Below are 72,089 nucleotides of genomic sequence, written 5' to 3'. Positions count from 1 at the left end.
ATTCAACCCCCAACATTGACAGAGCAGAAAGAACATGTGACCAGTTCTATTCACCATGCTGCCAAGTGACCATGGGTGAAACCCCTGGAATCCTGGATACTCAAAAGGTGTTCTTCAGACCAGCAGTATCAAACATTACCTGAGCCTTAATTCAATATACAGAATTTCAAGCCCCATTCCAGATGTACTGAATCAGAACCTGTACGTTAACAAGATCCCCAGGTGATTTGTATCCACATCAAATTGGGCTGGGCACTGCCTAAGAACAGTGGTTCTCAAAGTGTGGGTTTCACCTGTGATAAAAGAAAAACTTCAGCTGAATTAAATTTAAAGGAGTTTAATTGAGCAATGAACTATTCGTGAATCGGGCAGCCCCCAGAATCACAGCAGATTCACAGAGACTCCAGTGCAGCCATGTGGTGGAAGAAGACTTACAGACAAAAAAAAAAAAGGAATTGACATACAGAAATTGGCAGTGAGGTACAGAAACAGCTGGATTGGTTACAGGGTGGTGTTTGCCTTATTTGAACACAGTTTGAACACTCAGCAGTCTATGAGTGGTTGAAGTATGGCCACTGGGATTGGCCAGGACTCAGTTATTGTTATAGGCGCATTGAAAAAGTTTTTCATTTAGGGCAGGGGTTTTCATTTCTGGCTTCACAGAACTCTGCATGACTAGGCCTCACCCCTGGAAATTCTGCAGATCTAGATCTTTTGGAAGCTCTACAGTGGGTTCTAATGCATAGCCATAGTGGGACCCCTTTGCCTTAGGGAGAAATAATTGATGGTTAAGTTAACTTACTCCTAAGTTAGGTTTTCAATTTTGTCTATTAAGCTAGGTTATAGTTATCCATAAGAAGCCAAATATACAAGTCCTTCTCAGGCCATATTTGGTTTCCTTTAACACCTGTGAGCTTGTTTGAAATGCAAAGTCAGGGCTGGGCACTGTGACTTATACCTATAATCTCAGCACTTTGGGGGTCCAAGGTGGGCAGATCACCTGAGGTCAGGAGTTCAAGACCAGCCTGGCCAAGATGGCAAAACCCTTCTCTACTAAAAATACAAAAATAGCCAGGCATGGTAGCATGCGCCTGTAATCCCAGCTACTCGGGAGGCTGCGGCAGGAGAATCACTTGAACCCAGCAGGCAGAGGTTGCAGTGAGCCGAGATCATGCCACTGCACTCTAGCCCTGATGACAGAGTGAGACTCTCTCAAAAAAAAAAGGCAAAGTCATGTGTTCTATCCCATTCTGGTAACCCAGAATCTCTGGGCTTAGGCTCCAGGAAACTGGCACAACAAACTCCCCAGGTAGTTCTTACACACTTATATTTTTGAACCGCTGATACAGTTTGAATTTGTGTCCCTGCCCAAATCTCATGTGGAATTGGAGAAGGGGCCTGGTAGTCGGTGATTGGATCATGGGGGCTGATCTCCCCCTTGCTCTTATCATAGTGAGTGAGCTCTCGTGAGATCTGATATTTTACAAGTGTGTAACTTCTCCTTTCTCTCTCTTTCTCTCCTGCCACCATGTGAAGAAGGTCCTTGCTTCTGCTTCACCTTATGCCATGATTCCAAGTTTCCTGAGGCCTCCCAGTCATGCTTCCTGTTAAGCCTGTGGAACTGTGAGTCAATTAAACTTCTTTTCTTCATAAATTGCCCAGCCTCAGGTAGCTATTTATAGCAATATGAAAATGGACTAATGCAACCACTGATGTGAAGAAAAAACTCCAGAACTATCACAGAAAGGCAGGTGGCAAAGAGAAACACTTGCCCGAGCATAGGTGTGGAAGGCATCACACATAAGGAAATATGAGGAAAAGCCAATCTGGCACAGGGTAAGTGGGATGCCATTGCTCAAATCCAGAAAATTCATGTCATGGTATTTGGGCACAGAGGCAATGGGGGTCAGAGAATACCTCAGATGATGGGAAATAGTTCGTGATTGTAAAAAAAGGACACCAAGTACGGGACCCACATTTGCCATTTGAGAAAAATGTTTTTCATTTAGGGAAGGGGTTTTCATTCTGGCTTCACAGAGCTCTGCATGTCTGGGCCTCACCTCTGGAAATTCTGGAGATCTAGAAATGTTGGAAACTCCACAGTGGGTTCTAATGCATAGCCCTCTTGGGACCCCTTTACCTCAGGGAGAAAGAATTGATGATTAAATTAAGCCATAAATGTTTGATGCAGAATATAAATTGCTCTATAGTAGACTGTACGTGTCCATGTAATGTGTCTATAGTAGCTGTTTAGTAAGCCTCAGAGAGCAACTGTAGTGGGGTTTTTTTGGTTCTATTAATTCTTTATTTCCCAAAGTCCAAATTAAAGAATCCTTTCCTGAGGCCTAGAGGCCCTAAAAACATGATAGATCCACTCAATCATCCTGTCGTAATTTGCTGATGGTATAGACTATCCTTTACTGAGGCAGCCGGATCAATAGTCATACAACAGGGATGTAGGCTCGCTGGGCATGGCCATCCATTTGTTATGTGTATGCTGTATGGTAGATGCACCTGATAGTGATAACTTAAACACACCCTGAGAATGCCCTGTATGGCAGATGCACCTGAATATGTGTTTGGAGTTCTGAGCTAAGGAATCCAGGAATGGCCAATTTGAAAATTCATTCCTTGTCTATGAGGAGCATCTAAATCCCTGGCCTGTCCTGTGGAACATGGGCAATACAGGGCAACGAGGCCATTTGTTTTGGGTTAAATGAAGATTGCCAGGTAGAGGCTGTTATGAGGAGAGTGCTAAGTGAAAATGCTATATAAACTGCATGTTTTTCTCTGGCCAGCCTGCCACTACTGGGTCATCCCAGTATGTACGTTTCCCGCTAATAAAACCCTATGTCTCTGGGAACAGAAAAACAGACAGACAAACAAACACACAAAAACCAACCTCCAAACCCCTATGTCTTGTTTTCTGGCTCTGAGTTTCTTCTTTGGCATCATAAACCTACTCCCATCCCTACTGATGTTAATAGAGGTCTGGCATGACATATGTATGTGTGTGTGTACATATGCATAACTGAACAAAGTAGACAAAAATGCCTGTCTTCATGGAGCTTATGTTCAATTGGGAGAAGATAGGCAGTAAACAAATAATTAGAACTTTTTTTTATCAGATGGATATAAAGCAGGTACACAGGATGAACAGTGATGGGGTGTAGAGGGTTACAGTTATATAAAGTAATCAGGGATTGCTTGATTGCCATTCTAGACTAAGTAATTTGAGACATGCTATATTATGGACATTGTGTTTTACATCAAGAAGGAACCAAGACAGATTCAAGAAGTTGCCTTCTCCTATGTCCTCCTTTTCAACCAAGAATACTTGGGAATCCAGAACTGGGCTGTCCAGTGTGATAGCCACCAGTCCATGTGCTACTTAAATTTAAATTAATAAAATTAAATAAAACTTCAAAATCAATTTCTCAGTCACACTAGCTACACTTCTAGTGCTTAAAAGCCACAGGCCTAATGTCTACTATATTGGACAGCAATTATTGCTATTCCATTATTGCAGAAAGTCCTGTTGGTTAGAGCTGCTCTTGAATGAAGTGGAATAGTATCTTAGACAAGGAAAATGGCTTAACAATGGGCACAATGACCTCGTTTCAACTGCTGATTATAGGAGTTCCCTTCTTTAAGGAAATACATGTGACTAAGATTTAATGAAACATAACATAGAAAATAAGTAGCAACATTTTAGAAATATTTCTTTTTCTAAAAGGAGTTATTGTAGAGTTTAAAAAATAATGATATTAATTAGTACATTTAAATTCAACCTCACCCAGAGAAATGTACATGCCCAGTTGTAAATTGTAAATAATTAGTTTACAATTTGCCAATTGTTATTTATGAACTATTTGTAAATAATTGGTTTCTTGTGCAAAGGAAGGTATCTTGTTAGCTAAGCAATCATTTTGTTCCTCATTCAGTCACTCACCAGCGAAGAGAATCTTTTCAATTTTTAAAACTGAAGTTAGTTGTCAATGCCACCTAGAAATATGAAAATAAAAACAAAAACACAGAATAAATTGATACTGAGAATGTAGTCCCAAGCTTCACAGAGACTTGAAGACAATACTAAGTAAACCATGTTGATAATTTATGATTGTTAGTGGACTTAGGTGGGGGATTGAAGCGGGGAGGAGATAACAGGAAGTCTAAGAACAGGGAGTGGCCTCTTCTAGGGTGTGTCTACTTAGTGTGAGAGAGAAGGCTAGTAGGAGTGCATCTTGATAATTTCTGCCTCATCTTTCTCCCTGCTGGGGTGTGAATGTTTGTGTCCTCCCAAAATTCGTATCTTAAAATCTTAACCCCCAAAGTGATAGTATTAGTGTTAGATGTCGAAGTGCTAGCAGCCCTCACTCTCAGCGTCTCCTCGGCCTCAGCATCCACTCTGGCGGCACTTGAGGGGCCCTTCAGCCTGCCGCGGCACCGTGGGAGCCCCTCTCTGGGCTGGCTGAGGCCGGAGGCCCCTCCCTCTGCATGCCGAGAGGTGTGGAGGGAGAGGCGGGACGGGAACCAGGGCTGCGCTCCCGGGCCAGCGTGAGTTCCGGCGGGCGCGGGCGTGGGCTCGGCGGGCCCCACACACGGAGCGGCCGGCTGGCACCGCCGGCCCAGGGCAGTGAGGGGCTTAGCACCCTGGCCAGCAGCTGCACCAGGTCCCCCAGCAGTGCCGGCCTGCCGGCGCTGCACGCAAATTCCCGCTGGGCTTGGCTGCCTCCCAGTGGGGCAGGGTCGGGACCTGCAGCCCGCCATATCTGAGCTGCTCCCCCTGCGGTGGGCTCCCGCGCTGCCTTGAGCCTCCCCGACAGGTGCCGCCCACTGCTCCGTGGGGCCCTGGTCGCATGGACAGCCCAAGGGCTGAAGAGTGCAGGCGCAGCTCAGGACTGGCGGGCAGCTCCGCCTGCAGCCCTGGTGCAGGATCCACTGGGTGAGGCCAGCTGGGCTCCTCAACTGGATGGGAACTTGGAGAACTTTTATATCTAGCTGCAGGATTGTAAATATACCAGTCAGCACTCTGTGTCTAGCTCAGGGTTTGTGAATACACCAATCGGTACTCTGTATCTAGCTAACCTAGTGGAGACTTGGAGGACTAGCACTCTGTGACTGCGTGTCTAGCTCAAGGATTGTAAATGCACGAATCAGCACTTTGTGTCTAGCTCCGGGTTTGTAAATACACCAATCAGCACTCTGTGTCTAGCTCAGGGTTGTGAATACACCAATCAGTACTCTGTATGTAGCTAACCTAGTGGAGACTTGGAGGACTAGCACTCTGTGACTCTATGTCTAGCTCAAGGATTGTAAACGTACCAATGAGCACTCTCAAATTGGACCAGTCAGCTCTCTGTAAAATGAACCAATCAGCAGGATGTGGGTGGAGCCAGATAAGGGAATAAAAGCAGGCTGCCTGAGCCAGCAGTGGCAATCCGGTCAGGTCACTCTCCACAGTGTGGAGGCTTGGTTCTTTCGCTCTTTGCAATGAATCTTGCTGCTGCTCACTCTTTGGGTCCACGCTGCCTTTATGAGCTGTAACAGTCATGGTGAAGGTCTGCAGCTTCACTCCTGAAGACAGTGAGACCACGAACCCACCAGGAAGAATGAACAGCTCCAGACGTGCTGCCTTTAAGAGCTATAACACTCACCACAAAGGTCTGCAGCTTCGCTCCTGACAGCAAGACCACGAACCCACCAGAAGGAATAAGCTCCAGACACATCTGAACGTCTGAAGGAACAAACTCCGGACACCCAATCTTTAAGAACTGTAACACTCACCACGAGGGTCCGCAGCTTCATTCTTGAAGTCAGTGAGACCAAGAACCCACCAATTCCAGACACATTGGGAGGTGGGGCCTCTTGGGAGGTGTTTAAGTCATGAGGGTGGAGCCTTCATGAGTGGGATTAGTGCCCTTATGAAAAAGACCAAAGGGAATTTGTTTGCTCTTTTCACCACATGAGGAGGTAGTGAAAAGACAACTGTCTATGAGTCAGAAAGTCAGCCTTCACCAGACGTGGAATCTGCTCGCACCTTGCTCTTGGACTTTCCAGCCCTTCAGAACTGTGAGAAATTTCTGTTGTTTATAAGCTACCCCATTTGTGATAATTTGTTATAGCAGTCCGAACTAAGACACTCCTTTTCCTTCTGTTTTCCATATCTGCCATCACCTTTATCCCATGCCTTTCTTTGTTCTCATTCTTCTAGGAAACCACATAAAACATCCAGAATTTCAAATGGGCATGCTGAGGATTGGGATGGTTCCAGGTGGAAGACTTGTTCCTGCTTCCCTAGGATTTATTGAGAACAGAAACTGCCAAGTTTTTAATCGTAGTCACAATCTTCTTTATTAGGCTGATAGTCCTATTATCTGTCTGCATTTAAAAGATAGCCTTTCCAAGCAGGGCACAGTGGCTCATGCCTGTAATCCCAGCATTTTGGGAGGCTGAGGTGGGCAGATTACCTGAGGTCAGGAGTTTGAGACCAGCCTGGCTAACATGGTGAAACCCCATTTCTACTAAAAATACACAAAAATTAGCTGGGCATGGTGGCACGTGCCTGTAATCCCAGCTACTTGGGAGGCTGAGGCAGGAGAATCGCTTGAACCTGGGAGGCGGAGGTTGCAGTGAGCCGAGATCATGCCATTGCACTCTAGCTGGGGAACAAGAGTGAAACTCTGTCTCATAAAAAAAAAAAAAAAAAAAAAAAAAAAAAGCCTTTTCCTCTGGGTAGTGATAATCCTAAAAATAGTTTAACATTTTCTCTATCAAATGAAGCAGTCTGAAAATTATTCTTTGAGCAAAGTTATAACAATACTGAGAAAAGATATTGATTATACAGTCTATTTAAAGATACATGCATACATATGTTCATTGCAGCACTATTCACAATAGCAAAGACATGGAATCAACCTAAATGCCCATCAGTGATCGACTGGATAAAGAAAATGTGGTACATATACACCATGGAATACTATGCAGTCATAAAAAGGAATGAGATCATGTCCTCTGCAGGGACATGGATGGAGCTGGAGGCCATTATCCTTAGCAAACTAACATAGGAACAGAAAACCAAATACCGCATGTTTTCACTTATAAGTGGGAGCTGAATGATGAGAACTCATGGACACACGGGGGAGAACAACACACACTGGGGCCTGTTGGAGGGTAGGGAGAAGGAGGGAGAGCACCAGGAAGAATAGCCAGTGGATGCTGGGCTTAATACCCAGGTGATAGAGTGATCTGTGCAGCAAACCACCATGGTGCATGTTTACCTGTGTAACAAACATGCACATCCTGTACATGTACCCATGAAATTAAAACACTTTTAAGTTCATATGGAACCAAAAAAGAGCCCGCATCTCCAAGACAATCCTAAGTCAAAAGAACAAAGCTGGAGGCATCATGCTACCTGACTTCAAACTATACTACAAGGCTACCATAGCCAAAACAGCATGGTACTGGTACCAAAACAGAGATATAGACCAATGGAACAGAACAGAGTCCTCAGAAATAATACCACACATCTACAGCCATCTGATCTTTGACAAACCTGAGAAAAACAAGAAATGGGGAAAGGATTCCCTATTTAATAAATGGTGCTGGGAAAATTGGCTAGCCATAAGTAGAAAGCTGAAACTGGATCCTTTCCTTACTCCTTATATGAAAATTAATTCAAGATGGATTAGAGACTTAAATGTTAGACCTAATACCATAAGAACCCTAGAAGAAAACCTAGGTAATACCATTCAGGACATAGGCATGGGCAAGGACTTCATGTCTAAAACACCAAAAGCAATGGCAACAAAAGCCAAAATTGACAAATGGGATCTAATTAAGCTAAAGAGCTTCTGCTCAGCAAAAGAAATTACTATCAGAGTGAACAGGCAACCTACAGAATGGGAGAACATTTTTGCAATCTACTCATCTGACAAAGGGCTAATATCCAGAACCTACAAAGAACTCAAACAAATTTACAAGAAAAAAACAACCCCATCAAAAAGTGGGCAAAGGATATGAACAGACATTTCTCAAAAGAAGACATGCATACAGCCAACAGACACATGAAAAAACACTCGTCATCACTGGCCATCAGAGAAATGCAAATCAAAACCACAATGAGATACCATCTCACACCAGTTAGAATGGCAATCATTAAAAAGTCAGGAAACAACAGGTGCTGGAGAGGATGTGGAGAAATAGGAACACTTCTACACTGTTGGTGGGACTGTTAACTAGTTCAACCATTATGGAAAACAGTATGGTGATTCCTCAAGGATCTAGAACTAGAAGTACCATATGACCCAGCCATCCCATTACTGGGTATATACCCAAAGGATTATAAATCATGCTGCTATAAAGACACATGCACACGTATGTTTGTTGCGGCACTATTCACAATAGCAAAGACTTGGAATCAACCCAAATGTCCATCAGTGACAGACTGGATTAAGAAAATGTGGCACATATACACCATGGAACTCTATGCAGCCATAAAAAAGGATGAGTTTGTAGGGACATGGATGCAGCTAGAAACCATCATTCTCAGCAAACTATCGCAAGAACAGAAAACCAAACACCGCATGTTCTCACTCATAGGTGGGAACTGAACAATGAGATCACTTGGACTCGGGAAGGGGAACATTACACACTGGGGCCTATTATGGGGAGGGGGTCGGGGGGAGGGATTGCATTGGGAGTTATACCTGATGTAAATGATGAGTTGATGGGTGCTGACGAGTTGATGGGTGCAGCACACCAATATCGCACAAGTATACATATGTAACCAACCTGCACGTTATGCACATGTACCCTAGAACTTAAAGTATAATAATAAAAAAAGTAAATAAAGTTGATTATAAAACCAAATAAAAAATATATTTAATTTTAAAAATATTTTATATATAAATATAAAATCCTCTAATATAATATTAATGTTTTAATACTATTTAATATGATAAATCTTTTGATAAATTAGTATTTGTGATTCAAATAATTTTATTAATCCAGAAAATGGAAAATATTAAGTCACAGAAACCGAATTAAAAGTTGCTTAAAAATATCAGATTTCCAGAGACATCTTAAAGTGATACTAGTAACCAACTCCAAATTAGTTATTTATGTAAATAACCTGTTTCTTGGTACTGGAGCCTTCTTGTGAGCTGTTCAATAAAGAGAAGACACCTTTGGATTTCAACATGGATGACCTCCCACGCACAGTTGCTATAATTTTGGTGTTATAAGTAGTCATGAATCCCTTGGAAATAATTTTTTAGTCTAAGTATGATATTCCCCCTTTGCAAGAATGAATGGCCCTCCTTCCTGGTTTCCTGCTCCAAACACACCTCTGTCTTCTCTATTTGCTGATAAAATCTGCTTAGGAGTCTCTCCAAGCTGCTTTCATTCCAAAAAGATAGGGAGACATTCAGGCTGAAAGTGTTGGCTATCTGCTGTAACATTTCTTATTTGGCAATGAGGGCACTTCCCTTTGAAAACAGGTTACTTTTAGAAACCTGGTAGAATTTGAAGGTGCTCCTTTCCTTTAGACGTTGCAGAGGAAATTTTTCTCCTAGGTTTTTTAAATGTTGTAAAATCTCCCAGTTGCCCTTGCACCTTTGAAAGTGACAGTCCAGAGAGAATGCAGTAGTGGTGAGAAGTAGTACCAAAGCCCAATCCAGCAAGCATTGACTAGTCATATTGAGCTCCTTCACACTGCTGCTCCTTCCTGTAAGAGAGCTCGGGTATAGATCAGCTCTGACTGCAGGCTCCATATCTCCAAATTTATATATCTGAGGGAGCTTTGTTCTTGCATGGTATTTCAGGATACCTCTACTTGTACTTTCATGTGGTCTTTGCCACTTTTCATTTACTATTTTCCAATCATAAACAAAAACTTTGTAGCATCACTAGACAGCAATACACACATTTGCTTTTATAATTGTGATGGATATAAACTATCTTCTATGAAAGATCAACCATCAGTTACATAAAAACAAAGCAGTGGATATCATTGCCTTAATTTGCATTTTTATGCATAGACTGTACTGGCTTGCCTTCATCTACTTATGCTTGTCCTTGTTCCAATCAAGGATGACTCTGGGTGAAATGCTTGTTTAGATATTTGGCATGGTTTTCAAGGCTTTGTTTTTGCTAATTGTATTTTATCATAAACTTGTATTTCAAAGCCCTTCAAACATGGCACATTGTTTAACCTCTTTGCCAACTTCCTGATGTCTAAGGTGAAGAAAATATTATCACAGATGGTTGTTAGCAAGTTTGGTGACTGATGATTGACACGGAGGAAGTGCTCAATCAATGCTTATTACCATAATGACCACAATCACCATCATCCTCTTAGGGAGAAGAAGGCCTAGCTGCCCCTGCCACTGACACACTTCTCTCTGGGGTTTTTGCTCTGTAAGGGCAAGAATGTTGCAGAGACTTGTGGATGAATGAGTACTGAAGCCAGTCAAGTTGCTGTTTTAAAATCCTTTGAGATTTTATGCTTTGTAATGTATTTAACTAGGGTAGATTGTAGTGTTGAATGCACTGTGAACACCAACAGTTGATCAATGAGTAATATTACCAAGAGTAAGGAATGAGGTGAGGGGGTGACATTTATTGAGAATAAATTATGTGTGGGCACTGTGCTAGATGATGCGCTACTGTATACAAGGCAGGCCAGAATTGTCTGAAGGGAAAAGCTAGTCATCATGAGAATAACTAAAATGAGTGAAATAAAAAACCATCATATGATATTAAAGACAATAACGATCATCCTATATGCTGAAGAGTATTTTTATATAAATTCTCATTATGGACTAAATGTATAGCAATTTTACAATCCTCATTTTACGAGAGAGGAACCTGAATCTCAGAAACCCAATCTTACCTGCTAAGATTGGGTAAAGATTAGAGGGACTGTGCTCAAAATTGGAGATGACAAAGAGGTTTAATCCCAAATCAATTGGTCCTAGTGTTAGGGAGTGAGAGGGATTCAGAGGGCTTCATTTGGGCTAGGTGAAAAGAGTGCTGTAACCCACTAGCACTGTTTGCTGTGGGGTGAGGCAGCTCCCCTTCAAGCTGCCATCCCCATGTAAATGTTAAGCTATCTTATATATGTGTCTTGTTTGCTTGAGCATGAATGAAACAGGATGTAAGTTTGGAGTGAATAAGGGGAAATTAAACAGGCAAGATAGAAAAGGTGACCAGACCACAAACTATGAAGGAAACTAGAAAAATGGTAGTGATTTCTATAGGCTAATCCTATTTTTACAATCTGATATTAGAAAACAAAAAACACCACTTTTTTCTTTTCTTTCTTTTTCTTTTTTTGGTCATGGACAGACAATTTCTTTGTATTTATTTATTTATTTATTTAAATTTTTTATTATTATACTTTAAGTTCTAGGGTACATGTGCATAATGTGCAGGTTTGTTACATATGTATACTTGTGCCATGTTGGTGTGCCAGAAAATTCAGGGATAGTGATTTACAATTGAACTTCTAACTCATGGTGCTCATGGGGAAGTCCCATAGCCTACCAACGTTCATCTTTATGGAAGAGGAGCCTGAGCATGCAAGATGGTCACATCTCTCAGAGTGCTTGTGGGAGGTCATGAGTGGAAATTAAAAGCTATTATCTCAAATATGAAATGGCATCAAAATCCTAAACTATGCAGTCCTAACTGCAGGGCCAGTCAGCACCTGCTTCACCATAAAAGAAAAAGGCGAACCACCATCTCTTTGTATTTTTACTGCCTGCCCTCCACGTTAATGTGCTACGTGTGCTTGCCTTTGCTTAGCTAGCGGTGGAAAACCACTTCCCCTCTCTGTGGCCCTGAAAATGACAACCACATGTTGTTCCAGTCTTTTCTCTCAGTTTTATTTTCCAGGTCTTAACTCATGATTGCCCTCTGGGTTTCTGTAATGGTAAGGGAATGTTTTCAATTGAAACAAGAGTTCCTGCCAAAATGAAAGAACATGAAAACATGATTCTGCATCACATATTTGTTAATCCTCTACTCTCCATTTGAAATTCAGAATTCAGGGGTTAAATTACAAGAGCGCTTTCAAATACAGCTTTAAAAAACTGTGTTTATCTGAAATCACAGGCAATCTTTATAGGAGCCTAGATATTAAAACTGTTTAAATGCAATTTTTTGAGGACGACTTTTGAATGGAAATGGAGAGTCTATTGAAATAAAAACTTTAATTAAATCATCATTTAGCTATTATGAAATAAAGACCTGATTTCATTAGTGCTTTCTAAGTTGTAGTTGCTGTTAAACATTTTAAAACACATTGTTTTACTAATTATAATAAAAAATGACTCTCGAGTTCTTGTGTATTAACTCCTTTAGTGGTACCCAGGAAATTCTGGGTGTAGAATTTTCTCTTCTTTTTTCCATCAATTTAATAAATTCCTGCTTATCATCAACATGAAAGTCTGTTTGTATTTAACAAAATTTCGGTTTTCCTTTTCTAAATCCTATATATTATCTTATTAATCTTTGAGTAGAGGTGAGTAACCTGCATAGCCAATAATAACAACTAACATTTGTTAAGCACCCCTTATCTTATGTATCTGAAACTGTGCCAAAGGATTTAGATGTAATATCTCGTTCCTTAAATGTTAAGATGAGGATCATTAATTTGCCAGTTTTTAAGGTAATGAAGCTGGACTTCAGAGAGATTAAGAAATGTGTCCAAGTCACACAATTTATAAATGTTGGAGCGAAAATTCAAACATAAATGTTTTTTTAATCCAGGCCTTCTGTTTTAGATCTATAAAACCCAGCAGGAAAAGTCCTTTACCTTCACTTATAATCTTAAAGAGAGACAGCAACCAGATAAAACATTAAAACTTTGAGTCATAGAAGTAAAAATCACATAGGCTCAAGCCTCTGAAATCCCCAATGGATCCCTCAGAAGTCCTGTAGAGCGATTTGCCCAAATGAGCCAGCGGCAAAGAAGGGAAAGGTGCTGAAGCCTCCTAAATCCCAATCTGGTGCATTTTCTACTAACGATATAGGCTTATGAGTGAGTAATTATATTTTAAAATTACACCAAGGTATAAAGTAGTATCATTATGTGATTTTTAAAAATTAAGTTTGGGCTTATAACTATATCAAATAGAACTTATGCTCGTGTTCTCAGTTATCTTATTGTCAGGGACATTGTGTAGTAAATGGAATGTCAGGATACAACTAGAGTAAATGACTCATTAGGATTGTGATAGGATTGGAGACAATATATTTCAGTCCTCAAAACTGAGATAGCTTTATTATTACTACATGATTATAAAAATCATCACCTGCTACTGAATGTGTTAAATATTCAGAAAAAATACAAAGAAGAAAATTCGTTCACAAATTTATCAGAGATTTTTACCTTACTATTTTTACATGTTAAATTCTAGGTTCTTTTCTATTCATATATGTATGGATTTTCCCACAAAATGGGGTTATAATATGCATATTGTTTAGAATGTACCTCTGCCACTTAACAACATGTTGGCTATGGAATACTTTCTGAGTCAACACACAGAAATCTAGCATAATTGTTCTTAATTAGCATAATTTTTATTAGCATAATTTTTAATTTTCGATAGTTAGAAATTTATGTTTTTCTCCCAAATTTGGAATATTTACAAAGTCTGAGGCAATAAACACCCTTGTATAACACCTTTTGAAAATTTGTCTAATTATTTCCTTAGGACAAAATTATAGAAAATGACTTGCTGAATCAAAGGGAATATAGTTTTAAGGCTTTTGGCAGCCTTATTTTCTGCTGCCCTCCACTATCATACCAATTGCTAAATATTTGAATATCTAAAATAATATAATCTGAAAATTATATTATTTTGTATTCAGTGGATACTTTTTATACTAATGTTGGGTACTTGTTATTTCTAAAGCATGGAGTCAATGACTATTGGTTGCTTTTCAAGTCTAATTGATGTTTGACACAGATTCCTACACTTTCCTAAAAAGCAATCTCTCTAAAATAACTTTATAAGGGATATTCTTATTCTCATTTACAGATGGGAAAACTGAGAAGAAAGGACATTAAAGGAACTGACTTTATTGACTCAGGAGAAATTATTTTTTTCTTTCCAACCTAGACCAGGCACTGATCAAAAGCACTGACTGGCTCTCATCAAGTGGAAGAGTGCCAGATATTCTAACACTGGTCACTTTTTGTGATTATTCTTCTCTTTTTTTGAGGGGAGGAAGTTTGCAGATATTTAGTTTTACTTTTATTAAAAATAGTTTTATAAATAAATATTTTATTCACAAATACTATGTGTTCAATACTGATGTTAGGTACACTTACAACAATTCTATCCTGTTTCACCTGCTTAAAGTACAAAAACAAGCTCACATTTTTCTCTCTAGAGTTATTACTGCATCACATGCACACAGTGTAAAAAAGATTTATACAATGCAATTAAATGAAAAAACATTCTTTCTTACTTTTCCATCCCTGCTTCCAATCTACAGAAGCAACTTGTTTTTTATTTTGTTTCTTTTCTTTTGCCATTTATTATATACCATGTAAATCTATATAATGTACCAAAATCTTTATCGATTTACCAATTTAGACTATAACTTTTGACTTCATGTTCTAACTATAGTTTATTTATATCAATGTCCACCTCTCCTCTTTTCTCTCAGATTTTGTTGGATATTGCTGCAATTATTTTTATAACTATTACCCATTCTCTATTTCTTTGTTTTCCTTATTAACAGAGGCAATGTGTCCAGCTATAAACACTCACATTCCAAGGCTCCATTTGAAAGATCAGGAACTCTGAGAGATTGTCCACTTCCTAATTCAGATAACACCCCTCTTACTTCTTGATGAAATGTGGAGGCAATGCTTGCAGGCACAACCGTCATGTTATAGCCATGAATTGACAAATGTAACAGTGACATGGTACAAATAATGGAGCAGAAACAGAGTGCCCCATTCCCAGGCACAGTGTTAGAAAGCTGGCCTGCTCTAACTGCCTCCATCTAGATCTTTTGTAGGTGGAGAAGATAAACCCCTTTAGTTTAACTACTGCCAATAAGGCTACTTGTTAGTTGTAGCTGGATGCATTCCTAACAGAAATAGTTATATTGTTTTCATTCTTCATTGATTCTTCATTGGTAACTTTATAAGTATAATAAAATAATATAGTGTGGGAATACATATAAGTATAATGATACACTTAAATCTCTCATTTCTTGTTTTATCCTCATTAGACAACATCTTATGACTGATTCCACTCTTTAATCATGTGTTTACTGTTATATTCAAAGACATGCTGGAATGAGGAAGAGGTTAAAGAGAGATTATTTGCCATCTTGAAGTAAGAATATCCATCTCTTTTGTATACTTAATTGGCTCAAGCTTCACATGACCTAGAATATTTTCCCCTTTCCTCTGGGGTAATTTCATTCTGTCATATAGCTCAGATGCTCCAAAAAGCCAGTGTTTCTGCCAAAGCATGGATAGCAGGATGCCCCACACTACAATGATCTTTGTTAGCTATTATGGCCCTGTGCTACTACAGACCTGGACTTGCATTGCTGAAGTTTTCAAATGTATGTTCACATTTATCCATTATTTTCAAAGCACATTCAAAAAATGACTGGATCAACAGAGATGTGTTGTCAGTCACATGAAGTGCCTGGAAGATGGTTTTGCTCTTCTTGCATGGTACTCAGCCGCCAGTCCAGACTCTTCCATCTTTCATGGTGCATTTCCTCTTGAGGAGCCCTTGATGATTCCTGGGAGCAGAAAGTCTCTACGCATCAAAACCAGAACAATTAGAGGCTTCAGAATTTTTATTTTTATTTTTGGCTGGAGCTGTCTTTGTTCTAGGATTGTGTATAGTAAAATGAAAGTATTGGCAGCCAGTAGGTTAGATGAAGATAAAGATTGCCTCTGGTGGAACCAAGGTGGATTTGGAAAGGGTTTACCTTTCATGCAGATCTATGAGTTATGTATTCAAGTATTCATTCATTCAACAAATGTTGATAGGCGGGCGGTGTGGTGCAATTAGTTAGTTGTGGAATCAGAAAGACCAACCTGTCCTTGAATACTTCCCCTGCTCTTCACCAACCCCGGAACTTGAAGCAAATTCCTTAATTCTTTACTACTTGCTTTCCTCCTTTCAAACGCAATGAAAGTGCTATCTTATAGCAACTCAAGGGTTAGCAATAATATATATAAAATTCTCTCTCTCTCTCTCCTCTAATCATGGAGCAATAAAGGTGTGATTCCTGAGTGGCCCAGTCACCCTGCCTCATTCAGGGAGAAGTATAAAGAAAGGAGGGGAGAAAAGATTTCTGATAGAGGAAAATCTCTAGTTCCTGTTCCTGAGACCCCTGAGCTGCCCTTCCTGCAACAATTGCTTTGATGCTATGAGCAATTCTATTCTTGCAACAGATCCCATTTTTACTTACTATGGTTGGAGTTGAGTTTCCATCACTTTCAGCCGAAAGGGTCCTGAGGGTGGCAGCTGAAATCCTCCTCTTTTCTTTGAGGGCATGTGGATTGTTGAGTGAGAATAATGAAGGTGGAGGGAGAGAAGGCAGGCTCATCACTATGGTTAAAGTAGACTGGTATTTGTGACTGAGTGTCTGCTTTGCCAGCTAGGGAACCCAGTAGTGGGTGTCAAGAAAGACCTATCTTCATTCTCTGCTTCAATAGCTCTCTAAAACCTCTGTGAACACATTTATCTTGCCTTGTAACTGCTCATCTTCTGCAGTAGGACTGAACTCCCTGAGGGCAGGCCTTGTGGCTCTAATGCCTTGAATGTTATAAGCTGTCCAACTCACGTGTGTAGAATGAATAGTGTGTAAATAAATATACAGAAAATTAAGAATTCCTCAATTGTCACTCATGTGAATGTGTCCTAAATACAGTCTTTCCACTTAATAAAAGAGTTACTAAATAGTACCATTGGCCTGAACCACTTAAAGTTTTGCATATCTTAGAACCTTGCCTCTGCTATTTACTCACCAGTGAAAGTAAATTATTTATCAGTCCTCAGATCTCTAATCTGCACTTTGACAAGTGTATTTTTTTTTTGAAATTCAAATGCTGTATTGAGAAAGATATAATCCATGAAGAGGGTATTATGACTAGTGTGCTTCTGGGTTAACTGTTTGGCCAGGATGGAAATAATATTGCAACTAGTTGAAGATCATTGTTGTGGAGTACCTCCAGACCTTATTACTGTATGGTCAGACCTGGGGGAAAGAATGAAAATTTATTTCCTTCTACTTTGGTTTAGTCAATAGGCTATTCTCTACTGGAGACAAACTATGTTTCACACTCAACTAGGTAGGTGACCACTTCATATCACAGCAAGGTGCAATCAGGCAGTGGGTTCCACAAGGTCAGTCTTCTCCCAGTTGATCGATGGCAGCAGTTCATTAAGGTCAAAATGTCAGAAATGTAAATAGTTCTTTCACTGCTTCCCTCCACCACTGTTTTCCCTTTGGCTTATTATCATTTATCACCTCTGGCAAATCAAAAAGAGAGAGAGAGAAGGAAAAATCAGGAGAGTTTTTAGACCGTTGGTGAAAATGCTGCTGCTGAATACGATGATGTCTCCTTGGAAGTTATCACAGCTTTATAGCCACAATCCCTTCTCAGAACCTTTAGAAGGTTTTTTGGCCCTGTCTGAGTGTCTCCACGTTATTCCGCTGGTGGGTTGCCTGTGTTTTTCCATTCTCAAGTAATGATTGGATAAGGAAGTAAGAACAGAATAGGGAACAGAGGCTCATTAGGGACGAGTAACAGCTCCCTGTGACAAGACATCTAACAGATGAAACATTGTTCCTGTCATCCTTTTCATTTTTGCATTTATGTGTCTGGGTTACCAGGAGATAAGAGAGAGAGATCAGTCTAGAAGTCCAGTGTGGGGCACCAAAGCTAATGAGATTTCAAGTGGGAGGCTGAGTTCCGGCAATAATATCTGTGAAACTGAGCAATGAAAGACAGAAAGCTTATTGGACATGCAATCAGAAAATAAGAGCCTAGGCCATTTTCTAATTATATGAATATATTTGAGATGCCCATGCATTTTGTGTTAGGCTCTATCTTATTGACCAGACAATTACATGATCCTAGTGTCATGGTGTTGTTTTTAATTACAGAGATAATTGTCTGAACTATCTGGGAATTTCTACAGATTTTGTGAAATTTTATTTTGGATAGGGATGGGATGCTTTAAAATAGAGGCTCCTATATTTCAGCAAGAGAATAATATATAACAATTGCCTGCAAAGAGGGAAAAAGCTACCATTTATTGATAACTATATGCCAGGAGTTTTTCTGGACAAATCCTACACAGGTGGTAGGTGCATAGAGGGCTTCCTTCTTCATACGTACCTCCCAAGCCAATGGGAACCTGGGATGAAGTCAAGGGTTTTGAATGAAACAATTTGAAAGTGAACCCTTCTTTGTCAACTATTACAGAAAGTCTTATAATATAACCCAGGGAAGTTGAGCACTCGTGACTTAATAAACACAAGTAAACCATAAGAAATAAGAACAAATTTAGATAAATGGAAAGAAAATGAATTTTTCATGCATATCACATTTATTATTTCAGGGGTGTGGCTTATAGTGGGAAAATAATCCGTGGAACTCAAAGGTATGTTGGAGTTTAGCAGAGATCCCGTTGCAGCCTGGAGGGGAGGAAGCTGTATTGAATGTTGCTTTTCTCCCTTGTGTGGCCTACTCTTCCCTAATAGATGCTAAGGTGCCACATATGCCTGACAGACCCCAATTGGTCTAAACCCAGTTCGCCAAATATAAAATATATCATACTTTAAACTATTTATAAGGCTTATAACAAATATAATGGAAGAAGTTATTTTAATAGCCCTTGAAGATTTCTGTGGCATTTTATTATTTTAATTTTTTAATTGACAGATAAAAATGGCATTTATTTATTGCATACAACATGGGGTTTTGAACTATATATACATTGTGAAATGGTTAAATCTATCTAACAAGTGCATTATCTCACATAGTTATTTTTTTTGTGGTGAAAAACATTTAACACCCATTCTCTTAGCATTTTTCAAGAATATAATGAATTATCATTAACTATAGTCACCATGCTTGTACAATAGATCCTTTGAACTTATTCCTCCTATATAACTGTAATTTTGTATTTTTTGACCAGCATCTCCCCAACCCTCTCCTACCCATCCCAACTATCCCCGCTCTGGCAACCACCATTCCATGCTCTGTTTCCATGGGATTAACTTTTTTATATTTTACATGTAAGTGAGATCCTGTGGTATTTACAAGGCCCTGTGTTGGACGAAGTCATACATCCCATTTTTGCATTTATTTCTCATAGAAATCTTGAAGAGTTTGGGGTATGATTGTTTCTAATTTATGTAACTTGCCCAAGACCATACAGGTACAAAGTGGCAGAACCCACAGTAGCTCTCAAGTTTGTATTACTTCATGCCCTGTGTTTTTTCCATCAGAGTATAGGAAACTTCAAAAATACAAAACAAACAAACAAAAAATTTGTACTTTCAATGCACAGATTTTCAATTTATGCATTTCTAGATTAGTAAATCATTTTCTGCTTTCAAAGTTATTTGTTTTACCTCTGGACTTTCATAAAAAGAAAATGAGCCAAGAAATTAAAAAGTGAAAGGAAAGAGAAATTTTCTGTGTATTTCCATTAAATAATGTATGCCATTTTAGTTTTTAAACATCCCTATGAGATAACAAAAGCAGCTTGTGTCAGACTTGAAAGGGAAACTGCGCACAGGGCTGTCTTGCTAGTACATGGATAAAAATGTAGTGGTCAAGAGAAGGAAATGCAGCCTTGCCAAGGGAAAAATGATGACTCATGATTCAGACAGTTGCTTACGAAAACCTTTAGAGAAAATATTCTCCGTAGAGTCTGGCAAAGGAGCAGATGGGAATTTCCTGCTATACTCTTTAGAGAAAGGAAGAGAGATTGAGAGTTCCCTTCTGAATGGGGATGGAAGGAGACCAACTGCTTGACTGAGGACAGCAGCCCTTTCTGCAAAAGATCCCCACAGGCCACTGGACATTAGTGCACCTACTTGGAACAAAGCCAGGAGCTGTTGTGCTGCTGCATTAGCCGCCGGGCAGTATAGCTTCTTGTTCCTTCTCTAAATTGCAATATTTGTGCTATGTAGTGGAGTAAAAATAGCATTTTGGTGGTAGTAGATGATTACAAGTAGTTAGGAGTATGATCCCTGGTTCCAAATATGTCTCTGTTCTTTACCTACTGTGGATTTGGTCAATTACTTAACCTTTCTGAGCCTCAGTTTTCTTAAGTATAAAAAGGAGAGAACAATACTTTCCTCATAGGGGTTCTCTGGATGATTGAATAACATGGTCTATCTATCATCTATCTATCTACCTATCTATCTATCTATCTATCTATCTATCTATCTATCTATCCATCCATCCATCCATCCATCCATCTCTCTGTTATCTATTGAGCTAGCTAGCTAGATAGCTAGTTCATCCTCAGCACATCCCTTGCAGAAAGTGAGTCCTTAAGAAATGTAGCTGTTATTGTTGTGTTTGCATTGTACTATCATTGCAAATATTTCCATTATGAAGACACAAGTTAAAAATAGATGCCTTGATGATTTCTCATGAAATTAAATATGGAATTACTGCATGATTCAGCAATTTTATATTTGGGTACACAGCCCAAGAAGTGAAAGCTGGGACGTGAATAGATATTTGTATACCCATATTCATAGCAACATTATTCACAATAGCCAAAAAAAGGAAGCACACTAAGTATCCATCAATGGACAGATGAATAAACTAAATGTGGTACACACACAAACACACACAGCCTTAAAACAAAGAAATTCTGAAACATGCAACAACAGAGATGAAACTTGAAGACATTATATTGTACTAAGTAGAATATGTCAGTCACAAAAGGACACAGATTATATTATTAGTCATATGAGGTACCTAGAGTAGTCAAATTCATAGAGACAAAAAGTAGAATGGTGGTTACCAGCGGCTTGGAGAAGGACAAATGAAGAGTTGGTGTTTAATGGGTTCAGAGTTGCAACTGAAAAAGATGAAAAAGTTCTGGAGATGAAGAGTGGTGATGGTTGCACAACAATATGAATGTACTTAATGTTACAGAACTTAAAATGTAACTTAAAAAGGGTTTAAATGCTACATTTTAAGTATATTTTGCCATAATATAAAAATGGGAAAAATCATTTCCTTAAGCACTGGCCTTTGTAATATGTAACTTGTATTGCACTTGGTGCAGATATGCAACGTGTGAAATGCTCTTGACTTTTTTCCCCATAGTTTTAGCATGCGGGGATCGTGATCCACTTCTTGGACTATCATTTAAAATATGATGGAGTATTGCAAATGTGCCATAAGTAAAAACCTTTAACAATCTAACCTCTAGCTGACAATGAACTTAGACTGTAACATAACTTTTTATTTCTAAGAGCCTGTTGATTTAATCTCATCTTGGAGTCTCATAAAAGAGATCTTAAGACATCAAATGATGTATGTTGAGTTTAACAACGGAACACAACAAGATGCTTTGGCTCCATTTTATTTATTTTTCAGTAAATATGTACTTTTTTATTTTGTGAGAGGTTTCAATGAAGTACAATGACATGTAATAAACCGTACATATTTAAAGTGGACACTGTGATAAGTTTTAACATGTATATACACCCCGGAAACCATCAACACAATCAAGATAGTGAAAATGTCCTTGTCCCCTCAAAGGTTTCTTTGTGTTGCTTTGTAAACTCTCCCTCCATCTCATTCCTCAATACAACTGCCCCCACCCCCAGGTAACCACTAATCTGCTTTCTGTCATTATAGATTAATTTTCCTTTCTAGAGTTTTATAGAAATAGGCCAATAGAAAATTTATTCCCCTTCCCTTCCCTTCCCTTCGTTCCCTTCCCTTCCCTTCCCTTTCCTTGTTTTTTGAGACAGAGTCTCCCTTGTCACCCAGACTGGAGTGCAGTGGTGCAATCTCCACTCACTACAACCTCCACCTCCCGGGTTCAAGTGATTCTCCTGCCTCGGCCTCCTGAATAGCTCGGATTACAGGCAATTGCTATCATGCCTGGCTAATATTTGTATTTTTGTAGAGATGGGGTTTCACCATGTTGTCCAGGCTGGTCTTGAACTCCTGACCTCAGGTGATCTGCCTGCCTCGGCCTTCTAAAGTGCTGGGATTACAGGCATGAGCCACTGTGCCTGGTCCTATTTTCTTATATTCAGCATACTTTTTTCTGGAGATTCATCCATGTTATTGTGTGTATCAATGATTCATTCCTTTTTATTGTTGAATAATATTCCATTGTATGGATATACTACAATTTCTTTAATCATTCATTTGTGATGGACAAATAAAGTGCCCACAAACATTCATATACAAGTCTGTGTATAGAGACATCCTTTCTTTCTCTTGGATAAGTACTGGGGAGTTGACTGGTTGGATCATGCGATAGGTATATGATTATCTTTTTTATAAACTGCAAAAATGGTTTTCCAAAGTCATTGAACCATTTTTTGAAAGTTATAGTTGCTCCACATCTTTGCCAATCCTTGATATGGTGAGTCCTTTTAACTTCAGCTGTTCTAATAAGTATGTAGCAGTGTCTTATTGTTGTTTAATTTGCATTGTTAAAGGTTAAGATATTTGTCTTTTTCTGTCTTGCTTGCCATCTCTGTACCTTCTTTCCTAAAATATGTGTTGAAATCTTTTGTCTGTCTTTTATTGGGTTATTTGTTTTCTTATCATTGAATCTTGAGAATTCTTTATGTATCAATACAACTTCTTTATCAGAGAGGTGACTTGCAAATATATTCTCTCAGTCTGTGACATGTCTTTTAATCCTCTTAAGAGAGTCTTTTGAAGTGGACTCCATTTTTTAAAAATTCATAGGCTAATTGTTGGGGGATATAATTTGAATAATGCATTATAGGTTTCTAGGAACACCCTCCATGTGAATGTCAAAACAGAATAACAATTGAAACATAATTGTGTGATTTGGTGATAAGTATGATGTGAACATGTTTTTGGAGTACTCTCCATCAGGTCAATTAACGAGTTAAGTTGTTAACTTGATTCTAAATTAGGAGAGTATAATTTTGTGCTGGTACTTCTAGTCCAATTTTTGAGTTTGTCTTAAACTATCCTAGTAAATTTTAGGCAATTAAACTAATGTTTAAAAAGCAACAATTAATGTTGAGAACAAAGGGATTCATAAAACAGTTCACTTTTTAGACTCAACAAGCACCAGGGCAATGTGTTTAGAGAAAATGTTTGCAATCAACAAGGTATGGTACTGGGTGACATTCATCTTCTGACTCTGTTACCAACTGCTGGCTCTCTCTGTGTGTCCCACAGCCAAACCAGCCAAGAAGAAATCCATGTTGATTAGGGCCCCCACAGTCTCTGCTTGGCAGACCGCTCATGCATCAGAAATAGAGCTTGTCCAAGAGGGCTGGTTAACTTTGCTCAGAAAGGACAGAAGCTATGGCAGGTCCTCATGGTGGAAAGGGCTCCCCTGGAGTCAAATCATTTCACATTCGCTATCTGACCTACGCCAACAACAATCCTTGAGAAAGCTTTTACCATATTAACATACTAATTTGCTATTTGCATGTCTTTGATGAAACATCTGTTCCAATATATTATCCATTTTTATTATTTTATTTATTATTTATTTTATTATTTTATTAGTGTTTTTTTATTGAGTTTTCAGAGATTTTAAAAAATACATTCTGGAGACAAGTCTTCTATCAGATATACGATTTGCAAATACCTTCTCCCAGTTTGTGGCATGTTCTTTTCATTTTCTTAAGAGTATTTTATGAATAAATTCCTGATCAGATGTTATCTGAATACTTGAACGTGTTTAATGCCACCTAAAATGCCTAAATAACAACTTTGTTGACGGCAAAAAAGATAATACAAATGTGTGCTGATACTACCCTGCATCTGTATGGCAATTTTAAGCAAAATTCAAATATTTATATGGAACCCAGATGTTCACCAGCGCCTTCTTACTGCTCAAGAGCTAATAAGACAGCTCCTTCTCCTAATCCAGCTCTGTGGATTCCTAAGGTGTGACTTGGGAAGGGGTAAGGTGGCTCTGTTGTCATTGTTTTGCCTTCTGTTTCTTCTAATTTGGTTTATCTATGAAGGTCTGGCCACCCCATGTTTTTTACCCCATACTATTTCAAACATGAGCCCGGGCACTTTCTGTGATTTGTACACAGAAGTTCTATGCACATAAAGACTTTTCGTGGTAGCCATTTTTATTGAAGTTTTGGAGATGATGGCGGACAGATTTTCAACACATCAGCACACACAATTTCACACCGCACATGAGCTACCCTGTTCGGAAAAGTTCTTTTTTCATCCCCACCAGCAGAGGTTTTCACTGTCTGCCTTGTTCCAAGTAGTGTCACAGTTCCAGAGCTTTGGGGGATTTCTGTCTGTCTCCTTTCTCCTTAAAAGCAAGCTGACACACAAAATGTGCTATTAGTATTTTACTGTCTTTTCTGCTGCCACACCCATAACCTCAAGATCTCACTAGATATTGAGTGAAGCCTCATTAGATATTTTTCTACAGACTCATTAGATATTTTTCTAAACAAAGAGTGTTTTTCTTACGAGGTATTCTGGTGCCAGCCAAAATAATATTATTATTTTACTTTGTTCCTCATGCCTAGTCATCGGTTCAGCACATGCAAATGTACACCTTTGGGCTAGTCGCCTTCATTTTTATTGGAATTAATTTTAATTGTTATTTATCTTCTACTGGTTATGGACATATTTTTGGCATTCTGGATGGGCTGACATGCTAAGCTGTGATACAGTATTTCTAATTCTGCAGAATTGGCCTCTCTCCTGTCATTCTTGTCCCCTCATGGAGGTACAGCAGGTCTTTTCAAGAACTTGCCAGTTTCTGGGCCAGTTTAGCAGTTTAGCCCAGAGAAAGCAGCAGACAATAGGGGCCCCTTGCTGAGAGAGATTTCTTTAGCTTCCTCTTCGCTTCTCTAGACACTGCCTGGACTCTGCATTGCTACTTGCTCATCTTGTCCTTGACTCCTAGAAAAAGGGGAGTTCGGCTACAGAAGGGCTTTTGGCAGAGCCGGTGTGGACAGCTGGGGGAAGAGTGAAGCTTGAGGGGGGCTTGACTGGTTTGAGTCAATGGCAGCAGGCCCCGCAGGATGACATTTCTTATTTGCATAGCCCGTGTGCTACCCGCTTTGAACCGGAAGGGGGAGACTTGAGTTCATTGTCTATACAATAGTAGCTTGTCTGGAACTCTTAATGAACAGATTACTTCTCCTGAAAGCTGCTTCTTTTAAAAGGAACTCAGATTTCTATACTGCTCTAGGAAAAAATGCCCAGATACAAATAAAGGCTTTTATGATTCTTCCCTTTGAACTTCTTTTTTAAATCTCCACTCACTAGAGAGTGAATGAAATCACTATGTGGCCATAGGCAGTTACTAAATTTCTTTGAGATTTAGTTTCCTCTCCTGTGAAATGGCAATAACGTACTTGTGCCTACCTGAGGGGTGCTTGTGGAGAAGATTAAGTCCACTTACCTACATAGGAGCTCAGCACAGTGCCTATTTCATTAGAATCTCTCAGTAAACAGCAACTGTTAATGGCAGTAATAGCCATTATGACCCAAGTTCCTGAGTTTCGGTACAAAGACAAAAACCTAACCAGTCGGCCCATGCTGACCAGGTGCCCAAAGAGCTCCTAGAAAACCTTGATGTTTTCCCGTTGTAAGCCCTGGGAAAAATTAATGCCCTCTCTATCCCACCTAAACTTCCCTTTCTCCTATGTTCCCTGGCTTTTTGCTTGGTTTGAAGCCAGACTTAAACTGCTGCACCTTTCATTTGGCTTTAGGGACTATGTGGCATCCGCAATGCAGAGTGACAGAAAACTGGACAGGACATACCTGGAATTCTGTATGAACAAGGCAGTGGGGACCAGAAGCAGACTTACTTTTTTGAAAAAATGGGGAGAAAACTAATCACATGGCTAGGGTATAAAAAGGGTTCTTCTTCCTCTGATGCCTGTGCCATGCCAGCAGACAGAGACCCACGCTCCCCTAAGATACCCACACATCTTGGCTGTCCCATGAAGAGCAGAATAAAGAGATTGCTGCTTAATAGTGTCATGGAAGTAAGTGGGACTTCTCACACTTAAGCTTGCAGGGATGGTGGGGAGCATATAATTATTTTAAAATCTTTCCAGGAGCAAAGTATCCCCCAGATAACATGGGGAGGTTAGGGAGAACACAAAAGCTGACATATTCCTCTGGCTATTCCTGATGGCCAGCTCAATTCTAACTTTATGAGCAGAGAATCTGGAGCACACAGTAGGAGCAATGGGAAACCCAGGTTTAGTTCCAGACCCTCCTGCTTGCCTCTTCTCTCTTAGTCCCATAGCAGTTCATACATATTTATTCCCCCATAAGGATCAGGTCCCCTTATTGTCTCTTACCTTATATATTCCACATGGCTTTCTTGAATTTTACATTCCTTAAAGGCAGGGGCCAGAAACTATACTACTTTGCAGGTATATTTTAAAAAGAACAACTAATAGGTACTCAGCAATTTTATAATATGGATGGTTATATAAATCAAAATGAAATTAAAACTGCCATGTTGAATTATGCATCAAAAATAATTTATTTTCCAAAATAAAGTTTAAATAAAAAATAAAAATAACTCATAATTTAATAAAAATTTTAAAGTCTTCTAGTGTTCTTTCATATGCAGTACATTAGCCATCAGTCACTTAAACAGCCTCTGCCGGTTGAAGAATGCTTGAAGTAATTGTCCAGTCCCAGAGGCACAGGCTAGGAGATCTTCAGTTTCGGAGGTAACCTGTAAGTTTGTTAATGAAGACAAAGTTCCTGAGGATTTCCACTCTGACTATGGTCCAGGCACAGTGACTGTACTCCTTGGCCTTCAGGTAATGCAGAATCCTTCCATAGTATCTTTTCAGGTGCAGACTGCTCATGAATTTTCCCCTGGTGAAATCTTCTTTCTCCAGTTTTTCTTCTAGGATTGTCTTCAGATGGTCTATCTGATGATAGACATTAGCAAGGAGGTTCTCCACAATAGTCTCATTCCAGCCAGTGCTAGATAAATCTTGTCTGAAAATAGCGAAGATGTTCTGGAGCATCTCATAGATGGTCAATGCAGCGTCCTCCTTCTGGAACTGCTGCGGCTGCTTAATTTCCTCAGGGATGTCAAAGTTCATCCTGTCCTTGAGGCAATATTCAAGCCTTCCATTCAATTGCCACAGGAGCTTCTGACACTGAAAACTGCTGCTTCTTTGTAGGAATCCAAGCAAGTTGTAGCTCATGGAAAGAGCCGTAGTGGAGAAGCACAACAGGAGAGCAATTTGGAGGAGACACTTGTTGGTCATGATGAGAACAGGAACAGTGTCGCCTACTACCTGTTGTGCCAGAGCGAAGGCTTCGAAAGTTTGCAGTTAGAATGTCCTTTCTCCATGGGTATGGCCTATTTATATGACCTGGTCCTCTCTCTATTCAGAGGAATTTCCCACTTTCAGTTCTCCCTTTCAGTTTTCCTATGTCATTTGCATATGTAGTAGTTTCTAAAACTCTTTATTTAAACTCCTATCTTATGTTATATATATTAGAAAAAAAGATATACAAACTGTAAGATTTTCTAATGTTTTTTAAAGTTTCAGTGAATGACTAAAGCAAATTGTGAAAAAAGACTTGGGAGAAAGCAAAGGAAAGCAAATGGCCTGAGAATTCAAGAACCTCAAAACAGCCAAAAGATAAAGTTGGTCCTCCCTATCCATGTGTTCTGTACCCGTGGATTCTACCAACTGTAGATGGAAAATATTTTTTTAAAATACAATAAAAATAATAATACAACAACAAAAATAATGTAAATTTTAAAGATACAGTATTACAGCTATTTATATAGCATTTATATTGTATCAGGTATTATAAGTAATCTAGGGATGATTTAAAATATACAGAAATACGTGTGCCGATTATATGCAAATACCACATCATTTTATAAGGAAATTGAGCATCCTCTGATTCTGCTGAGGCAGCAGGATGGTGATCCTAGAACCAATCTTCTTTGGATACTGAGAGACTGAGAGATACCTAGATTTACTGAAAAGCCAATCAGGGAATAGTAGCTGAAACTAGAAGGAGTTTTGCCGAATATGATAATAGGTTACTGTGAGAGGGCCTTGGAAACTTCTGAAAGGCACTGGAATAGTCTAGGGTGTAAGAAATTTTCAAATCAACCAGTCACAGCCCTTTTTGGATAGGATCCTACACGGAGGAGAAACTGCCACAAGTGGAATCACACTTCAGCAGGATGTAAACAACAGAGACAAGGATAGAGAAGCCCCAACCAGGGTGGGATGGAGAACTCAGAAGGCAGGCTACTATGTTTTTGACCATTTCACAGAAGCTGACAGAAGAGGGAGCTCTGTGAAGTTAGAAAAACCACCCTGAACCACTTCCTGGTTCAGGAAAAATAAGCTCTTACAAGACCAAACAACAGAAAAGTACTGAGATGGAATCTCATATAAATTTATTACTAGAAAAAAGAGAAGGCTTTGGGAAGATGGCTGATTAGAAGCATTTGTGGTCTGTGACACTCTGCTCTTGAAGCCTTTGGCCAGGATGGTCTGACTGCCCTGAGCCTGTCATGCTGTGAGAAAGCCCAAACTAGCTGACAAGGAGAGACCATGAAAATTGGCAGTGTATTTCAGAATTTAAAATTTCAAGCAATGAAATTGTTCCTTTAACTTGCAATACCATTACTAGTTATTTACCTATGGCTATCCCTGCAGAAGTATGCATGTGTATGTGCGTGTGTATTATAGATACATACAAAACATATATAAATGTTTATTATATTACTATCATAGTAAAGAAGACAAATGTCCATCAGTAGGGAGCTTGTCAAGCAATACTATCATGTGGACAAGATGGAATATTATTCAGCCATCAAAAAGGATAATCAGCTGATACAGACCCATATCATAGATACATTTAGTGAAAAGAGCAATACATATAAGAAAGGATATGATATTTTCATTTGTTTTGTAAGTTACTAGAAAGGTATACATACGATGCTGTTATATGCATATGTTTTTTTCCTTTGGGTAGAATTACTATCTATTAATAGTAGTTACCCTGGAGAATAATGCTGATAGGGTGAGGAAGCAGCAAGGAAGGAAAATCTTCACCTTTTCACTTCATGCCTTTAGAACTATCTGTATGTGAGTTTTTTCCTTGTAATAAGAAGAGGTCTGGGAAACAGGGTTATTAGGCTACTAGGGAATTAGGTTGTTACATTTGTAATTTAGTGCACTTTGAGAAAATTTAATAAATGTTACTAAATGTTAACCTTTATTTTGTTTTATTTGCATTTAAAATGTTCTATTATGAGCATATATTATTTTTGTCCTTAGGAAATTTGAAAGATACCAGTTAATATTGAAAAATAGAATATAAAATTGTACATACAATATGACTATACAAAAATATGTACAGAAAATTAATAAAAGGAAGTAAACCACCATTTTAATAGTAGCTTGATTTGGCTTGTGAAACTAAAGAGTGATTTTTTTCCTCCTTATATTCTTTGTATTTTCCAATTTTCTACCAGTAAACAAGTATTGTTTCATAACAGACTAATTTACATTATAAAATAAACGAGTCCCAACCTTTCTGGTTATTCTGCCTCTCTATGGGTTTCATTCTCTCTGGCCTTCTGGCCTTTGCAGGCCAGCTCTTAGCAAGACCTTGGCCATCTCATGCATTTTAATAACAATGAGTTTTCGAATATCAAAAAAAATCTCGGCTCTTCAACTCAAAAATGTCTGTTATGTCAGTGATTGAGTAATTCCTTGGGGTTTTGAAAAGCATTCTCAGATTAGTCTGGAATCATCCATAGCTCATAGCACAAAAGCCAATGCAAGGAGCTTCAGAGGTTAGTCAACCTAGAAATGGCCATCCCTCCAGGAAAGAGGAGACAGTCCAAAGAGTCGGGTCACTGGGGCCTGCTCCTACAGAGTGACTTGCAGGCTTGTATAGAGTTGACCTTTCTAGGTGCAACCGAAGGCCTCATCACTGCCCACATCAAAAGGCCTCTGATCCTCCATCCTGAAATGGTCCTTAGAGAGTTCATAATCTAATACAATAAAAACAGCAGTAGTGGCAGTAGTACTAGTTATCATTTATTGAGCACTTACTATTTGCCATTCTTTCAATAATCCTCATAGTAAACATTTGAGATAGGTTATTATCATCCCCATCTTACACAAGAGGGAAATGAGGCTTAGAGAGGCTGCGTAATGTGCCCAAGATACACACTGCTAATAACATGGGTAGATTGCATTTAAAGCTGTGGTCTTTCCTGTAGAATATCAAGCAGACTATGGCTGACATCTTCAGATAGGTTCATGGTGTCAACCATGGTGGTGATGATGGCTCTCAAAGAAAAAAGAAACTACATCTAGTGGAGAAGATGAGGAGGTATTCATTGCCCTAAATGCAGGCAGTGTGCCTAAAGAATTGGTGTGATCACTACAGGTAGAGATGGCTGTGGTGAGGTGACGTGGTTGAGGGCATTCAATTGGTACTGTCCAATAAAGTCACATATGCAATTTACAAAGCTCTAGTAGACATATTGAAAGAGTAAAAGAAACAAGTGAAGTTAATTTTAATAATGCGTTTTATTTAGCACAATATATCCAAAATATTATAATTTCAACATGTAGCCAATATAAAATTATTCTTGAGATAATTAAATTTTGTGTACATTCTTCAAAACATGATGCATATTTTTACACTCACGGTGGAGTTCAATTTGGACTAGTGCCATATAAAATGCTCACCAGACACATGTGGTTAATGGCTACCATGATAGACAATAGATACCATGATATCCACAGCTCTAGATAGACAGAGACCGGCACAAGCACAGCCAAGAGAATTAACAAGTTTGCAGGAGCAAAGACAAGGAGCTTCAATTGTGGACAGGCTTCATTTTAGGAATCAAGGAGACTAAGGGTGGAAAAATGAGGTTGAGCTGTACTATACAGTCTTGAATGCCAGAGTGTAGCATTTGGACTTCATTCAAGAGGTCTTTGTCAAAGAAGAGACTGGAGTTTTTTCCCTGGGCAGAACAATAGGCAGAAATGTTAGACGTGATTGGAACCAGGAGATGTGAGGAGAGGTCCTGCCCAGAGGCTCTCATGGCTGTGGAGCGTGAAACAAAGGCCATAGCTGTGGAAATGCAGCAAAAGGAATGGAAACAGAAAAATAAAAAGGGAATTTTTTTTCTGGTTTCTTCTCTTTGTTCTCTAGCTACTTCCTGCTATTGTGTTCATGAGGCGCTTCCTAATATTCCACTTCCAGTTGCCTTTGTGGAGTTTCTCCTCTACCCCTTCTCCTGAGGATTAGTAATAATCTTGGCAGAAGCTCACCTACGAATGGGTTAAAGTTTCTTCCTTTTAAAGACATCATTTTAAGTTTTAGCTTCATTTCTCTTCTTTTATTGGAGTTGTATCAGAATAACCAGGAAAATTTATTTAACTTTCTGTCTACCAGGGAAACCTATTTCTTAGACCAGCCCAGGGTGTATCTGCATTGTAAGGGTTAATGCCTCAACCCTTTCCTGGCCTTTTCCCCCCCACCCCCGCTTTTTTTTTTTTTTTTTTTTTGAGACGGAGTCTCGCTCTGTCTCCCAGACTGGAGTGCAGTGGTGCGATCTCGGCTCCCTGCAAGCTCAGCCTCCTGGGTTCACGCCATTCTCCTGCCTCAGCCTCCCGAGTAGTTGGGACTACAGGCGCCTGCCACCATGCCTGGCTAACTTTTTTGTATTTTTAGTAGAGACAGAGTTTCACCATGTTAGCCAGGATGGTCTCGATCTCCTGACCTCGTGATCCGCCCGCCTTGGCCTCCCAAAGTGCTGGGATGATAGCCGTAAACCACCGCGCCTGGCCGTCTTTCCCTTTGTTATTTGTCCCTTCTGTGGACATTATTTTTGTACATATCCTCTCCTCCCCTGGTTAACTTTCCATTGTATGAAAAAACTACTTCCAGTCCCTGTACCAGTTCCTTGTGGTTAATGAGGTTTGGAGAGACAGAGTGACATTTAGAAACTAAAACTTGAATGATATTTCTAGTCATTTGAAATCATTTTAATTTGGAAATGCTTTTCTATAAATTTCAGAGATAGGAACCAATTTGTCCTTCTCTTTTGAATATAATTATCTATACGGGACTATTATGTATCTAGAAATGAACATTTTAGTTGTCTTCTCTTCCTTCTCATATCTTCAGTTATTTCTCAAGGAAGAGGGTCCCTATCAAAGAATGATAAATTATACAAGAGGAAGAGTTACTGAGAAGTACATAAACAGTGGCAGAACAGAAATGAACCCAAAAATAATCTTTCAGAAATATCTTGGGAGGCCAATAAATTCTTTCATAAGAGATTAATACATAAACAGGAGAATTCCCACTTCCTCTTTTAAGAAAAAGCTTATAAAACAGTAATATACATAGAAAATTATGGATAAATCTTAAGTATATAGCTCAATGAATTATTATAAAATAAAAACGTCTGCACTCTTTTGTAACCACAAACTAAACATTATCAACACAACAGAAATCTCCCTCTTATTCCCTCGTCTTAGTCTCTTTGGGTTGCTCTAACAAAACACCATAGACTGAATGTCTTATAAACAACAAGCATTTATTTTTACAGTTCTAGAGACTGGAAAAGCCAAGATTAAGGCCCTAGCAGATTCAGTGTCTGATGAGGGCTTGCTCTTTGCTTTGTATACAGCACCTTCTCATTGCATTCTCATATGGTAGAAGGGGAAAACAAGGTCCCTCAGGCTCAGGCTTCTTTTATAAGGCACCAATCCCGTTTGTTAGGGCTCTTCTCCCATTACCTAATTACCTACTAAAGGACCCACTTCTTAAAATGATTGCATTGGGGATTAGGTTTTAACATGTGAAATTTGGGGGACACAAACCTTCAGACTCTAGCACCTCGCAATCATTATTCTCTCTCCTCTCGCTTGTCACTACTTTCTTCTCCCGATGTCGCTACCATGCAGTCCTTTAACATTCTATATTCTGCCTGTTTCTGAGCTTTGTATAAATGGTTTCTTACCCTCAATAGAATATCTGTGAAATTCATCTATCTTGTGTTTATAGTTTATTAATTTACATTAATGTGTCTTACTCTAATTAGAAGTATACCACAATGTTTTATCCCTTCTACTACTAATAATTTTAAAAAAATATTTGCCATGATGATTAATGCTGCTATGAAATTCCTTGTCTGTATTTTTTACTGCACATTAGTACATACTTCTCTTGGGTATATGCCTAGAATGAAGTAACTGGATCATAGAATATGTATATGTTCAGATTTAGCAGATAATATTGTAATGACTTCCCAAATGTTTGTACCAATTTACATTCTTACTATCAGTGTTTGAGAAGTTTCAGTTGTATCAGACTCTTGCCAACTTTGATATTATCAGTCTTTTTAATTTCAGCCATTCTATTGTTGTACAATAATACTTCATTATAGTTTAATTTGCATCTCTCTGATTATTAATAAGTTTCAACATCCTTTCATATGTTTATTGACCATTTGGATATTTTCTTTGTGAAGAGCTTGTTTCAATCTCTTGTTGACTTGTCAGATTTTAAAAATTATATGCAGATGATATAATTGTTTACATACAAAATACAAAAGAATTTATAGATAAACGATTCAAATTCAGCAAGGTCGCCAAGCACAAGATCAATATTAACAATCAATCATCTCTCTTTAGCAACAAAAAAGTGAAAAATTACATTTTAAAAATGACACCATAGACAATGTATAAAAATAATCTACTTGGAAATAAATCTAGGCAAAGAAGTGCAAGACTGTTACTCAGAAAACTTACAAATTGTAAATGAGAGGTTAGTGAAGATCTAAATGAATGAAGATCTAAATAAACTTACCAATTGTGAGAGAAATTAATGAATATCTAAGTTAATGCAGAAACAGAGAGACATACCATATTCATGAACTAAAAGACCTAATATTGTGAAGGTATACTTTCTTTGCACATAAATTTATAGTCAATATGTTCACCCCCCAAAAAAGCTGTTTGTTAACTTGCCAACCTCATTCTAAAATTTATATAGAAGTCCAAAAGACAATAACAAAAATATTCTTGTAGAACAAAATGGGAAAGAATGTTCCACTAAATATCAAGATTTAGAACAAAGCATGAGATGTGTGGGGATAGACAGTGAGACTGATAAAATAGAGTAGAGCTCAGAAAAAGACCCATTGATATATGTAAATGATTTAGGAAAAAATATGGCATTTTACAGTGGGAAAATGATGATCTTTTTCTTTTTTAGAAAAACAGGGAAATAACTGTATATTTATATGTAAAAAATAAAAGTGAACCCATATGTCATACCATATGCACACACACAAAAAATCCAGTGAATTATAAGTCTAAATGGAGAAGGCAAAACTTTAAACCTTTTAGAAAATAATATAGAAGCATGCCATCATGACTTCAGTGTAGAGAAAAATGTCTTATGACTTGAAGTCCTAACCACAAAGAAAAGATTGTTAATTAGATGGCATGAATATTAAGACTTATTTTTAAAATTAAAAAAACATTAAGAAAATTCAGGCCATAGAATGACAGAAAATATTTGTAGCACTCCAGAAAAGAGAATTATAATATGCAGATTATAAAAAGAAGTCTTACAAATCAGTAGAAAATAAAACTAGACAAAAATTTGAACAGACAAAAGAGAAACTCTAAATAATCATTACACATAAGAAACTCAATCTCAGAAATCAGAGAACTATCATTGTATATACACTAAATTAGAAAAATATTAGAAGGCTGAGTAGCATCAATGGCAATATTGATAGTATATAACCTTGATATGATGTGATAAGAACAGTACTTTACCCCATGGACTTCCTCCCCAAACCCTTACCCCTGTTTAAGTCATGACAAATACACTTTAAAAACCATTACCCTATATCTAACCAGTACTCCTCAAAACTATCAAGGTCATCAAAAATAAGAAAAGTCTGAGGAACTGTCAAAACTAAGAGGAACCCAAGGAGACATGAGAATTAAATGTAATGTGGCATTCTGAATGAGATCCCAGAATAGAAAAAGAACAGTATCTAAAAAACTAATGAAATGTAAATGAAGTTTGAACTTTAGTTTTTTTTAAAGAAAAGAGTAGCATTAACATGGCAAAGCCATTTTCATATTTTTCTTGACCATTAAGTACAAGTCTATAATTAAAAATTTTTTAAATGTAGTCTGGAATATTGCCAGAAACAAAAGTACAGCAGATACCTGTGCTGTTGCCTAGCTATCCATGGCTGATTGGTCTAAAATGAGATACATTAACTCTCCTCCATGTTTTTTGTTTTCTTTTTAAATGAAAGACTTTACTTTTTAAGAGCAGTTTCAGGTTCATAGCAAAATTGAGAAGAAGATACAGTCAAGTTGAGGAAGTTTTCCTCTATTCCTAGTTTACTGAGAGATTGCATCATGAATGGGTATTAAATTTTTGTCAAATGCTTTTTCTGTATCTATCAATATGACCATGTGATTTTCTTCTTTAACCTGTTGATGGGACAAATTACGTTAATTGATTTTCAAATGTTGAACCACCCTTGCATATCTGGAATAAATTCTACTTGGTTGTGGTGTATTTTTTTTTATGCATTCTTGGATTCTTTTTGTTAATATTTTGTTGAAAATGTTTGTCTCTTTGTTCATGAAAGATATTGGTCTGTTGTTTTCTTTTCTTGTAATGTCATTTTCTAGTTCTGGTGTTAAGGTAATGCTGGCCTAGTTGAATGATTTAGGAAGTATTCCCTCTGCTTCTGTCTTCTGAAGGAGATTGTAGAAAGCTGGTATAATTTTTTTTTTTAAATATTTGATAGAATTCACTAGTGAACCCATCTGGGCATTGTGTTTCCTGTTTTGGGAGGTTATTAATTATTGATTCAATTTATTTAACAGACGTAGGCTATTCAGATTGTTTATTTCTTCTTTTTACATTTTTCAGATTATGTCTTTCAAGGAATTGGTTCATTCTATTTAGTTATCAAATTTGTAGGCATAGAATAGTTCATAGTATTTTTTTAATTCACTTTCAATGCCTATAAAATTTGCAGTGATGTTCCCACTTTTATTTTTGATATTAGTAATCTATGTCCTCTTTTTTCCTTAATTATCCTAGGTAGATGCTTATCAATTTTATTTATCTTTTCAAGAACCAGCTTTTTTATGTTGATTTTCTCTATTGATTTACTGTCTTCAATTTTATTGATTTCTGCTCTAATTTTTATTTATTTATTTATTTATTTTACTTACCTTGGATTTACTTTGCTCTTATTTTTCTACTTTCCTAAAGCAGAAGCTTAGGTGATTAATTTTTACAACGTTCTTTTTTTCTAATATTGCACTCAGTGCTATAAATTTCCCCATAAACACTGCTTTCACTGGATTCCACAAATTTTTGTTAAGTTGTGTTATTTTCATTTAGTTCAATATATTTAAAAGTTTCTTTTGCCAACCAAGATTACTTTACCCAACAAAGTTGACCTTCAGAAATGAGGGAAAATAACTTCACCAGACAAACAAAAGCTGAGGTAGGATGGCACTACTAGACCTACTGACAAGAAATGCTAAAGGGAATTCTTCAAGCTGAATAAAAGGATTCTAGTTAATAACATAAAAACATGAAAGAATAAAACTTACTGTAGGAATAGGAACAGCTTTTGTCTGCAGCTCCCAGCAAGACCAACACGGAAGGTGGGTGATTTCTGCATTTCCAACTGAGCTACCCAGTTCATCTCACTGGGATTGGTTAGACAGTGGGTGCAGACCATGGAGGGCAAGCAGAAGCAGGGTAGGGCGTTGCCTCATCCGAGAAGCACAAGGGGTTGGGGAATTCTCAGGAAGCCATGAGAGACCATGCTGTGAGGGACAGTGCTATCTGACCCAGATACTATGCTTTTTCCATGGTCTTCACAACCCACAGACCAGGAGAGTCCCTTGGATGCTTACACCACAAGGGCCCTGGGTTTCAAACACAAAACTGGGCAGCCATTGGGGCAGACACCGAGCTAGCTGCAGGAGTTTTTTTTTTTTTGCACCCCAGTGGTGCCTGGAACACCAGTGAGACAGAACCGTTCACTCCCCTGGAAAGGGGGCTGAAGCCAGGGAGCCAAGTGGTCTAGCTCAGTGGATCCCACCCACACAGAGGCCAGCAAGCTAAGATCCACTAGCTTGAAATTCTTGCTGCCCACACAGCAGTCTGAAGTCAAACTGGGACACTCAAGCTTGGTGGGGGGAGGGGCATCTGCCATGACTGAGGCTTCAGTAGGCAGTTTTCCCCTCACAGTGTAAACAAAGCTGCCTGGAATTTTGGACTAGGCAGAGCCTACTGCAGTGCCTCAAAGCAGCTGTAGCCAGACTGTCTCCCTCGATTCCTTCTCTCTGGGCAAGGCATCTCTGAAAGAAAGGCAGTGGCCCCAGTCAGGGGCTTATAGATAAAACTCCCATCTCCCTGGGATAGAGCACCTGCAGGAGGGGGCAGCTGTGGGCCCAGCTTCAGCAGACTTAAATATTCCTGCCTGCCAGCTCTGAAGAGAGCAGCAGATCTCCCAGCACAGTGCTCGAGGTCTGATAAGGGACAGACTGCCTCCTCAAGTGGGTACCTGACACCCATACTTCTTGATTGGGAGACACCTCCCAGCAGGGGTCGACAGACACCTCATACAGGAGAGCTCCAGCTGGCATCTGGCAGATGCCCCTCTGGGATGAAGCTTCCAGAGAAAGGAGCAGGCAGCAATCTTTGCTGTTCTGCAGCCTTCACTGGTGATACCCAGGCAAACAGGGTCTGGAGTGGACCCACAGCAAACTCCAGCAGACCTGCAGAAGAGGGGACTGACTGTTAGAAGGAAAACTAACAAACACAAAGCAATGGTATCAACATCAACAAAAAGGATGACCACGAAAATCTCCATCTGAAGGTCACCAAAAGCAAAGTCCAATGGTAAATCAATCCATGAAGATGAGGAAAAACCAGCACAAAAACGCTGAAAATTCCAAAAACCAGAATGTCTCTTCTCATCCAAAGGATCACAACTCCTCACCAGCAAGGGAACAAAACTGGATGGAGAATGAGTTTGATGAATTGACAGAAGTAGGCTTCAGAAAGTGGGTAATAACAAACTCCTCCGAGCTAAAGGAGCATGTTCTAACCCAATGCGAGGAAACTGAGAACCTTGATAAAAGATGAATTGCTAACTAGAATAACTAGTTTACAGAAGAACATAAATGACCTGATGGAGCTGAAAAACACAGCACCAGAACTTCGCAAAGCGTACACAAGTGTCAAGAGCTGACCTGATAAGTGGAAGAAAGGATATCAGAGATTGAAGATCAACTTAATGAAATAGGTTTCAATATATAGATATTGGAGAAATTCAAGAGCTAATAGGCACCACACCAGAGGCATTAACAGAAGATGACTTGACAGAGATACGTGCTTCTGAACCAGTGACAGACAATTAGGAAGAAAAACATAGGAGAAGCAGTGCCAGAAGACAAATTGGCATTAGACAATCTGGCAGAAGAGTTCTGATTATTCAAGACTACTTTTGGCTTCTTTTAGGACATGGACCCCTTTATGACATGGGCACTGAAACTAAAGCAAGTGATGGAAGAATGATTGGTACCATATATATAAAAATTTTCAGAAAAACGAAAAAGCAAAAAAGTTACACAGAAATTATAATTTATTTCCATAAAGTTACATTGTGCCTGCTTCTTCTGCTTCTCTCCTCACCTCTTCACCTCTGCCACCCCTGAGACATCAACACCAACCCCTCCTCTTCCTTCTCCTCCTCAGCCTACTCAACATGAAGACAAGGAAGAAAATCTTTATGGTGATTCATTTCCACTTAACAAATAGTAAGTATATTTTCTCTTCCTTATGATTTTCTTGATAACATGTTCTTTTTTCTATCTTACCTTATTGTAAGAATACAGTATATAATACATATAACATAAAAATTTATATCAATCAACCATATGCTATAGGTGAGGATTCTAGTCAAAGGTGGGCTACTAGTAGTTAAGTTTTAGGGAATCAAGAGTTGTACAGAGATTTTTAATTACACGGGGGTCAGTGCTCCTAATGCCTATGTTGTTCAAGAGTCCGCTATAAGCCAAAACAACAGTCTCCAAACAGCATCTCCCTTGGCAAACTGAATGTTTGGCCATGGTACCCAAAGGTAGAATGAAGATTAAAGTGGAAATACATATATATATTAGATATATTAAATTATATATAATATATAATATATATTAAATTATATATTATATATTAAATTATATATAATATATATTTCTACTTTAATATATCATATATTCAATATATTAAATTATATATTATATATTAAATTATGTATATATTGTATATATCCACTTTAATATATATTATATATTTCCATTAAAGTGGAAAAATATATATAAGATATCTCATATAAGATATATCTCATATATATCTTATATATAAGGAATATATATGATAAGATATATATCATATATATTTCCACTTTAATGAAAATATATTTCCATTAAATATATTTATTCGATAAATATATTTCCACTTTAATTTAAAATATATAAGATATATTAAATTATATATATATAAGAAGTCAAGGGTGACTTTATTTTGCCAAAAATCACATGCTTCCCTTTTACAATGCATCACAGGATCTGAGAGAATTAGAGACTCCAATTCAAATTAATAGTTAGAACTTTTTGCTTGTATCTTAGTAGATGTAATAAGCCATAGCCATTAATAAAATAGTTTTCTTGTGTGTGGTAATGATTTAAATGAACTGTTTTGGCATGATGCAAAATTTGCATTGGTCTAATATCCACTTTATATTACAATGTATCTTGGTTTGAAAAATTTTTTTTAAAGAATAAAATGGATTTCTTGTAGACAACATATTTTTGGTTCTTGCTTTTTGATCCACTCTGACAAGCTCTGTTTTTTTTTTGTTTTGTTTTGTTTTTGTTTTTGTTTTTGTTTTTGAGATGGAGTCTTGTTCTGTCGCCCAGGCTGGAGTGCAGTGGCGCAATCTCAGCTCACTGCAAGTTCCATCTCCCAGGTTCGTGCCATTCTCCTGTCTCAGCCTCCCGAGTAGCTGGGACCACAGGCGCCCACCACCACGCCCAGCTAATTTTTTGTATTTTTGGTAGAGATGGGGTTTCACCGTGTTAGTCAGGATGGTCTCGATCTCCTGACCTCGTGATCTGCCTGCCTCAACCTCCCAGAGTGCTGGGATTACAGGCATGAGCCACCACGCCTGGCCGAAGCTATGTCTGTTAATGGTGCATTTAAACTATTGACATTGAACGTGATTAGTGATGTAATTAGATTAATATCTACCATACTTATAACTGTTTTCTACTTGTTGCTCTTTTTCTTCATTCCCAATTTTGTTTTCCACTCTTTTTCTACCTTTTGTGGTTTCAACTGAGCATTTTATAGAATTCTGTTTTCTCTCATTTCTTAGCATATCAGTTATACTTGTTGCTATTTTTATTTTGAGAAAACTGTTATATGTTAAATTATGGACTTTAAAAAAGTTTTTATTTTACCTTTACTTATTTCTTCTCTGAGAAATTTCCTTTATTTAGATCTAAGTTTCTGATCTATATCATTTTCCTTCTCACTAAAAAAAAATCCTTTTAAAATTTATTGCAAAGCCGGTCCACTGATAACACATTCCCTCAATTTTTCTTTGTTTGAGAAAGTCTCTATTTCTGCTTCACTTTTGAAGGATAATTTGCAAGGAATAGAATTCTAGGTTGGTGGGGTTTTTTTCTAAATTCTTGAGGTAAGGTATTTTTTTTTTCCTCTGGTTTATTTCAGGATATTTTCTTTACCTTTGATTTTCTGTAGTTTGAAATGATATGCCTAGGTGTAATTTTTCCAGCATTTATCCTAGTTGGTGTTCTCTGCGCTTCTTGCAGCTGTAGTTTGATGTCTGACATTAATGTGAATAAATTCTCAGTCATTGTTGTTCAAATATTTCTTCTCTTTCTTTCCCTCTTTTCTTTTTCTGATATTTCCATTACATGGATGTTACACATTTTGTAGTTATCTTGCTGTCTTTGACATTCTGTTCTCTTTTTTTCCTAGTTCTTATTCTCTTTTCTTTTCAGTTTTGAAAGTTTTCATTGATAAATCCTCATGCTCAGAAATTTTTTTCTTCAGCTTTGTCTGGTCTACCAATAATAACATCAAAGGCATTTTTCAGTTTTTGTTTGATTTCTGAGAACTTCTATCTAAACTCAGCTTCCAGTACCATAGCAGCTAGCAGCCTTGCCCTGATGGGAAATGAAACTGGTCGTGGGTGTTTACAATTTGTCATTCACGAGGCAATTCTTTTTCCTGGCAGATGGAATAATGCTTAGATGTCCAATCCATGACCAGGGGATCCCTCACATGGGAAACCTGTTTATACTGGCAGATGCCTGCGTGAGTTTTTTCTCACCTGTGCACAGCTTATGCCTGCCTGACCATCCCCCTGGCCCTGAGAGCCTGAGCTTGTCTTCTTCCCAGCTACCCAGAAAACATCTGGCATGGGGCAACTCCTCCTTCTTCGAATGTAGTACACCACCACAATAGGCAAGCACTTCAAAGACTTTACTTACAGCTCCTAGGCAGGAAAGGTGTAATGAGGCAGGAATGAAGAGTTAGGCAAAGAATGAGAGAAATCACGTGGGCAACTGGCAGAATATATAAGGGAATAGGGTATGTGTCACTTTAAGTTCACAGGAAAATGCTTGAATGATTTATACGAAATGGCCGGAAAGCAGGGAGCCCAGTCTGCTAGGTGGGAGAGATGCCACTAAGTTCTTATCTCTGACCACTGACTTAGGCCGTTTGGGTGTGGTGTAGAACTATAAACTATGCAAGGGTGACTGAGCCCTGCTGTGGCATGACAAAGTTAAACTTACATTCAAAATGTATGCTGAGGCAACTTAAAATTATAAGATTCCCCTACACTCTCAGACTGTTTTTGACCTTTAGCATTTCTTTTTGGTTCTTCCTTTTTTTTTTTTTTTTTTGAGACAGAGTCTTCCTCTGTCACCAGGCTAGAATGCAGTGGCACGATTTTGACTCACTGCAATCTCCACCTCCGGGGTTCAAGTGATTCCCCTGCCTCAGCCTCCCGAGTAGCTGGTACTACAGGCATACGCCACCACGCACAGCTAATTTTTTGTATTTTAGTAGAGAAGGGGTTTCACCATGTTGGCCAGGATGGTCTCGATCTCCTGACCTCGTGATCCGCCGACCTTGGCCTCCCAAAGTGCTAGGAATTACAGGCGTGAGCCACGACGCCCAGCCTTGGTTCTTTCATAGGCTTTCCATCTCTCTGGTTGCATTGCCCATCTGTTCTTGCATGCTGTCTACTTTATCTGACAGAGCACTTAATCATAGTTTAAAATTCTCAGTCTGATAATACCAACATTCCTGCTATGTCTGGTTCTGATGCTTGCTCTGTATCTTCAAATTCTGTCTTTTTGTGTTTTAGTATGCCTCATCATTTTACTACTGCAAATAGGCCTTTAAAAATGTGTCAGTAAGGTATTAGGAAGGGGAGGTATTCTCTAGTCCATTAGGTCTCTGTTTTTAGTGAGCCTGTGCCTCTGGACTGTGAACTTCAAAAGTGTTTCTGTGTCCTCCCTCCCCCTTTAGGTGGAGTAGGGTGGCTAGAACTGGCTGGAGTTGGGTGTTTTTCTTCCTCAAAGTCAGATGAAAATAGGCTCTAATAAAAGCCCAGGAGATTAAGCTCTAGTCAACTAGCTTTTACTGAGTGCAGACCTTGTTAAGAAGAATGGAGTGCTCCAAATGTTCTCAACTTTATTGCTGGAAGCACTAGAGACTTTTTCTCTGATATTTCCTGTGAGAACCAGCTCAATCACCTGGAGATAAAATGCAAAAAGTATGAGGACCCTCCTATAACTGAGTCCTCTTGAGTTTTTAATTCTCAGTTGTCCACACTGAGCCTTCACCAATTCATCAATTATAGTCCAGCTTTTCCTGGTTCCCTTAGTGGTTTCCACTGATGAATCTCTGTTCTGGTTTGAGCTATAACCCTCTGGATTTGCCCGCCTTTTTCTCCAATCTTGGAAGTAATAATTTTCTCTGAGTCCTCCCTTCTTATGAACCCAAACAGAGTTTTTGGATTTTACGTCTGTTCAGCTTGTTAGGACAGAGTGGCCATTGTCAAGCTCCTTACTTGTAGAAGTGGCTACAATTGAACTTTTAATTCAAGTAAGAGGATCAAAAACCAATGAAAACTATTATATTACTACAGAGTTTTTTCTGTTAAGTTGAGAGTGATTTTTTTTTACCTTGATCACCAATGAAGATTAATCAGCTTCTCTCATTTGCTACTTTTGTAAGCGAGCAGGGGACATTTAAGCACATGGTGGGTGGTAAGCATCATTAAGGTGGGAAATCAGACTGCAATAGGATGCTATCAAGGCCAGGACAAGGCAGTTACTTCTTTCACCTGATAAATACACATTTATTTCATAAATATTTATTAATTAATGTATTAATGAATATTAAGTACTTGGTAAATAATATTTATATTTTTATTGAATATTTAATACTATATATTGAGCACTCCATAAATAGAAATAATGAATATTGGAATATTATTGGGCTATTCTAAAAATGTCTTTCAATAAAGTTATGCTGTTGGCTTGATTATATGTGTTGTGCATTCTTTCTGAGTTTATTCCAGCGTATTTTATGCTTTATTATTGTTATATTTTGAAGAAAGTTATTTTTTCATTACCTTTTCTACTTTTTAATGGGACTAATTTTCATTACACTTTATGTATATGTGTATTTTTGTTATTTTAAGTGAACATTTAAAACTTCCTGAATTATATTACTAATATGACAAATATCAATAAATAGAAACACATGAGCACAATCTTTTTGGATGTGTCCACAATTTTTAATTGTCAGTGGCTTCCAAAACCAAAACAGTTGAGAACTGCTGATGTTGATAATATTTACAAGAGCCTATTTAGGTGGTTAATTTGGCATATAATAGTATTAATCTCTATTTTTATTGGTTGTCTTCTTTAAATCATAGGAAAACAAATGTGGAATTTTCCTGACCATGGGTAGTGACTATGGTGTAGCTTCAAATTGCATTTGGAGGAAAGTCTATTGGAAAAGGACGGGAAAGGGAGGTAATGAGGACGCAAAAGGCAGAAGAGCTTTGTTCAAAAACAATACCCTCCACAATAATAAAATAAAGGGAAATCTCACCAAACTCTTAATTACATTGGAAAATTTTGCTCAGTGACCAAGAAAGTTCCTGTGAAACTTGGGAATCACAAAGGAAAAGCCTAAGTTCAGGGAAAGGAAAAGAATTTGTTTTTCTCTCTTCAACTTGCTGCCTCCCTCTCACCCTCATTCAGCTCCTGAAGCTGCTTCTTTCCATGCTGGACTTTATAACCACAAGCCAACAGCTAGTTGGGTAGGGAATCCACCTTCAGACCTCCCACCTGGTGTGAAGAGGCAGAGCATGCCGCTGAGATGTATATGCCACTGTTCTCAGACATTTCTCCGTTCCTTTTCCCTTTCCCACATCCTGGATGTCTTGTCATAGTCAAAAGTCAAAGGCCTCTGACTAGATCCATTCATTAGTTTCCGTTCTGTCACCTAAGAATCCAGGAAGGACTAGGTCGCTTCACTGGGGGCTCTGCCTATCTTGTTAATGTTGGGATTCCTGACATGATACCAAAATAACGGCACGTTGGACATTGAGAAAACTGCAGAATCAAAAAGGTCATTCTCTGACTTTGTCTCACCTATCTGTGTGAAAGTTGGTCATAAAATAATAATCTGTCCTATCTCCCCTGAAAGCACGTCGTAAGACCCCCATGTAACAAGCGTCCTTCCCTGTTTTTGGAGGAAAGGAATAAAGACACAGGGACACCAAGAATAATCTGAACAAGTAGGCCTTGCTAAGTCCCCCTCAGTTTATTACCATTACTTCATATCCCCTTTGTGTCTAATATGCTTTTACACAACTGTCTGTTTTTCATTAAACCTAAGCATAAAAATAGACAGTTTCCCTGGGTCTTTGGATCTTCATTTCTAAAGCCTCTTGTCTCCCATAAAAATTAGTTTAAAAATTAGTTATGGTTTTCTCTTGTTAATCTTCTTTATTATCGGGGTATTAGCCATGAACCTTGCAATAGGTGAGAAAATGCACTACTGTTTTTTCCCACACTAATGACATCTTCTCCCTTATGCAAACACAACCAGAGGGTCCTACAGTCTTCACCCTCAGCCAAAGTTAGAGTGCTCTCATCAATGGATTGATGGCCCAGGGACACACAAGGGCTGTGCTGAGGCTCATAAAACAATACCCCAAAATGACAGCCACAGAAGCAGCCTCAGAAGCAAAACATTCTCTGACTTTCTCCCGCCCTTCTCTCTGTGGCCGCTTATTCTCTCCAATCTCTCTAGAATCCCTCTTCCCAAGGCAGGCCATAGAAACCAGAATTCCTTTCCCCAAAGCCAGCCCTAAAACCTAAACATATTACTTCAACCTCCTCCTTGCCTTTCTGTGTAAAAGATGGCCATAAGGAAATTATCTGACCTGCCTTATCTGATGGTAGATTATAACTTCACTCAGAGAGGGCCTTGCCCCATTCTCAGAGTAAGGAATGTTGCACAAAAAGCCCAGAAGAATCCAGACTGACAGGCCTTGCTAGGCTTCCTCATTCAGTCTATTAGCATTAGATCATGCCCTTTTTGTTCAGTCATTTTTCTACATAGCTGTCCAATTCTTCATTAACCTAAGCATAGAAATGGTATCTTTGGGCTTTCATTCTGAAGACTGCCATGTCACTACTATAGTAGTTTCCCGTGAAACTACTATACAATTAATTTGTATGCCTTTTTGCCTATGAATCTGCCTTTTGTCAGATGATTTTCAGTGAGCCTTCAGAGGTCAAAGGGCTAGTTTTCCCCTGACCCCTACAGCTGCCCACCCAACATTTCCTACCATGTGCTACCTGGATTCCCTCTGCTAGAAACTCCACATTGGCTCTATCCAATACAGACTTCAGTCACCCTCCAGCCTGGGTTTACTTTTCTCTTTCGATATCAAGCACTTGTCTGAGCTGGACGTATTTAATCCTCACAACCACTCTCAGGGGTAAAGGCAGCCAGGCCTAGGGTTAAGAAGAGAATACACGGACAACACACTTACAGCAGCTGCTGAGTAAGCACCAGCTCCATTCCCTCCACAAACACGTGGACATGTCTATTTTTGGTTTTCTGTGGGTGCTTCCTATCTCGGAAGCAGTTTCTGGCACTTCTTCAAAGTGAAACCAAAACCCTGTACATCATTACAACTTAGAGCTAATTACATTTTTATTTCATCATCAGGGGCTGTATGATGAACCAGGTGGTGCAAAAATAACGAGAGTGATGTAACAAGTGAAAAGGAAACTAAATGTGAATTGTCGAATTGGAATTGAAGAATGGAGCGGGGATTCCCCTTTGCCCTGGCGCTCGCCTGAGGCGAGTGCAGCTTATCTTCACAAGGCGAAAGATTCTTCTGGCTGCCTGGAAGATGCCTCTGTTATTTTAGTGAAAACATTTAGCTCCTCGAAAGGTAGAGAGAACCAAGAGGTAAAGTGTGCCATTGTAGACAGCTGGTGTGTGTGCCGGTAGCAGTGCTTCTGTCTACATCCTGGGATATTTGCTGCAAAATGCTTGGCTCAGTCACCAAGTGAATGGCTGTGTCTGCCTCCCGCTTGCGAGTAGTTGAGCTGGCATTAAAAAGTTCCTGGCTGGTTCTTTTGAAATTACCTCACCTTCCTGCAGACGTAAAACATTAGGGAATAATCCTCCAATCAGTTTCAAGTAGGAGAGCTCACATGTAAGCAGCCTTATTTAAGTGCCAGGCATCATTCTGAGCATGTTATGTAAATTAAACAATTCTCACCACAGTTTTACGAGGTAGGACTGTGGTTATCTTAATTTTACAGATAAGGGAACTGGGCAAAGCGAGGTCTATTTCCTTTTCCCGTTATGATGTCCCAAAACAGCATTCTGCTCCTTGAGTTCTAGTAGGAACATTCAAAGTCTGGTTCACCTTTCCCTTCTCACTCTGGACCCCTGGAGGGAAGAAAACTTGGTCTCATTCCTAGCTCTTATTTTTCACTTATTTCTTATTTTTAGAAAATGTACAATTCTGCCAACTCTTAGCTTTAGCTCTTGCTTTCAAATGACTTGCACATCTCTGTCCTTTCTCCCCTTTTCCAAAATTTTCAATGTCATTTGCATCCTTCCATCAGTTCTAAAATGCTGTTTACTTGTGGATGTCTCTCCATTTTACGCCCTGTTCTGAGCCTGTGGCTCTTTGCAAATACAGCACTTGCAGAACACTCATCATTCTGTTCGGTAGTCAATGTTTTGTTTTATCCTCTCTTTTCCAGAAGATTAGTGTTTTAAATCTGAACTTTGTCTCCCCAGTCATTAGCACAGCAGCCAATGGTAGAAACTTAAGTATTGTTTATTGAGTAAATATATGCTGCAATATATGCTTCAATGAGCTTGTGACTGTCAAATATCAAGGAGTTGTCTTGGCAATGTTTGCTGAGGGTTCATTTAATGAATTCTCTTGACAAGAATTTGAGAACCACCTATCTCATGAGCACATTGATGGGCAATGTGAACAAAGGAAAAATAAAATTCACAAGAGAATACAATTTATGTTGAAAAGAACACTAAATATTATTTTAGATAAATGTAGCCCCAACACATGTGGGTCTTCTTGCTCCTTCTCTCTCTTGGCATCCAAAAGAAATGCAAACCCATAATCAAAAGTGTTTAAATTTTAATATAGTTCCTCATTAAGGCCCTTGAAGAGACAGCAAAGTGGCAAATTATGTCATAAGACTATTCAGTAAAACATACTTAGCTCCTGTTTTAACAGGAAATAGAAGCAAATGGAAAACTAACCAATTCATTTTATGAAAATAAAATCATATAACCCAGATAACAAGAAAAGCCAACAAATTGTAGGACACTTTTATAAACATGAAGATAAAAGTACCATGTTATATATTAGGAAGTCAAACCCAGAGATGTGCTCTAAATAAAAAACTAGAATGTAACCAATAATTCAGTGGTAACATACGATAATCTGTTCATGTAATTACTATATTAGTATGTGACAAAGGGAAAAAATACACCAATCTCACAAGGTACCAATAAACTCCCATATTAATTAAAAAGCAATACCTTAGCCTACCAAGGCTAGAACCAGCTTAACTCTGATAAATGTTATTGCATCTATTAAGAGTGCCCTCTACTATAAGTAACAGACAACTTAGCTAATTGAGTCTAAAATAATGAAGACATTTGCTCAGTCCGCATAATTGGAAATCTGTAGGGCAGTATTCCTACAAGGATGATAGAGAGTTCCCATTGCTGCACATCTCGCCAGCATTTGGTGCCGTTAGCATTCTGAATTTTGGTCATTCTAGCAGGTGTGTAGTGCCTCCGCACTTGTTATTGTGCAACTAGGCCTATAGCAGCAAGGAGAATATGCGAGAATGTAACACAAGGATTAGGCTTTTTTTCCTGCCAATGGCTAGTTGACTGTCCCAACACGGGCTTTTCCCATTGGTTTGAAAAGCCACTTTTACTTTATGCAAAGAAGCAATAAATTCAATTTTCTTTTTTTAAACTTTGTTTCTGTTTTCTTGACTGAGTTTTCTATTCTTGCAATAATACCACTTGGTTTTAATTTCTGCAGTCTTATAAGATCATTTTGGATTTTACAAGGCAAGTCCCTCTGTAAATTTATTCCTTTCTCAGATTTTCTGATGTATTATTTTTTGATGCATTTTGTAGTCAGCTCATCAAATTCCAATTAAAAATCTTGTTGAGGTGTTGTTTGGGAATGCATTGAATTTATGTATAAATGTGTATAATAAAGCAATTAAAAACAATTCAGTAGATTTTTATGTACTAATAGAGAAAAATCTCTAAGATCTATCATTAAGTAAAAAAATTAAACATTTATGAAATACAAACACACTTAATATCCACTAAATAGTTCTATATGTATAAATTTATTAAATAAATGAGGAAATGACTAAAAGGATACTCATTAAAGTATTAACTATGTGAAAGTGGGATGGTAACAGGTCAATATGACTTTTCACTTGTATGAATTATTCTAATTTTTAATCATGACAATACATTCATGTATTTTTTATAAATATAAATAAACTCAAGAAATCTTTTTTAGTTCTCTAAAGTAACACTCTTTAGGGCAGTTACTTAACTTTGCATCTGCTTATCCATCTTTTTGTGAGCTTCAGCCTGCTTTGGTCTTTTTACTCCACTTTGAACAGTCAAGTAAGACTTTTTGCTCCTGAATAAGAAGCTTCATTGTGATTTTCCAACCTTTACCTCAGTGGACCAAGCAGAGATAGGCCTCAGTCTATGATTAACTCATTACTGATTAACTCATGATCACCAAGGTACTGATTTACAAATTCATTAGACTTTTCTCAGTTTTAATAGCAACATTAATGATAATCCAGTTTAAGGGCCAAGTATTGTTCTGTACTGCATACATTATCTCATGTAATCAACAATCCTATAGGAAAGATGTTATTATTCCCATTCTATAGAAAAGGAAACTGAGGCTGCTCAAAAATGTTAAGCATATTTTCCAAGGTCAAACAATTAATCAGTGGGAAGCCAGAATTTAAATACTGGTTCAGAATCTGAACAAATCTCATGATCTTAGCCCCAATAATATAATGATAATCAGATGTTTGTGCAGCACTTTAAAAAAACTTACTTTACTTATGTATCTGTCTTTTCAGAGACAAGGTCTTGCTCTGTTGCCCAGGCTGAAGTGCAGTCACACAATCATAGCTCACTGAAGCCTCCAACTGCTGGGCTCCAGCAATCCTCCCATTTCAGCCTCCTGAGTAGCTGGGACTATGGGTGCATGCCACCACATGTGGCTAACTTTTAAATTTTTAAATAGACACAGGGTCTCACTATATTGCCTGGGTTCATCTCGAACTCCTGGCCTCCAGCTATCCTCCCACCTTGGCCTCCTAAGGCATTGGAATTATAGGCATGAGCCACCATACGTTAAAATTTTAATTAAGGTAAAATGCTCATAACATAAAATGTATCACCTTAGATACTTTTAAAGGGTGCAGTTCAGTAGTGCTATATTCACATTGTAGTGAAACTAGTCTCCAAAATTCTTTTCATCTTGCAAAATTTAAACCCTATACTTATTAAACAACTCACTGTTTCTCCCTTTCCGAAAATCCTACACTTTCTGTATCTATAAATGTGACTCTTCTAGATACCTGATATAAGTGGTCATATACTATTTGTTTTTTTGTGTGATGGGCTTATTTCAGTTAGCGTACTGTGCTCCAGAATCCTCTTGCAGCATGTGTCAGAATTTCCTTCTTTTTTTTAGACTGAATAATATTCCATGATATGTACCGACCACATTTTTTTTAATCCATTCATCCATCCATAGGCATTTGGGTTGTTTCTATCTTTTGACTACTGTGAATACTTTTGCTTTGGATATTTACTCAGTAGTGGAATTGCTGGATATATAATAATTCAATTTTTAACTTTTGAGGAACCACCATACTGTTTTTCATAATTCCTGCATCATTTTACATTCCTAAAAACAGTGCACAAGAGATCCTATTTCTGTACATCAACATGTTATTTTTTCTTTCTTCTTTTTCTTTTTTTATCATAGCCGTCTTAATGGGTGAGAGGTGGTATGTTTTTGTGGTTTTGATTTGCATTTCCTCAGTGACTAATGATGTTGAACGACTTTCCATGTTCTTGTTGTCCATTGTGTATCTGATTTGGAAAAACTGATATTCAAGTTATTTGTAGATTTTATAATTGGATGTCTTTTTTGGTTGAGTTGTAAAAGTTATTTATATATTCTGAATACTAGTCCTTTCTAAGATATAAGATTTGCAAATAGTTTCTTCCATTCTATAGGTTGTCTTTTCACTTTCTTGATTGTCTTTTGAGCACAAAAGTTTTAAATGTTGATGAAGTCCAATTTATCTGTTTTATTTTGTTGCTTATGCCTTTCCTGTCTTATCTAAGGATTCATTGGCAAATTCAAAACATAAAGATTAATCTCTGTGTTTTCTTCTAAGACTTTGCTCTTACATTTAGGTATTTGATATATTTAAAATATTTTTATATGATGTAAGGTTGGGGTACAACTTCATTATTTTGCATGTGAATATCCAGTTGCTAGGGCAACTGGATATTGTTCTTTCTGCACTGAGTGGTCCTTGTACCCTGGTTGAAAATCAATTGACTATAAACATATGGGTTTATTTCTGGACACTCAGTTCTATTGCATTGGTCTATATGTCTACCTTTATGCAAGTACCACACTGTTTTGGTTACAGTAGTTTGTAATATGTTTTCAAATCAAGGAAGGGTGAGCCCCCCCAAATTTGCCCTTGTTTTTCAAGATTCCTTGAACTCAGGAGGTGGAGGTTGCAGTGAGCTGAGATTGTGCCATTGCACTCCAGCCTGGGTGACAGAGCAAGACTCTGTCTTGAAAAAAGAAAAGAAAAAGATTTATTTTGGGTATCCAGAGTCTCTTGCAATTCCATATAAATTTTAGTATTGGTTTTTTAATTTGTGCAAAACCAGCCATTGGTATTTGAATCAAAATTGCATGGAATCTATAGATTACTCTGGGGAATATTGGCATCTAAACGATGTTAAGTCTTCTACTTCATGAACATAGGATGCCTTTCCATTTATGTAGGTCTTCTTTAATTTATTTCAGAAATATTTTTAGTTTTCAGTGGACAAATCTTACACATCCTTGGTTAAATTTATTACCAAATATTATATTCTTGTTGATGTTATTGGAAATGGAATATTTATTTTAATTTTTTTGAATTGTTCATGGCTAGTTGTCTTTGTTTTCTGTTCCTACAACAGACTACCACAGAGTGGGTAATGTATAAAGAAAAGAAGTTTATTTAGCTCACAGTTCTGGAGGCTGGGAGCTCCAAGAATACAGTACCAGCATCTGGTGAGAATGTTCTTGCTGTATCATAGCATGGTTGAAGTCTGTACATTGTGTATAGGGCAAGTACAAAAGAGCCAGAAAGAGCTGGATAATGTCTGAAAATATCTGAGATGAGAACAGAAAGTTTGAAAGATCCAGCTGAACTCAACAAAACCTATCATTTGAAAGGCAGGGCTAGAACTAGAAACTGGAAAGTTATCTGCCTCCTATTCAAGTGTATTATAGTGTCTCTGGAATAAGAGAATAGTGCCTTTTGGTAACTAAGAAAAATGAGAACTGGAGTGTAATATATTAGTCAGAAGAGCAGTCTAATGGTTACCATGGGGACTCTGTGGCTGGACTGCTGGGGTTCTTGTCATAGCCTCAGCCTGCCCCATGTTATAATGCTGGGCACCTTATTATCCTCTGCTACATGTTAATGGTAACCACACATACTTTGATGGGTTGTCATGAAGATGAAGGACAAAAACCTTATGATCATTTCAACTGATGCTCAAAAAGCATTTGATGAAATTCAACGTTCATTCATAATAAAAGCTCTAAAAAAAACTGGGTATAGAAGGAACATATCTAAACACTATAAACACCATATAAGACAAACCTACAGCTAGTATCATTCTGAATGGGAAAATTTAAAGCCTTTCTCTAAGGTCTAGAACAAGTAAAGGATGCACACTTTCACCATTTTTTTTTTTTTTTTTGAGACAGAGTCTCACTGTCTTGCCCAGACTGGAGTACAGTGGCACAATCTCAGCTCACTGCAACCTCTGCCTCCTGGGTTCAAGCAATTCTCCTGCCTTAGCCTCCTAAGTAACTGGAGTTACAGGTGCCCACCACCATGCCTGGCTAAATTTTTGTATTTTTAGTAGAGACAGGGTTTTGCCATGTTGGCCACGCTGGTCTTGAACTCCTGACCTCGGGTGATCCACCCATCTTGTCTCTCCAAAGTGCCAGGATTACAGGCATGAGCCACCGAGCCCAACCACTTTTATCGCTTTTATTCAACATTGTACTAGAAGTCCCAGCCAGAGAAATTAGACAAGACAAAGAAACAAAAGGCATCCAGATTGACAGGGAAGAAGTCAAATTATCCTTTTCCAAAAAAACCTAAATATTTCACCAAAAATACTATTAGGACTGAAAAACAAATTTAGTAAAGTTGCAGGATACAAAATCAACTTACAAAAATCAGCATTTCTTGAAAGTGGCTTTTATCCAAAAGACAGGCAATAACAAATGTTGGTAAGACATGTAGAAAAGGAAATTCTTGTACACTGTTGGTGCAAATGTAAGCTAGTACAACCACTATGGAAAACAGTTTGGAGGTTCTGCAAAAAACTAAAAATAGAGCTACTACATAACCCAGCAATCCCACTGCTGGGTATGCACCCAAAAGAAAGGGAATCAGTATATCAAAGGGATAGCTGCACTCCCATGTTTGTTGCAGCACTATTTGCAATAGCCAAGATTTGAATGCAGCCTAACTGTCCATCAACAGATGAATGCATAAGGAAAATATGGTATATATACACAATGGAGTACTATTCAGCCATAAAGAATAATGAGATTCTGTCATTTGTCACTACATGGATGGAACCGGAGGTATTATGTTAAGTGAAATACTCCAGGCAAAGAAAGACAACCTTCACATGTTCTCACTTATTTTGTGGGAGCTTAAAATTAAAACAATTGAACTCATGGATATAGAGAATAGAAGGATGGTTACCAGAGGCTAGGAAGGGTAATGGGGGACTGGGGGACAAGTGGGGATGGTTAATGAGTACAAAGAGTAGTTAGAAAGAATGAAGAAGTCCTAGTATTTGATAGCACAATGGGGTGAATATAGTCAATAATAAGTTAATTGTACATTTTAGAATAACTAAAATAGTATAACTGGATTATTTGTAACATAAAGCATACATGCTTGAGGGGATGGATATCTTATTTACCAGGATGTGATTATTATGCATTGCATGCCTGTATTAAAGTATCTCATGTACTCTATAAATAGATACACCTACTATGTACCCCCCAACTTTAAAAATTTTTAAAAATCAGTAGCATTTCTATATGCCAACAGCAAACAATCTGAAGAAGCAACCAAGAAAGTAATACCATTAACAAGTGACACAAATAAGATAAAATAAAATACCTAAGAATAAATTTAACCATAAGTGAATGATATCTACAATAAAACTATGAAACATTGATGAAATAAATTGAATTGGATGATATTATGTATTTAGTACAATGCCTGAATAAAATAAGCACTTGGCACCATTCTCACAATGGAGAAAATGAATGTAACCCCAACTATGGAAATTGGGTGGAAATTTCCTGGAAAAGATCTGCTTCTCTTCCTTTAATTCTCAGCTCATCAATAAACATTGTTATTGTAATTTCACCTCTTACTGTGAACATGAGCATGTAAATGGAGTGAGCACCCCTTCCAAATGACTAATTAGCTCGTGGGAAACTTGACCTCTCAAACATGAATTAAATGGCCACACAGTGTATGACCCAGTCTCTTTGGAGTGTGGTTGGTGTGGCTAACTCTTCACAGTCTGATAATCACTGTGTGTAGTGAAAAAAAAGGAAATACACAACTAACTAAATAAATAAATTCCCTGATTTTGCAAAGCTGAAAACTAGCCCTATAGGTAACCACCTGCTTTAAACAGCCAGTTTCCCCCACTGCTGGACCTGTCTGCAGCTGACATTTTCATTTGGATTGAGAATCTTCTCAATCACTTCCTGTCATTTCCTATTTACTTTTGGTGGGTTTGTGTGTGAATTACTTTTTCTTCCCCCTTTTGAAGAGAAGAGGTTAGCAGATTATTGTACATCAGGAAAAAAAGGAAGTCACTACTGATCATAGTGGGATATTCATTCATATATTCTGCTTAGGTATGTTTGAGTTGAAAGGAGGAAACCTGAGAGATAAAACAGTTTAGGATTGTACGTACAGCAAACTTGCCCCCGATTCTCAAATTGTGCCCCTAACACAATATTGTCTGAAGCATCCTGGTGAAGGTTGCTGATATGTATTTTACTTTCAGGAAGTGATTGAGAAAAGTTTACAGTTGTGGAAATGTGGATGTCTGAAATATTAAGCTAGATGCGCATAGTTTAGTCTTGAGTGGAAAGTCCACTATATAGTGGAAATCCAGTGAGGTGAGAGGATACTTCAGGAAAGCTAGATAATAATGGTGAACTTTAATATAACGCTATGGGATTAGAAGCCAGAGGCCATTGTCCAACCAATTCATACAAATGGGAATAAGGATGAACAACTTCTGTTCTAGCTCTGTGTCCCTTGAACTAATCTTGAGCCAGGTGAAAGTTCCAATGTTAAAGAAATCCAAGAACTCTATTCATTAAAAACACATAAATTAAGCAAGACGACTTCTAAGTTCCTGGTATTTGAGGATATAGCAAAGAATAAGTTGAGATTTATGCACATAAATAATGTATCTTATGGCCGGACGTGGGGCTCACGCCTGTAATACCAGCACTTTGGGAGACCGAGGCAGGCGGATCACGGGGTCAGGAGATCGAGACAATCCTGGCTAACACAGTGAAACCCCGTCGCTATTAAAAATACAAAAAGTTAGCCTGTGTGGTGGTGGGCGCCTGTAGTCCCAGCTACTCAGGAGGCTGAGGCAGGAGAATGGCGTGAACCCGGGAGGCGGAGCTTGCAGTGAGCCGAGATCTGGCCACTGCACTCCAGCCTGGGAGACAGTGAGACTCCGCTTCAAAACCAAACCAAACCAAACAAACAAGCAAGCAAGCAAACAAACAAACAAACAAAAGACAATGTATCTTACATACATGATCTAGTATATCAACACTTTCCAGAGGGAAATCTAGAGGGATAGAAAAGATCTTTTAAAAGAAACCTGGTAAAACTTTCTCAAAAGTTGTCCTGAACATCAGGAAGAAAGACCCAGACAGCTCTATCATTAATTCAAAGTCAATTTTTGTTGAGGTGATAAGCATCCCATGGAATTAGAACTTTTAATTTTTTTTTAACTTTATTTTTTTTTATCTTTCTTTTTTTTATTATACTTTAAGTTCTAGGGTACATGCGCATAACGTGCAGGTTTGTTACATATGTATACTTGTGCCATGTTGGCGTGCTGCACCCATCAACTCGTCAGCACCCATCAACTCGTCATTTACATCAGGTATAACTCCCAATGCAATCCCTCCCCCCTCGCCCCTCCCCATGATAGGCCCCAGTGTATGATGTTCCCCTTCCTGAGTCCAAGTGATCTCATTGTTCAGTTCCCACCTATGAGTGAGAACATGCGGTGTTTGGTTTTCTGTTCTTGCGATAGTTTGCTGAGAATGATGGTTTCCAGCTGCATCCATGTCTCTACAAAGGACACAAACTCATCCTTTTTTATGGCTGCATAGTATTCCATGGTGTATATGTGCCACATTTTCTTAATCCAGTCTGTCACTGATGGACATTTGGGTTGATTCCAAGTCTTTGCTATTGTGAATAGTGCCACAATGAACATACGTGTGCATGTGTCTTTATAGCAGCATGATTTATAATCCTTTGGGTATATACCCAGTAATGGGATGGCTGGGTCATATGGTACTTCTAGTTCTAGATCCTTGAGGAATCGCCATACTGTTTTCCATAATGGTTGAACTAGTTTACAATCCCACCAACAGTGTAAAAGTGTTCCTACTTCTCCACATCCTCTCCAGCACCTGTTGTTTCCTGACTTTTTAATGATTGCCATTCTAACTGGTGTGAGATGGTATCTCATTGTGGTTTTGATTTGCATTTCTCTGATGGCCAGTGATGATGAGCATTTTTTCATGTGTCTGTTGGCTGTATGAATGTCTTCTTTTGAGAACTGTCTGTTCATATCCTTTGCCCACTTTTTGATGGGGTTGTTTGTTTTTTTCTTGTAAATTTGTTTGAGTTCTTTGTAGGTTCTGGATATTAGCCCTTTGTCAGATGAGTAGATTGCAAAAATGTTCTCCCATTCTGTAGGTTGCCTGTTCACTCTGATGGTAGTTTCTTTCGCTGTGCAGAAGCTCTTTAGTTTAATTAGATCCTATTTATAAATTTTGGCTTTTGTTGCTGTTGCTTTTGGTGTTTTAGACATGAAGTCCTTGCCCAGGCCTATGTCCTGAATGGTATTACCTAGGTTTTCTTCTAGGGTTTTTATGGTATTAGGTCTAACATTTAAGTCTCTAATCCATCTTGAATTGATTTTCGTATAAGGAGTAAGGAAAGATTGATGGAACATATCTCAAAATAATAAGAGCTATTTATGAAAAACCCACAGCCAATATCATACTGAATGGGCAAAAACTGGAAAAATTCCCTTTGAAAACTGGCACAAGACAGGGATGCCCTCTCTCACCAATCCTATTCAACATAGTGTTGGAAGTTCTGGCTAGGGCAATCAGGCAAGAGAAAGAAATCAAGGGTATTCAGTTAGGAAAAGAAGAAGTCAAATTGTCCCTGTGTGCAGATGACATGATTGTATATTTAGAAAACCCCATTGTCTCAGCCCAACATCTTAAGCTGATAAGCAACTTCAGCAAAGTCTCAGGATACAAAATTAATGTGCAAAAATCACAAGCATTCTTATACACCAGTAACAGACAAACAGAGAACCAAATCATGAATGAACTTCCATTCACAATTGCTTCAAAGAGAATGAAATACCTAGGAATCCAACTGACAAGGGATGTAAAGGACCTCTTCAAGGAGAACTACAAACCACTGCTCAGTGAAATAAAAGAGGACACAAACAAATAGAAGAACATACCATGCTCATGGATAGGAAGAATCAATATCGTGAAAATGGCCATACTGCCCAAGGTAATTTATAGATTCAATGCCATCCCCATCAAGCTACCAATGAGTTTCTTCACAGAATTGGAAAAAACTGCTTTAAAGTTCATATGGAACCAAAAAAGAGCCCGCATTGCCAAGACAATCCTAAGTCAAAAGAACAAAGCTGGAGGCATCACGCTACCTGACTTCAAACTATCCTACAAGGCTACAGTAACCAAAACAGCATGGTACTGGTACCAAAACAGAGATATAGACCAATGGAACAGAACAGAGTCCTCAGAAATAATACCACACATCTACAGCCATCTGATCTTTGACAAACCTGAGAGAAACAAGAAATGGGGAAAGGATTCCCTATTTAATAAATGGTGCTGGGAAAATTGGCTAGCCATAAGTAGAAAGCTGAAACTAGAACTTTTAATTTTTTAATGAGTAATTTTAACTCAATTGTAAGAAGACAGAAGAGTTGTCTCCCAGGTCCTTGAAGAGAAGAAAAAGTTCAAAGTGGGGAAGTAAAAAGATCTGAGGAAAATTCAGAAAATGAAATCATGTTCTGAATATTTAAGGTGCTCATGAGCAAAGCACCCAATATCCCATCTTAATGAGAAGAGCTTCTCTTTGGAACTTACCAACGGTCTCCTTGCTGGCGGCATTGGGCATTGGTGATGATCTCCTGACACATCTATTCCCTTATCTGCGACCTGCCTCTAAGACTTCCCTTGGGAAAGCTCTGGGCCAAATGGGGACAATCTTCCTTCTTTCCTGTCTGGAAAGCTCAAGTGATTTCTGCCCTCCATAAGATGCACCAGCAGATTTTCAGCCTCTTTTACACAAGGGCTTGTCTGCTGCTTGGAATAGGGCCTTCCTGGACAAACTCCAGATTGGATTTCATCAGCAGCTGGAAGACCTGGAGACCTGCTTGGTATAGAGGATGGGAAGCAGGAGTCTGCCCTGGAAATTGAGGGCCCTACACTGGCCATGAAGAGGTACTTCCAGGGAGTACATTTCTTCTTGAAAGAGAGGAAATTCCGGAACTGTGCCCAGCAGATTGTCTGAGTGTAAGTAAAATATATTAAGAAAATTCAGGAAATAAGAAGGAACCCAAATCTCAATGACTAATGTCCTAGCTCACACTCCATTCAGTCATTTCCATAACTGTTCTTTTTGCCTTCAGTGGTAAAATAACTTGAATCCTTTTTGTCATATTCTTATCAGTAATGTTAAATGCATCTTTTATCTAACTATTTTCAGAATTGGAAGAAATGTCAATCGTATCTTGTGGCTGAAATTCAGGTTATAAAATATGTATTTTTATTAACTTGTCTATTCATTTTTGATGGTATTTGTATTTATATGCTGTATTGTTTATATAAGCATATATTTACATTTTCCTCATTAATAGAAATGCTACTTTAAAAAACTCATTAAGTTTATTGTAAGGCTATTCTCCTCTTTTTAAAGAAAACTTGTTCTCAAATCTGAATTCTACACACAAAATATACAAATATTTGTTACAGTCATGCTTTGGCCTTGGTGACAGATCTCGAGTATGAAATGCATAATCCTTGCCCTTATGGAATTCACAATAGAGCAAAGTACACAGCCACTGAAGAAGTTATAATCTAGTTTGGAATTTACATTTGGCATCTGGGCTACACAGGAGAAATAAAAGAGGCTATGGCAGCGAATGTCACGGACAGCTCATTTAGGTTGCCTTCATCCCTCCCCAGGGAAGTAATATGAAGTCAGAGACTTGAAGGAAAGGTAGAAGTTTGTTAAGTATCTTGTGGAGGGAAAAATTTCCCAGGGCAAAACAAAAACAGAAACTGCATAGAGAGTGACCCTGTAGCTGGAAAGACCCGGAAAATTGAAAGAAGTGAAGAAGACTGGGGTGGGTAGACTGTACTGGTAAAGGGTGAAGTGTCATGTAATGATGCTGGGGAAATGGAAAAGGGCCCAGTGACAGCTTTATGTTAAAGATACTGGACTTGAGAGCCAAGGAAAATTACTTTGGGATGTAAAGCTGAAGAGTGCTTTACCAGAGCAGGCACAAAGAAATTTGTTAGACCCAAAATTCTCAAAATGTGGTCCATCTGACCAGAGGGATCCCCAAGACATTTTAAGAGGCTCCATGAGGTCAAAACTATTCCCGTAATAAATCAACATTACTTGCCTCTTTCACCATGTGAGCAACTTGCACCAATGGTGCAGAAAGAATGGTGGGTAAAACTGCCGGTGCCTGAGTGTCGATCAAGGCAGTGGCGTCAAAATGCAGTAGTAATTACTACATTTTTCACCATGATGTACCTGAATTCACACAAAATACTAGTCTTTTAAGAATGTCTTTGAGAGCACAGTAAAAATTAATAATTTTTCAACATCTTGACTTTGAGTACAATCATTTTAATATTCTATGTGATAGTCTTTTTAATATTCTGCATGACTGTGCTTATGGCTCATACTGAAAAAAATGATTGTGTCAAGGAAATGCACTCATGCGATTGAATTGTGAACTGAAATAGCCATTCTTTAGCAGAACAACATTTTTACTTGAAAGAATGACAGACAGACAAACAATGGTTATTGAGACTTGGGCATTTGACAGTTTTTCAAAATATTTATCAAGTGAACCTGTCACTTTAAGGGCAACAATCACCAGTATTTGTTACCAGTGATAACATTTGAGATCTTAATAGAAAATTGGAATTTTGGAAAAATTTGTATCTGTCATTATGAGGTTGATAACTTCCTTATTCTTAGAACTTTTGTGGTGATAATAGTGGTGATATTAGCCAATGAATCATTCGATAATATAGATTGAAATTTAAATACACATTTGTAACACCTGCATAACTCAGTGAACCAATATTTCCTAAAAAACCAATTCATATATTATAAAATTTAGCATGGGCAAAAGAGATCAATTCAGTGTATGGCTTATTAATAAGCTTCTCTGTAACAGAATTTGAAAATTCATTTTTTTGGTTTAAATTCCACATGACAACTAATCCTTATGGAATTACCACTTATCCAACTCTGAAATGTTACATGATGCATTATATGAGTATTTTTTATAGCACCAAATCTTTCTTCTATTTCTAAGATATTCTTCTTAATCATGATTAATTATTAATGTGATTTTAAATGTCAGTGGAAAACATGGAATTGGGGAAAGATAAGTTAGCTTTGAATCATAGTTCTGCGACATAGTAGATACTCTTGTACGGAGTAGGTGCTCAATAAATGAGAGTCATTATTACTTACTGGCAGGCTGTGGAGAATAAGACATTGTTTAAGAGCTTGATAGGATTGGTGAGGATTTAAAGTGCTTCCTGTAAAGTGCTTAGCACAGTCCTTGTTGCAGTGTGAACATTCAATAAACATTAGTTTTTATTATTTATATTAGTGTATTTTGAACATCTTTTCATTGACTTTAAGGAGTGACGTTAATCTCTTTTTAATTCCTATGTTTGATGAACGTATGTTTACCTCTGTATGTAGCTTTGCTTCAATATATTTTAAGAATAGTGCTTTAGTTCCATTTCAAACTAAAAAAACTACTTATTTTACTTTTTCTTCCTTACTTAACTGAAGTATGATTTTAAATATTTAAATGTTTGCTTTAAAAATTATTTTAAAATGTAATTCCATGCATTGTGATCTCATTATACAACTTAGAGAGTTTTTTCTCTGGAGCAATATTGATAGTTTTCTGTAATCTAATACAGGGTAAATTTTGTGAATTATATATATATAAACATATGAAAAACATATTTTTTATTCTAAGTTATAACTTAGTGTTCCAGAATCTTAGCCAATAATGTATCATTTTCAATCGTATTTTAAATTATTCTTGTTATTTTTCTGTGCTATATTTTAAATCACAATGCTAAAAATGTCAATATTACAAAGATGTTTCTATGTGTTTCTCTATATTTGCTAACCTTTTTTCTGTATGTTTTATGTTAGATTTCAGTTTTATGTCTTTTATAATTTAGTTATAAATCCTATTGTTTCCTATGTATATTGATACTCTTTCTCAAATGTTCATTGAATTCCTAGAGATATCAATATCTATATTAATCAGTATCTCATTGATATTAATATTGCCACCTCTATTTATTTTTCCTTTGTTGTATTGCTTTTCTCTTTCTTGCCCATCTTTTTCTTCTATTGTTTTAGTATTTTTAATTTTAGGCTTTTCCCATATGTAGAGTAATAATGGGGTTTGGTTTTAAGCCAATCAAGACTTTTTTCTTTTAATAGAGAACTTTAAGCAGCTTATATTTATTATCTTAACTATTATATGTTTGGTTCTTCACTTTATTGCTTTATGCTTTACTTCTTGCATTACTTTTATATGTTTTTGACATTTATACTTCCTTCAATTATTTAATTATTATTAAAGACAATATATTTTTTAAAGAAATTTAAATTTTCTCTTATTTTTGAACTAAAAATTGCATAGCACTTTAAAATAACATTTTAAAAGTATTTCAGAACTTTTAACTGATTTTATTATTTACTGCCAGCTCTTACTGGTACTGTTGCTTTTGCTCAACACAGTAAGTATGTATAAGAGATATGAAATAAGTAGATCCATATGCATGTGAATTTATGTTCATAAATAAATATATGGGAAGTTCCAAGAAGCTGGTGAAGAGAAATTCATTCCTGATTTTAGGAAATAAAAGCATATTAATTTAAATACTCTTAGAAGGAATGCATTTGGATGCAATATGCTAGATTAGTGCCACCTATTCCAAATATATTCCTGGAAGTTTCAGGAGTCATGTAATCAATAGAACAGTGATCAACTTAAACAATTTTCATTTTAAGAAGAAACATACTATCAATATAAAGTGATGAGTTTGATATTCTTGTCTAGCCTGTAAACTGGCTCTGAAGACAGTTCTCATCCTGGAATTGAAAACTTTTTTTAACAGTGGTAATACTGTTGCCATCATTGATTGTTATAACTTCTGAAGTGTTTTTCAAGACGTATTTGAAACTGTAGCAAGGTACATTTATAATGAAATGAACAACTGAAAGTTTTACCTCAGCACCATGTAGACTCTACCCCAACCTTTTACCAAGGAAGGCAGATGAATTCTCTTGGGTCAGAGTGTAGCACATAAGCACCAAGGGTTCCCTCATTACACCATGCTCTCCATCTATTTCTGTAGGTTTTTAATGGTCTTTCTTTAGTGATCCTGATCCAAAGTTGGACAGGATCAAGCTAAAACAATGAAATAATAAAGATTTTAGGGAACTCTTTTTCTGTGCTCCAGACCCTCAGCTTTGGAGTGTTGCTTTGACTAGTGCTGTCACCCTTAACCAGATATGTACGCTTGATGTTATACTGCCATCTACTGGCTGTAGGTCAAATACTGTCTTAGAGACTGGACATACTGATAATTTTACCATAGTCGTTAGCCGGGAATAATTCAGGAAATTAGAATGAAAAGAAAGGACATTTGATGTCCTGCCTATTTAAAAACAAAGAAACAAATGCATAAACGAAGCACACATAAAACCTCTAACTCATAATAGTGACCCCAGAAATGCGAAATTTGTTTTTCGATCCCTGTTTTCTTTTTTACTCCCAAGATAATCTTGTTATTTCTTATTTTTGTTAAATAATTAAAAAAAGAAAAGGGAATATGCATTCACACACGACACTAATCAGAACAACAAGGCTGTATTTGTTTGTGTTGTGTTTTCAATGAAACAAAAAACTGAACTTCAGGGTTGTTAAACCCTGACATTATGTTCTAATTAATGTTCCGGGAGGGCCTAATTTTGTTTCTAGGGGTTAGTTTTCTCAAACACTTATAAAAATGGGTAGAGAGGGGTGCCATGAGAAACAATGGCAGAGTAAAAATCTCTAAAAGCTTTACCCCTTCATAAAAGTAAAGAAAAAATGAGCAAAATTTGTCAGAATAAATCTTTTTACAATATTATAAGTTATCCCAAGGCATGCAACAACCCGGGAGCATTTCTTTGAGGAAGACAGCTGTAAGTGTGAGTATAGCAAGATTTGTGGCATTTTAACTTGAATTGATCCCATCACCCATTATCAAGTTCAATGGTAGCCTTAAAAAGCAATGGGCCTCCTTCCTGGTACCACAGGGAATAGAATAAATCTGGAGCGCCTTCATAGCTTCATTCCTAAAGATTGTCATTATTTGACTTTGAAATATCCTAGTAGAAAGACTTATCTTTATTTAATCTGTCTGGGAGCTCACTCAAAGCTAAAAGACTCTCCCTGAGGGATGTTGGTTAAAGACATTTACAGGCTAGTGTTTTAATGTAGTAGCTACCTGCGCTGATTAATAACAGTTGTAGTAAATAATGACCAACTGAAAATCTTAAAAGGAAAAACAGAGATGAGATGTCTATAAGGGCTGTGACAAATTCTAGCATACTTTTGGGAATCCAGAAGGGCATTGTCCTTGTGTAAGTTTATGCACATGTTCATGAAAGACTCAATCTTTCACTTCTGGCTGACTTTTATCATAAGCAGAAACTGAAGGCCAAGACAGGGTTGAAAACTGCCTGGCTAAGTATTAAACATGTGCTTCAACATGCACACAGAGCTTCTTGGCTACAACTGAGAGATTTATTTGTTCCAGATACTTAAGGAAATCTCTGTTCAGTCATTGGTTGGTCACTAAGCTAACTGATTGGAGACTTCAGTGGGCACATGTGCTAATGAATACAGACTTTACAGAATTAGTGCAGAAAAGACAGCACGTAAACAAATAACAGCAACCCACAACAAGCAGCAACAACAACCTCTTGAGGGATGGGGAACTAATTTATAGAGTTGCTGCAGTATATTATTAAAACGTCCACTTTTCAACAAAAAAAATAAGAATGCAAAGAAACTATGTCTTATACACAGGTGGAAAAGTCACGAATAGAAACTTCCCCCAAAAGCCCAGATATAAATTTATTAGACAAAAACTTAAAACAGCTGTATTAAATAAGTTCAAACACCTAAAGGAAGTTGTTTCTAAATGATTAGAGGAATATAGGAGAATAACATCTGATCACAAAAAGAATACCAATAAAGAGAAAGAAATTATACAGTGGAACTGAATAGAAAGTTGGTAGCTAAAATGTACAAAAATTGAGAAAGAAAACTTCACTTGAAGGGTCTAACAGAAGATTTGGGTAGGCAGAAGAATCAATGAGTTTGAAGATAGATCAATTGAAATTATGCAGCTGAGGACCATACAGCAAAAAAATGAATAAAGAAAAATGTATAGAGTTTAGAGGACTTGTGGAACACCACCAAACATACTAACATATACATAATGAGAACTACAGGAGGAAAAGAGAGAGAAAAAGGGGCAGCAAAAATATTTGAAGAAGTGTGGCCCCAAACTTTGCAAGTTTGATGAAAGATATGAGTCTACACATCAAAAAACCTCAACACACTTCAAGTAGAATAAAGACAAATAGATCTGACACACAGGCTAATCAAATGGTTGAAAGCCAAAAACATAGAGAAAATCTTGAAAGCAGGAGGAGAGAAGTAACTGTCACATACAAAGGATCCTCAATAACATTAACAGCAGGTTTCCTATTAGAAAACATAGATGCCAAAAGGTAGTGGGATGGCATATATAAAATTCTGAAAGAAAAAATAACCCAAGAATTCTATATCTAGCAAAACTATTCTTCAAAAATACAAGAGAAATAAAAGCATTCCCAGATAAACAAAAGCTGACTGAGTCCATCATTAGTAGACCTGTCCTACAAGAAATGCTAACGGGCCTTTTAGGCTAAAATTAAAGGACACTAGACAGTAACTTGAAGGCATATAAAGAACTTTGGTAAAGGTAGGTAAATATAAATGTCAATATTATTGTACTCCCCTTTTTATTTCCTACACTATTTAAAAGTCCAATGCATAAAACAATAATTACTAATCTATATGAATGGGCAAACAATGTTTAAAGAGGAGAGGTCAGAGGGGAGACAGAGCTGCATAGGAGTCAAGATTTTGTATGCTCTTAAATCTAAGTTGGTATCAAATCAAACTAGACTATTGTAAATATGGAATGTTAATTGTAATTTCCATGGTAACCACTAAGAAAATATTTTAAAAATATAAACGAATCAGAATGTGATGTAAACTGGGCAGTATGCTAAAAAAATTAAACACACAAGAAGGCAATAATGAAGGAAATAAGGAATAAAAAACATGTAAGTCAACTCCCCAGTGTGAACCTATTGTGGGAAACACATTATAATTTTAAACTTTAGGAAGCATACTTTTCACCTTGGTCCATGCCATATTGGAAAACAGAGGGTTGATTGTGGAAGATTGGAATTCAAACAACCACAGTGATAACTCTGTGATGATGGGGGATTAGAAGTCTTCTATACACTTGGGCACTTATTAGACTTAATTCTCTCTGTCCTAACACACATGTAAGCACTCACACACACATACACACACACACACACACACTTGCTTTTTACAAAACATGACGACCTCTATCAATACAGGCTGCAAGATATTATTGCAAGAATACTATTATATCTCACAGAATACAAGTAAAGATTAAACAATCAGACATCAGAAAAGGTGAGAACTAGGTAAATTCCATCATTCTCAGAACATTCTCATTAGCATTATTTAGTTTCTAACTCTAAGGCGTTAGGTTTTTTGAGTCAAATTCTTAGAATCATTCTCTGATTGACTTATACTGCTTTTGTTGGCCATAGGCAGTAACAACATAGCTGGCAGGCCCCATTACCACGGCTGCAGAGCTCTTCTTACAGAAGTGAAAACAAAAGATATGGTCTACTACATTCCAAACCTTTGCTTGTCGATACCCACACTCCTCTTTCTATTGATACTATTTCAAAGATGCTCAATTCATTTATCTCCTCTACAACTGTAATGCCCTCAAGTTGAAACACCAAATACGTTTATAAGCTGCATCAAATAAACTTCATGACAGTATAGTTCTTAGAAGAAACAGTATCCTAGATACGTTATCACAATCCTGAGTTTTTTTTAAGCTGATAAACCAACTGGACAATTTGGGTGTGACTAAACCAATATGAAAAAGGAAGAGAGAGAAAGAGAGAGAGAGAGATTGAGATTCTTTTAAAAAAGAGATTAAAAAAGTAAAAGGATAATTAAAATATCAGTTTTTATACAGTCCAAAAAAAAAAAAAAAAAAAAAAAGAACGAACATCTGATAGAAACTGTAGATCCGATTTTGTAACTGGTTATGAGGTAATAATCAGATAGTATGATATTCTTCCTCTACTGCTTACCATGTTCCCCTCCATTTTCATTAAGCAGCTCAGTTGGCCACGGCTCTTTAGAGAGTGTTTCCTAAGGATCCTCCCAGTCTTCCTCCGGGGACCTGAGGTCTTTCAACTGGTAACAAAACTTAAGAGATAAGGAGCTAATTTCATAAATGACAACTGAATGTTTATGCCCAACCTCCAATTCATGTCTTGAATCCCTAACCCTCAAAATGATGGAAATAGGAGGTGGGGGTCTCTGGGAGGTGATTTACATCATGAGGGTGGAGCCTTCATGAATGCGATTAGTGCCTTTATAAAAGAGGCCCAAGAAAGCTCCCTTGTCTTGTTCACCAAGTGAGGTTAGAGTGAAAAGACAGCTAGCTATGAACCAGGAAACAAGCTCTCACCAGACACAGAATCTGCTGGTGTCTGGACCACAAACTTCATAGAACTCAGAACTGCAAAAAGCAAATTTCTGTTGTTTATAGCCTACCCAGTTTATGGTATTTTGTTACAGCAGCCTGAAAGGACTAAGACAATGATTTATAAATTTCGGGGAGGAGAAATGTCTAAGAGAAGTAAGCATAAAATCTGTGAAACCATCCTGTCCAACCCCCTGATGCCTTCCTAATGAAACAGAAAGTTCTACTTTATTCTTCAAGGCAATGCCTAAACCAAGAATGACGTCAAATATGTTTAGTTTAGAAATACGAATCTAGTCCTTCTATAATGGAATATGGTAGAGTCTTATAAACCTATAAATACAATTTAATTTAATGGCATTTTAAATTTTTTAAATGGAGGCTTAAAACAAAGAAGAGATAAATCAGAACCATGTTATCACAGTCAATTAGACATTTGAGGAAAATGCCTATATGGAAATTAAAAAGTCTTGGGTCTACTTTATGTTTCCAAGACATGCAAAATAATAAAGGAGATTTTTTTTTTTTTTTTTTTACAAATGTCTGCTAAGTTAAGCTACTATATATAAAAATTTTTAGCCCTCTATTTTTTTCTGTACAGACCATTTGGAGCAACTACTCCTGGACTCAAAAATGAAAGCGTCTATCACTGATGAAAAGGGGGTTTACATCTGTGACTGGTAAGGGCACAATAAAATAAGGACCTGATATGTAGAGAAGAACATGCAATGGAGACCTCTCTTCTCTCTCACTGGTTTGGTCATCTTGGATAATCTTTTCCTGACCTACTCCTTGGGACCCAATTAGTCTGGTAAAGGTTGGTCAGGACTTTAAAGAAACCCTTGGCGCTAACTTGAATTATTCCAACAGGATCATTTTGGATCATATTTTAAAACACTTAACATTTAAAAAAATATTATGAGGACAAGCACAGTGGCTCACACCTGTAATCCCCACTCTTTGGGAGGCCAAAGCAGGCAGATCATGAGGTCAGGAGATCGAGACCATCCTGGCCAACACGGTGAAACCCTGTATTTAATAAAAATACAAAAATTAGCTGGATATGGTGGCACATGTCTGTAACCCCAGCTACTCGGGAGGCTGAGGCAGGAGAATTGCTTGAACCCACGAGATGGAGATTGCAGTGAGCCGAGATCGCGCCATTGCACTCCAGCCTGGCAACAGAGTGAGACTCTGTCTCAAAAACAAAAAAACAAAAAAACAAAAAAAACCCGAAAACAATACTGCACATAGTGTAAATGGACAAAATTCTTAACATTCTTCTCATTGGTCCATAAAAAAAAAAAAAAACTTGTTTGCACATTAGCTTAGACTTCTCATGAATTAGTAATAAAATTTGGTGGCAATTTTCCTCATTTCCGGTAGGCTGAAGCTAGCCAACATGTAGCAAGTATGTATAGGGTTAAGTATCCAGTGTTACATAGCAGATATGCAGTGAAAGGACCATCACACAGAAAGAATCCTATTGGTTTATCTTCGATGCAAGAAATCCAGCTTCTTAGAAGTGTGGAATCCTGTTCAGCCAAGTTTCCAGCAGTGAAGGTGGAGATGAATACCTGGGAAGGGTGGAGTGAGGTTTGAGCAGAACAAAGAGCAGGGTTTTCCTTGACCAATAAATCCTGTAGTTTTTGTCTACATCAAAGAGCTAACTGCTCATTGTTTTAGTGAAGTTTTTTATAGGTTAAGATTCAGTATAAGCTGGGTGAGGTGGTGTGTGCCTGTAGTCTCAACTACTTGGGAGACAGGCAGGAGGATTGCTTGAACCCAGGAGTTTAAGGCTGCAGTGAATTATCATACCACCTTACTCCAGCTTGGGCAACAGAATGAGACTGTCTTAAAAAAGGGGTGGGGTGGGGTGGTAGGGGATTCAGTGTAAGCCTTAGACTAAATAAAGTATACCTCTCTCTAACAAAAAAAAAAAAAAAAAAAAAGGAAAGGAATAGGAAGTCGTTTGGATTTGTGTCAGAGGAGCAAGATGGGTTATCAAGCTGAGTAAAATTACTTGGGATCAAAAATTGAGTTTATTTGAGAATACTGATATTCTTAGCTGGTATGATAATCAGTATAATGGGTGTTTTTCTCTTTCTCTCTCTCCTTCCCTTCCCCTTTCTCCCTTCCTCCCTCCCTCCCTCTCTCTCTCTCTTCTTTTCTTTTCTTTCTTTCTTTCTTCTTCTTTCTTTTCTTTTTTCTTTTCTTTCTTTCTTTCTCTCTTTCTTTCTCTCTTTCTTTCTTTTTCTTTTCTTTCTTCTTTCTCATTTCTCTCTTTCTTTCTCTCTCTCTCTTTCTTTCTTTCTTTCTTTCTTTCTTTCTTTCTTTCTTTCTTTCTTTCTTTCTTTCTTTCTAGCTCCAACTTACTCTCACCTTTTCTGAGGAAAGGATGGGTAGAAGAGGAGGTCAGACAACTTTGGGTTTCAGTAGCAGCTTTACTGTACACAATTTTGTGTCCATGACCGTGTTACTATGCTTCTCTATGCCTCAGGTTATCTAGTCATTAAATGGGTATTATAAAAGTAGCTAAATAATTGAATGTTTGTAAGAATGAACTGAGTTATATATATAGAGAGAGATCTTAGAACAATGTCTGTCATGCTCAGTAAATATAAAACAATACACTTGGTAAACCAAAATATATAAAACAAAAGCAAACCTATTAAATATTTGGAAAAGGATGTATGAAATAAGTTTTAATGTCTTTATATGGAAAAACTCATCCTGAGTAACTTGAAACCAAAAGGCCATGAAGAAAAAGAACTATCCTTAACACATGAATTGAAAAAAAAATCTGTTCAGCAAAGGACAATAAAGAAAATTCAAAGACACAAGATAGGAAAAAATTTAAAACATATAGAAGATTATTAGTAGTTTAACATAGAAAGGGCAAAAAAAAGTTTCAGAACCAAATATAAATATGAGCAAAAATATGAAAAGGCAATTTACAAAAGCATAAATACACACAAGTGGATATATAGAAGAACCAAAATAGGCAACTTCTCTGGTGATCATAAATATTTGAATTATATGAAAAATCTAATTAACTCACAACCAAAAAGATTGTTTGGTGATGGTTTGAGTAAGAGTGCGAACTCATACACAGCTGACAGAAGTGTAAAAATTTCAACCATTATTGATGGTTAATTTTGTAAAATCTACTATGATCTTTAAAGCATTGGACCAAACAACTACAGTCCTAAGTATCTATCTTTTCAAATATGTACACAAATTTATTTATTGCAGCATTATTTATATCAAGAATAACTGAAGTCAAATTATTATTCCATTGCGGAGAATAGTTAAGTAAATAACTGTATCTTCGAATTATAGAATATTGTGCAGCCATTAAATTCAATGAGGTAAATCCTTTCTCACTAATTTCCAATGTGTTTATGACACATTAAGTAATGTTGAGTGAAAAAACAAGTTAAGGAAGGAGAATGATCTCATTAGTGAAAATATATCTGATTATTCTTTAAAGAGTGGGATTTGAGGAAATAGAGCGTAGAAATGAGATATTTAAATCCCTGTTGTATTTCTGGAACTGAGGTAGCTCTCTTCTCTCTCTCTTTCTCTTCCTTCTTTCCTTCCTTCCTCTCTTTCTTTTAATCTTAATAAAGTATTTAGAGTTAATTATATTGTATCACACCCAACATTTCTATTATTTTGAAGCAAAGGGAGTTTGTCTTAGCTCAGTCTCTCTTATGGTCTGTACTAGAAGATGATTCCTGTCTTTGTATCAGCAGGGAACAATGTGAATGGAATGCTTCATTGAACTCTATTACAAGGCAAAGTTAGAACAGACAGTGTTTATCACTTAAAATTTTAGATGAAAGTTAAGATTTTCCATCAATACAGAAATAAGATGTTAATATTTTTCATATAATACTTTATAAAACTTTAAAAATAAATGATGCTTGAATTCCTGAAAGTTTATGTCTTCCTGAATATATGAGTTATTTTCGTAGTCTATGAATGAAAAGAAAGCACAGCCTGATTTTCTTCTCCAGACCCTTCTGAGCGCTGGAGATATGTTTCAGCCCCTTCTGGTTCTGGTTTGTTTTCCGTTTAGGACCTGCTCCAAACTAACGTTTAGCTAGTCTAGCAACTTTAGTTAAGTTAGAGCAAAAATTTCTCCACTTATCTCTGTTCCAATCAGAAAGGACATTATAATGAAGT

At 37.5% G+C, this 72,089-nt stretch overlaps 1 protein-coding gene across 1 annotated transcript; it reads right to left on the bottom strand.

The window, feature by feature from the left end:
- Nucleotides 1-26,733: 26,733 nt before the first annotated feature.
- Nucleotides 26,734-49,509, bottom strand: IFNB1 (interferon beta 1). The gene is made up of 3 exons (XM_025360310.1): nt 49,499-49,509; nt 42,243-42,251; nt 26,734-27,590 (listed from the first exon to the last, which is right to left on the bottom strand). Exon 3 carries the CDS (start codon nt 27,493-27,495, stop codon nt 26,932-26,934), a length of 564 nt encoding a protein of 187 aa, XP_025216095.1. The 5' UTR covers nt 27,496-27,590; nt 42,243-42,251; nt 49,499-49,509; the 3' UTR covers nt 26,734-26,931.
- Nucleotides 49,510-72,089: the final 22,580 nt, after the last annotated feature.

The sequence above is a fragment of the Theropithecus gelada genome, chromosome 15, assembly GCF_003255815.1.
Source record: "Theropithecus gelada isolate Dixy chromosome 15, Tgel_1.0, whole genome shotgun sequence".
Lineage (NCBI taxonomy): Eukaryota > Metazoa > Chordata > Mammalia > Primates > Cercopithecidae > Theropithecus > Theropithecus gelada.
This window is presented reverse-complemented; position numbering and strand designations above follow the sequence as displayed.

What these genes read in the sequence shown, in the direction of transcription:
- IFNB1 (XM_025360310.1), bottom strand. Translation starts at nt 27,495, where the DNA reads ATGACCAACAAGTGTCTCCTCCAAATTGCTCTCCTGTTGTGCTTCTCC.